This window comes from Nuphar pumila, chromosome 12 (genome assembly GCF_984573655.1).
Source record: "Nuphar pumila chromosome 12, dmNupPumi1.hap1.1, whole genome shotgun sequence".
NCBI classification, from domain to species: Eukaryota; Viridiplantae; Streptophyta; class Magnoliopsida; order Nymphaeales; family Nymphaeaceae; genus Nuphar; species Nuphar pumila.
The window spans coordinates 67,679,079-67,751,167 of NC_143260.1; positions in this window are offsets into that span (position 1 = coordinate 67,679,079).

Here is a 72,089-nt window from a genome sequence, read left to right on the forward strand (position 1 = left end):
TTGAAGGTTCTATAGGAAGTATTGTAACTCTGTTATTCACTGTATTCCTTCTTTGTTTAAAGAAGTAGACCTCTGTGAAAGAGGGTGTTGCCCTTCTCTGTTGAGAGAAGAAGACCTTTGTGAAAGAGAGTGTTGCCCTTCTCTGTTGAGAGAAGAAGACCTCTGTGAAAGAGGGTGTTGTCCTTCTCTATTGAGAGAAGAAGACCTCTGGGGAAGAGGGTGTTGTACTATTTATCCGGTGACTCGGATGTTATAGTGGAAAGCTCAAGTGGTTTGCTTGGGGACTGGATGTAGGTCTGGATACTGACCGAACCAGTATAAATTCTGTGTTTTATGTGTTGTGCCTTATTGCTTAATTATTTTATTTTATCGATCATTTTCATAATTCACTATTCACCCCCCCTCTAGTGGAATTTCATTTGGTATCAGAGCAGGTTTGCTGGTTTCGACGTAACAAGTCTTTCAGCACAAATGGCATCTACTTCCTATGCTCGTGATATTGAAGGTCAACACGCATCTCGTCCTCCTTTCTTCAATATCTCCAACTATGGATATTGGAAGTGCAGAATGACTATCTTTCTCAAATTCATAGACTTTGCTGTATGGAAAATTGTTGAGCATCTATACACATCTCCATCTCCAGACTATAACTTATGGTCTGATGAAGAAAAGAAAATGGCAAACCTAAATGCAAAGGCTATGAATGCCTTATATTGTGCCATTGATCAGAATGAATTCAACAGAATATCTATATGTGAATCTGCATATGACATTTGGCATTCTTTGGAGGTTATTCATGAAGGAACCAATAAAGTGAAAGAAGCCAAAATCTCATCTCTTGTTAAAAAATATGAGTTGTTCAAAATGAACAAAGATGAACCCATCACAAAGATGTTCACCAGATTCACCAACATCACCAATGATCTGAAATCTCTGGGTGTAACATATTCCCAGACAGAAAAGGTGAAGAAAATCTTGAGATCTCTCACAACTGATTGGGAGAAAAAGACTACTGCTATTGAAGAAGCTCAAGATTTATCTAAGCTTACTTTGGACGACTTAATAGGCAATCTTATGGCCTATGAAGTCCACATGAAAGAAAGAAGGGAAGAAGAGCAACCAGTAAAAAAAACTCTAGCTTTCCCAGCCCTATCTGAGAATGAAGACTCAGATAAAGAATCAGAAATTGCGCTACTTACCAAAAAATTCTAGCGCTTCATGAGAAGGAACCGGCTTCCAAACAGGCACAAGGAAAGAAAAGATCCTAAAGAAGATCCCATGTTCTTTCAGTGTAATAAGCCAGGCCACTTAAAACGTGACTGTCCCCTTCTCAAAAGAAAGTCCAAGACTGAGGAACCAAAGAAGAGGTTCTTCAAGAAAAAGGCTCTGCATGCTCAATGGGATGATTTAGAACCATCCACTACTGAAGAGTCAAGTGATGATGAAGCCGAAACTGCAAATATGTGCTTCATGGCAAACGAAAGTTCGGTAAGTGAAATCTCTGATTTTTCCTTTGAAGAACTTCTAGATGCTTTTCAAGAACTATTTGAAGAATATAGAAAATTGAGTTTCAAAAATAAAGATTTAAAATCTGAAAATTTAAAGCTTTCCCAAGAAAATGAAAAACTCAGCAGTGAAAGTTCTGAGTTGAAAAAGAAAAATCTTATGCTTATGTCTGAAATTTCTTCTACTAGCCCCAAAACTAAAAATCTGCAAGTAGAAATTTCAGAGCTAAAAAGTAAAACTGAGAACCTCATGAAAACGGTTTTCAAGTTTACTAAAGGTAAAGAGAACTTGGATAAACTCTTATCCTCTCAGAAGGTCTCTTTTTACAAGAATGGTATTGGCTATTCTCATTTCAAAAAGCCTTCTTGTATGAATCAAAAGACCACGTTTGTGAAAAGTTCATCTGAACCATATAAGGAGCATTATAATGACAATCTTTTTAACTCCTCTAAAGATATAGACAAACCCAAATCCAAATGGATATGGGTTCCAAAGTCTAACAAAAAAGGACCCGATTGGGTACCAAAAAGGAGATTTACTTAATGGTTTGCAGGCTCCAAAGAAGAAGAACAAATGGATACTAGATAGTGGATGTTCAAAGCACATGACAGGACATCCAGACCTTTTTGTTGTTCTTCATCATAAAGAAGGAGGAACCGTCACCTTTGGAGATAACAACAAAGGTTTGATAATTGGTATTGGAAATATTGGTAACATAGATAAACCTCTTATCAAAGACGTTCTCCTTGTTAAAGGCTTAAAACATAACCTACTAAGTATCAGTCAAATGTGTGACACAGGTTATAATGTTAGCTTTAATCATGATGCATGCCTCATAGCAGACACCAATGAAAACATCATCTTAAAAGGTATAAGAAAGAATAACATATATGAACTATACCTAGAAAACATCACAGAACACTGCCTTATAGCTAATAATGACACTCAACATCTATGGCACATGAGAATGGGTCATGTCTAAATACATGTCTAAATTAGCTAAAGATAAGTTAGTACGTGGGTTACCCAAAATTTCTTTTAAAAAGGATTATTTTTGTGATGCATGTCAAATAGGAAAACTGTCAAAATCATCTTTCAAATCTAAAAATGTCATTTCAAGTAAAAGACCTTTAAAGCTTCTCTACCTGGATCTTTTTGGTCCTTCTAGAGTAGCTAGTCATAATCACAATAAATACGTTTTTGTTATTGTAGATGACTACTCAAGATTTACTTGGGTAATATTTTTGAAAAACAAAAGTGACACGTTTTGTCAATTTGAAATATTATGTAAAAAATTACAAAACGAAAAATCTTGTTCTATTGTTAAAATCCGTAGTGACCATGGAGGAGAATTTGAAAACGAACTTTTTGAAAATTTTTGTAACTTGCATGGTATTTCTCATAACTTTGCCTTTCCTAGAGCTGCACCTCAAAATGGTGTAGTAGAAAGAAAGAATAGAACCCTTCAGGAATCTGCCAGGACTATGCTCCAACACAATAATCTTGCAAAATCTTTTTGGGCAGAAGCTGTTAATACTGCACGCTACATAACAAATAGAGTTCTCATTAGACCCTTATTAAATAAAACTCCCTATGAACTATTTTATGACAGAACTCCAAGAATAGACTATTTCAAAGTCTTTAGATGTAAATGCTTTATCCTAAACACAAAAGATAGCCTAGATAAGTTTGATGCTAAATCTATTGAAGGCATATTCTTAGGATATTCAAGTCATAGTAAAGCATACAGAGTTTTCAATAAGAGTCATAATACTATTGAAGAATCTATGCATGTTAGTTTTTGTGAATCTATTGATCAATTTGTTCATATACAAACTAATGATGATGATGTTGAAAGTACAGATTTATTTTTAGATAACACAGCTAAGTCTAATGAAGATGATCATCAAAGAACCTTTGTCGATATCAAAGATCATCCTCAAAAGCATATTTTAGGAGAACTAACAAAGGGGGTTCAAACTAGAGCTTAGCTAGAATGCATTGCAAACATGGCATTTATTTCTCAACTTGAACCAAAGAAGATTGATGAAGCCATCATTGATGAGTTCTGGATGCTAGCCATGACTGAAGAACTGAATCAATTCCAAAGAAATGATGTTTGGGATCTTGTACCTAGACCAAAGGATCATCCAATCATTGGGACAAGATGGATCTTCAGAAACAAGCTAGACGAAGCAGGTAATGTTATAAGAAACAAGGCCAGACTAGTAGCTCAAGGATACAACCAGGAGGAAGGTATTGATTTTGATGAAACATTTGCTCATGTTGCTAGACTTGAATCTATTAGAATGCTCTTAGCATATGCAAGCTATATGGATTTCAAATTATATCAAATGGATGTTAAAAGTGCTTTCCTAAATGGTTTTATAAATGAAGAAGTTTATGTAAAACAACCTCCAGGATTTGAAAATGAACAATACCCAGATCATGTTTTTAAACTCAAACGTGCTTTATATGGTTTAAAACAAGCACCTCGTGCTTGGTATGATAGGCTTAAAACTTTTTTATTAAAAACTGGTGTTTCTGTTGGCAAAGCAGATTCTACATTATTTGTTAAAGTAGTGAATAATCATACCCTAATTGTTCAAATATATGTCGACGACATCATCTTTGGATCTTCTAACAGCACTCTTTGTGAAGATTTTTCTAAGTCCATGCAGAAAGACTTTGAAATGAGCATGATGGGAGAACTCACCTACTTTCTTGGACTGCATATCAAGCAAACCAAGGATGGAGTTTTCATCAATCAATCTAAGTATGCTCGTGAACTTCTGAAGAGGTTCAACATGAACTCAACTGCTTCAAAATCTACTCCTATGAGCACTACTACTGTTTTGGACAAAGATGAAGATGGTAAGTCTGTTGATACAAAGGTATACCGAGGTATGATAGGATCACTTCTTTATTTAACTGCTAGCCGTCCAGATATTATATTCAGTGTTTGCTTGTGTGCTAGATTTCAGTCAAATCCAAAAGAATCACATCTTAAAGCTGTAAAAAGAATAATGAGATATTTAAAAGACACAGTAGATTTTGGATTATTCTATTCAAAATCCTCAACATTTGATCTAATCTCATACAGCGATGTTGACTTTGCTGGAAGTAAATCTGACAGAAAAAGCACAAGTGGAACATGTCATATGCTAGGGCACTCACTAGTATCATGGTTCAGTAAGAAACAAAACTGTATCCTTATCAACTACTGAAACCGAATACATTGCTGCTAGCCTAGCCTATACACAAGTCATCTGGATGAAACAAACTTTGAAAGATTTTGGTTTAAAATTCGAAAATACAACTATTTTATGTGATAACACAAGTGCTATAAACCTTTCCAAAAATCCTGTTTTACATTCTCGAACTAAACACATTCAAATTAGACATCACTTTCTAAGAGAACAAGTCTTAAATAATATAATTAAACTAGAATTTATACCCACAGATAAACAACTAGCAGACATCTTTACTAAACCTTTAAAAAATAAAGATTTTATAAGAATAAGAAGAGAGCTAGGTATATGTAAATTGAATGATATATAAAACTAAAATATTAAGTTCACTCGAGTTCATAATATTTACTAAATTCATCTTAATAAGGATAATAAAAGATCTTTAAAAATTTTAATAATCGTGTCTTCCTTTCACATTTTTTTTGGTTTACAAAAGAATCATTTCTAAGGGTCTCGAATACCACAAATTGCCTTAAAAAGTTGAAACTTCATGTCAAAGTACATTCTACCTCTTGTCATATCATCTTTTACATCACTTTCATAATTATTGTTTCTCATAACTTGACTTTCTCTTTACTATATAGTTACTTTAGTTACTTTTCTCTCTCACACACATACGATTTGAATCTCCATTCATAACTTTGACTCCTTTTCTATTTTCCTAAAGAAACTATGAACTCCTTCAATCGAATTCCTTCAAAACCTTGTTCCTCAAACCAAAACTTCTATGAATAACAACACATTCTTTATGTCTTTCATTTTGTCACCTTTCAAGTACACATTAATAATCACACTTTGTCCTATCCTCCTCCACGCATACCCATGAGTACTACCTTCTTTAAATATAAGTATTATGAAACTCTTTCATATCACTCATCTCATAACATCCTTTCATCACCTTTTGTCCTCTTGTGAAAACCCCTCATACGAATAACAATCTTCTACACTTCAACCCATGCACTATATTTTAATAACACCCACTTGTTTCTTGTTTTAGTAGGCCATCATTGCTCACTTTTTTTTTTTTTTCTCTCTCTCTCTCTCTATCTCTCTTCACGAGTTTCTCATTGTTTCTCTCAAAACAACTTTATGTCTAATCACAATATCTTCTTCTTTCCATCATTATCACTCCTCTCTCTCACGATAGGCTAGCCGATCTTCAACAAAATAGTATATTCCTCATATTCAAATGATATATCTCTTTCTTTGTCCTTTCAATATACTTCTCTAAAACTTGGGTCAAAATTTGATTTTTTATCCATCGATCTTTTTGTTGCTACATTTCACGTAAAATATACAACTTATCATCTACTATTTTTGTTGCTAATTTTTTACTATATCATCTACTATATCATAGCCTATGTACAATCAATTATCGTCTTTAGCAATCATGACCTTTTTCATATTGTATATCTTTCTCTCCAATCAAGACTCATTAAAAACTTCCTCAAGAAAAACTTCATCTTATGTCACTCACACATCTCTATTTGTCTTATTCCAAACACATTCTTCACGTATACTCTCCATAAAGTAGAAACATCTTATAAAAAGAATATTTGTCTCTATTAGGCCATTATTTCACCTCATCTCTCGAAAACCTTTAACAAAACCATAAAAATTCACTCTTTTGACTTTATCACACATCAAGTCACTCCATACATGACACAAACTCACAATTTGATAACACTCTCACATGATAATTCTTTCTTATATAAAAGAATAATTCGAAACCATGTCCTCCTTGACTTCTTCTCAAATATAATACACTATCTTCTAAAAATTGATTTGATTTGTCATTCGCAAGCCTCTTAATTCACACCTCACGGATTTCCTCTTTCAACTAAAATCTAAAAATCACCCACTTCCAATGTCATTCATTTCATATCAACAATTATATTCTTCTTTCTATTTAATCAATTGGTTCATCTCTCACCATTCCATTCGAAATTCTCTATCCTCATACAAACTCTCTCTCATTTCAAGCTCCATTCTCTCCTAGTGCTTTATTTTCAAGACATTCGATAATGGCTTCCTCCTCCACCAATGTGATCACCTCCGCAGATCTACGTTACCCAGACCTTGTTCAACACTTTCAGTACATTAGCACCTTGCCAATTCAAACTGGCAAACTAGTAAACTTCGACGCCTTCACATCCCTTGACCTCCATACCTCTCTTCAAGATTTTGTTCCCATCTTAGGAACGACTAACTCCATGACCTACTATCCTCATCTCATCAAAAATTTCTATACCAACCTCTCTGAAGACTGTGACCACACCACCATTACATCCATGGTACATGGAAAACTCATCTCCTTCAATATCTCTCAACTAGGCTGTATTCTAAACCTTTCTTCCTATGGCATTGAGCTTCCTAACATAGTTCCGATAGATCAAACTGTGTTTAAGAAAGTCCTTCTCTCCACTCGCTGCACCCATTTCCCATGGCATACGAGCAATCTGAAACCTCATGCTCTAATGCTCTCACACATCCTCTCATCCAACGTCTTTCCAAAGCTTCCCTCCAAGGGTTTCGTGGCAAACGAAATCTCACTTCTCCTATATGCAATCTTCTGCAACTTTCCCATCAACTGGTCCAGTATCATTTTCAATAACATGATCAATTTTCAGACCTTCCACTCTCTTCCCTTCGGGTACTTCATCACCCATATTCTTCAGCACTTCCAAGTGCCTCTCCACCAAGACATCGTTCACCGGTCTGTTCATGCATTCGATGACTCATACCTCCCTGAGGAAGGGTCCCCTCGAGACCACTCTGACGATGAAAGCACCAGTGAAGCCGATCCCCCAGCAAGCTCTGACCACGACATCTTCTCTACCCTCGTCGACATCCAAAATACACAGGCTCTACTTCTCAGGAATCAAGCCTCTCTTCAACAGGCCTTTGACTCCTTGACAATGGGCCAAGATTCAAGTCGCCGCCGCCGCAAGCTCAATCCCACTGACTCTGACTAAAACTCTTTGTCTGTGATAAACTCATTTTTTGGTCTGTAATAACTTTTTAATACTTTTGGACTGTAATATTTGGTCTGTAATAACTCTTTTACTCTGATCCCTTCCTTTTTGTCCATGACAAAGGGGGAGAAAACCTGTCTCCATTATCGGAGAAATATTCTCTCTTTAAACATTATTTCACTTTTTTATCATATTATTATTTCTATGCATAATGTCTTTTTGACAGGGGAGCATATTTTGTCATCATCAAAAAGGGGGAGAATGTTGAGAAACTCGGTTTTGATGTCACATAATATGATACACTGTCTCATTTGATTTTATATGATATGATAATATGTCCTCTTGAAATAATGTTATATTATGACTGAATATGTTTTGCCATAAATCTTACGAGTATTTGATGCAAGGATATCTCACCCAATAAGGATGGAGACTTCCTGTTCAAGTACAACTATGGTGCAATCATACTCCTTGAAGAAAAAGCTTGATGAGCCATGCATTCCTAAAGTTCAAATGAAGAGATCGGCTACCTCAAGATGAAGACTTTTTTTCTTCTTTAGAGTCATATGTAACAGAACCTTCAGGAACTTGCATATTGAATATTACATTCTCATTCATAAACACTATATCATAAAAGTATATGATAGTTTCAAAAAGCTCCTTTTTGAAAACCAATAATTGTACCTTCTTACAACCTTTTATGAAAAAGACATTTTGTCATGTAATAATTGTACCTTACACTATATACAAGACAACATGAAAAGGAATGTAGGAAAAAGACAAAAACATAAAATCGGCTACATGGAGAAAACAAATATAATATGTTTTTGAAAAGACTCTAGAAATATTTTTAATATAAGAAGAAGATAAAAACATAAAATCGACTACAAAAGAAAAACAAATAAAATATGTTTTAACAAGACTTTAGTTATCTTCTTTAAAGAAATGTTTTTTTTATATAAGAAGAAGACAAAAACATAAATCGGCTACACAAAAGAAAAACAAATAAAATATGTTTTTGAAAGGACTCTAGTTACTTTTTTCATAACCATAGAATGTCGACTTACTTGAAGTCATCATTCTCTTTACAAAGCATTAAATGTCTCCTGTAACAAATCCTTGTTAATATCATTCTCAAAGAATGTCGACCTTCTTTTGGTCCTCATTCTCTCTGGAGACTTTGAAATACACAACATAAAGAAAACACTTGACATGACTATGTACAAATAAATATCTCAAAGCATTCATTGTACTTACACTCATTTAAAGCAAAGAAGTACTAATGTACCTCAAATCATTAATTAGAATAAAGACAAAACTACAACCCAACGTTCAATGTACTATTGTAAGAAATAGACTTTTTACATAAAATATGTATTACCTAAAATATTACAACGACTAGTGTACCCTCTATTCTACTTTTATGGAAAAAGGTATTCTCGAATTTATCTAAAAGAGATTTTTTGAAATGACATAACATTTCACATTTCAAATAGTTACAATTCCAAAATGTAACGACTACTTTTTAAAAGCTATATAAACACACTCAAATAAACTATTCAAACAATGGAATGGAATAGACGTGTGAGCTTACAACGAGAAAAATTTCTATTCGATATTTGAAAAGTGAGCCTTGAAAAAGAAAGAGAAAAAGGAAAGAAAGAAAAGAGAAAAAGTCAAGTCCAGCTCTTTGACAAAGAGTATCCTCTGAGTGACAAACAGAACATTCTGAGAATCCTTCATTCGTGCATTCATATCATTTTGAAGGTTCTATAGGAAGTATTGTAACTCTGTTATTCACTGTATTCCTTCTTTGTTGAAAGAAGTAGACCTCTGTGAAAGAGGGTGTTGCCCTTCTCTGTTGAGAGAAGAAGACCTTTGTGAAAGAGAGTGTTGCCCTTCTCTGTTGAGAGAAGAAGACCTCTGTGAAAGAGGGTGTTGTCCTTCTCTATTGAGAGAAGAAGACCTCTGGGGAAGAGGGTGTTGTACTATTTATCCGGTGACTCAGATGTTATAGTGGAAAGCTCAAGTGGTTTGCTTGGGGACTGGATGTAGGTATGGATACTGACCGAACCAGTATAAATTCTGTGTTTTATGTGTTGTGCCTTATTGCTTAATTATTTTATTTTATCGATCATTTTCATAGTTCACTATTCACCCCCCTCTAGTGGAATTTCAAGAGTGACACTGAAAATTGAGGTTCAAGCTGAATTAAACTGAAATGAGCTAATTGAGCTGGGTTTTAGAGTTTCAGAACTCAAATGAACTGACCAGGGACTGACTCAACTGACCTTTTTGACTGAATTTTCAAGAAAAGCTGCCATTTTTAGAGAAATGGTACGGAATGGTCTCTGGAGTGAAGTGAATTACGAACTTGAGCTGACTTTGAGCTAAAAAAAAGGTCAATAATACTGACATGAACTAAAATCGAAGCTCGAACACTAGCTCAATTGGCTGAACTCAGCTCAATTTCAGTTGAAATGGACTAAAATGGGCGCCTGGACACTTGGAAATGGTTTTGAACTGAACCTGGAGCGCTTGAACTTCTGATGAACTCAAGTTAGACTCTGAGGATTATGACTGACTATGAATGACTGACTTAGAGACAATTGGCTTGGATTTGAGTGAGAAATAAGCTCATTTCTGAAGAAATGATCCCATTTTGGCAGGAATGGTCAGAAATGGAAATGGTATGTTCATTGTGAGCTCAGATGAGCTTGAAATGATTGATATTCTAAATGTTCTGAACTGACCAATGAGCTTGGTTGACTCTGACTGACTGGTGTCTGGGATGACCTAGGGATAAAATGGTAATTTTCTTAATGAAAGTTGTTAAAATGGTGATTTTCTGAAACTGACTCGGGGTTTGACTCCTACACTGACCTAACAGGGTTGGCACTGCACGAGGAGGGTTGTTTGAGAATAGATGAGGAAAATTTGGTGTGTTTACAGATCTCCAGATCTAAGCGTTTCAAAATCGGGATAATCTGGGAAATCGTTAGACCCGAAATTTCAAAATCCAAAAAAGCTGTTTTCATAAAATGCTTAAAACACAGACCAAATCAACTCGAATCGAGCTAAAATTTAGTCTGAAGACAGTTAACAAACAGATGTGGAGAATAGAAAAATAATTTTCAGAAAACTCACGAAAAATCTACATGAAATGACTAGTGCACGATCGGGTGAAAATTAGGGTTTTGGTTAAGTGCACTATTCATCGATTTAAATCCACAAATGCATTTGCACGTTAAATCATAGGAAATAACAGTCCTAAAATTCGCCTAATCTACTGCTAACTACAGTAAAGATTAATAATTCAACTAATTATTTAAAATCTAAAAAGATAACATGAACAATGAAGATTAGTTCTAATCTAAAGCTATCATTAATTTTAAGCTAACCTAAACTCACTAACTAACTAATTCTAAGTCTAAACTATCTAACTGCATTACACATCTAACTAAATCTAGTATACTCTAGCTAATGGAATTAACTAATGAACTAATTAGTCTAGTGTTAATTCTAACCTACTAAAAACACATACGATCTAATGTTAATCTAACTAGGGTTAGATAACTACTTAGAATTAACTATGATTAGTACTAATTAGGATTAGTAACTAATTAAAGTTAACTAAATCTAATGTTAATTAACTATGTAGGGTTAGTCTAACTAGGACTAGGGTACGGTTAGAGTTAACTCAGGTTTGACTGAGGTTTAACTACCTATTGGGTTTGACTACTAGCTAGGGGCGGTTAAGGGTCTTACTTAACTATAGGTAAGGGTTAACTAACTAGCATTACTAACTAAGGTTAAACCTAACTAGAGTTAGCCTAGGGTGACAAAGGTCGGTTAGTGTTACCTAACTTCCTAGGGTTAGTATTAACTAACTAAGGTTAAGATCTACTAGGCTTCTAGGGTATGGTTAGGGTTATCTAACTAAGATGGCTAGGGTTTAACTATGGTTAGTAGGGGACGGTTAGACTAATTACCTAACTAGAATTAATTAACTACCTAGGGGTTAGTTTAAATAAGCTACATGCTAACTAGGGTTAGGGGTTAACTAAGTGGCTAATTAACATGGGTTACTTAGGGGGTCGACTTAGGATAAGACATTAAATTACACGCCACCCTAAGGTCATTAATTACACTAATATCTAAATGTTATTTCCTAAAACACTAATGTAAATCTAAATTAACTCCTACATTAAATAGAAACTAAGGTTAGCACCTTCCTAAAGAAGTATACACGAATTTTACAAACCATATTAAACTAATTAACACCTAATGAATACTACCTAAATGGAAAACACGTTTTCTAACAACTAAGCCTATTACACCACTTACTAAATTAATTAATTAACATTAATTCTAGGCTATGAACTACCAAAATGGTCATACACTGTTTTAGAAAATCTAAGCTATTACCAACCTTCCTAAATTAATGAGAAGCAAATCAATACTATGTCAAACTAAGAAAGTCATAAATAGGGCTAATGAATATGAGAAACATGATTTTGGTAGGGGCCAACTCCTTCTCTTCTTGCCTTAATTACACCTTGGGAAAGTGTTGTTACGACAATGAAGCTATACATGATACTTCAAGTACAAGGTTTTGATGATGAGCAAGTGGAATCAACTGCATTTTCAGCTAAGGCTATGAAGAAATTGAAGAATTCGATAAAGAATCTTTGAAGACTAGTGTGCAATTGTTTAATTCATTAAAAGTCTTAGATTCTTGTAAGAGCCTTACTTAGAGTGCATATTTAGGTTGCATTTAAGTCTTTAGAAAAACTTTTCTAAAAGAAACACTCTTGAAAATCTTTTCAGAAAAACTCTTTTCTTAAATTTTCATGTTTATTAGTCGACCAATAGACTTACCAGTCGACTAATCCTTTCGCGCCATATTTTCTAAAAATGTCATTTTTGTCAAATTAGTCGACCGAAGGTTTTATCAGTCGACTAGACAGAATGTCTGTTTTCTGGAAAATTAGCAGCAGTCGACTAATAGTTTTATCAGACGACTGAACAGAACATGTGTTTTCTGTAAATTTAGTAGTAGTCGACTAATGCTTTTTATCAATCAACCAGACAGAATATTTGTTTTTCTGAAGATTTTAGCAGCAGTCGACTGAAAGGTTTTTCAGTCTACTGATGATATTTTCAGTCGACTAATTTTTCTCAAGTCGACTAAGTTTCAAAAGTTTAGATTTTCAAACGGCTCGATTAACAGATCAGTCGACCAACGATAACTGTCAGTCTACTAATAACTAACTATTAGTCGACTAACTGATGTTTCAGTCGACTAATTTTGCCATTTTCTTGAAACTTCAAAAAGACGTGTCTTTTTGTTTTTCAAACATTTTGATCGTTCAAAATAGACAGTTTTGACACCCTTTCATACTCTCAACGTATGGAAAACTTTAACTATAAATATAAGTGCATTTTACACTCATTACAACAAGAATTCAATCGATTTGAATCATTTACTTATTGCTTTTCACTCTTATTCATTCAAGTATTTGTTTTCTCACTCACTTGATATTTTCACTCAAATCACTTTGAGTGATAGTGAATTCGTGAGTAGAGTATTTTAACAACCTCAAAAGCCAATTGCATCTCATTCGCATTCAAAAGAAAGGCTCATATGTTGTATTGTAAGTTGTTACTTATTTTCTGTAAAAAGGACTCCTTGGTGTAAAGGAGTTGTTTGCTTTCTGTAGGATTGTTACTGAAAGTGGGACCGGTTTTGGTCTGTGTGATCTTGTAGTTTACAAGGTTGATAGTGGAAATCTCAAGCGGGTTTTGCTTGGGGATTGGATGTAGGTCGGGATAGACCGAACCAGGATAAAATCTTGTGTTCTTTTGTTGTTTTGCTTTTCAATTTGCAAAATCCTTCAATATTCCGCAGAAATTTTTTAAAAGCACTATTCACCCCCCCTCTAGTGCTCGTTGCCTCGATCCTAGTGCACTTTCATTTGGTATCAGAGCACAGGTTAGCTATTACTTTGATTTGACCATCATCTAGTATGGCAACTACAACATCTCAGCACAAAGAAGGAAGCTCCTCTGTTCGTCCTCCTTTCTTCAACGGAACAAACTATGGTTACTGGAAAGTAAGAATGACAATATTCTTGCAATCCATGGATCTAGATATTTAGAGAGTTGTTTCAGAAAAGTACCAAACTCCATCAACTGATTTTAGTCGATGGACCGATGAAGAAAAGAAGACTGCTTCACTTAATGCTAAGGCAATGAATGCATTATATTGTGGCGTTGACAAGGTAGAGTTCAATCGCATCTCTCAATGCTCTACAGCTAATGAAATCTGGCATACTCTTCTCGTGACACACGAAGGTACGTCAAAGGTAAAGGAATCTAAAATTGCTTCTTTAGTTCATAAATTTGAATTGTTCAAAATGAAGCAAAATGAATCTATATCGGACATGGTAACTAGAATGACCGATATAACTAATACTTTGAAATCACTTGGAAAAGAATATTCACAAGTGGATTTAGTCAGAAAGATTCTAAGGTGTTTAACTCCTGAATGGGAGAGAAAAACCACTGCTATTGAAGAAGCAAATGATCTCAATACTCTTACTCTGGAAGATTTAGTTGGCAACCTAATGGCATATGAGGTCCAACTCCAAGACAGACAAGAAGAAGAGCCTAAGAAGAAATCTCTTGCTTTTAAGGCTACTTCTGACTCAGAAAATTCAGAAGAAGATGAAGATGAAGATATTGCCCTCATCACAAGGCAATTCAGAAGATTCATCAAAAAGGGAAGATTTCAAAGAAAGGTAAAGAAAGCAGATTCTTCCAATCCCAATGAAGTCAAGTGCTTTAACTGCAAAAAGGCAGGACATATCAAGAAAGATTGTTCTCTCCTCAAAATCAAGCCCAAGGACCAATTCAAGAAGAAAAAGGCTTTTCAAGCGTGTTGGGATGATAGTGATTCCTCTTCCGATGAAGAATCAAATGAAGAAGTCGCCAACATGTGTTTTGTAGCACAAGAAAATTCAGTAAGCCAATTTGACTATGATGAGTTATTTGAAGCATTTAATGATTTATATGCTAAATTTAAGAGTCTTAGTTCTAAAAATAAAGAGTTAAAAACTGAAAATTTAACTCTTGACTCTCAAAATAAAGTATTACTTCAAGAGATAGATGATCTCAAGAAGGAAAACTCTTGTCAAGCATTAGAGATAAAAGAAATTGGAGTTAGAACCAATCTCTTACAAAAAGAAATATCTAGTCTTAAAGAAAAGTCAAATGATCTTCTTTCTATAGTGACCAAATTTACAAATGGTCAAGAGAATCTAGAAAAACTTCTTGGTTCTCAAAGATGCTCGGTTAATAAAACCGGATTGGGATATAGCTTCTTTAATACTCAAAATAGACTAAACTATGTGGTGAAAAATCAAAGACATTATTCTCAACCTTTTGTTCATAGATCAAATAGAAATGCATCTAATCATGGAAACTATAATGCTTATAAGCCTAGACATTATTCTAGACATGATTATTCTAGACATGATAAATCCTTTTATAGAAAGAATATTTATTATCAAAGGAAACTAAAATCCAAATGGATATGGGTTCCTAAGACTAACTCTCATGGACCCGAAAATAGAAAGGGGTCAAATGCTCTATTTTTTGATTTGGTTGTAGGTACACAACATAAGGAGCAAATGGATATTGGACAACAGCTGCTCCAAACATATGACTGGAAGGCCAGAATTATTTTCCACCCTCCAAAATAAGGATGGAGGAACCGTCACCTTTGGTGACAATAACAAGGAAAAAGTGATAGGTATTGGTAATATTGGTAATCCAAATTTTCCCTTGATAGAAAATGTTCTTTTAGTAGATGGCTTAATGCATAATTTAATATCTATTAGTCAATTATGTGATAAAGGTTTTCATGTTTCTTTTGAAAGTGATTTATGTTTAATTTCTGATTTTCAATCTAAAAAGATCATTTTTAAAGGTAAAAGAAGGAACAATGTGTATGAACTATATCTAGATGAATTACCCACTTTTAATGAAAAATGTCTTATTGTTTCAAATGAAATTCAATGGTTATGGCACAAGAGACTTGGACATGTTATTGGCTCCAGAATGCCATCCTCATTCTTACCAAGGCCCCTGAAGGGCTGGTATCCATGCTTCATCAGAAAATCGAATCCTTTCTTGTCTTTTTTGAACCGAGGGAAAAGAGGATGATCTTTGAGAGAAGCGAAATTGAGGCACCCTTCGAGCTTGAAGAAGTGAGGTCCCTGCCACTGAACCACTGCTGCGATGTTTTCTGATGGCTGGACTTCTTTCAGCTTCAGCATGTCTAGACTTTCACTAAGATTGATTTCATCAACATCCCGAATGCTTGGATGTCGACAGTGAAAGTAGGACAGAGAATCATCGGCTGCGGGAGTCTCGCTTCTGGATCTCCCCCCAAGACTGTGGTAATTATGCCTCCTTTTGACCATTTGATGCACTGGTGAAGGGTAAAAGGAACAACATTGGCATTATAAATCCAAGTACGCCCCAAAAGAAGATTGTATGTGGGTGGCATTCACAACATGGAACAACACGGTGTGCACTGAATAATTGATGAAGATTTCAAGGAAGACCTTCCCTTTGGCGGTTTGCCCGTGGTTATCAAAACTGTAGATTGTTATCGAATCTGGGGTATATTCTTCTTCTTTCAAGCCTAAGGCCTTGGTTGTCATCTCTGGACAGATGTTGAGGCTGCTGCCTCTGTCAACGAGTACATGGGGGACAGTCATGCCCCTAGTTCGCACCACCATATACAAAGCATTGTTATGGAATGTATGAGGCTTTGGCAAATCCTCATCTGAAAAGGTTATTGGTGCATTCGTCATGGCTTGGTTGACAATCTGAGCCATGTCCTGCGGGGTTGTGCTTGGCTTGACCTTGAACTTTCTCAACAGGTCATCTAGAACTTGCTGATGTTTTAGGGAAGCAAGGGTCAAATCCAAAATGGAGATGTTTGACAATGCCGTGATAGGCTTCTGAACTGATTTCGACATTTCACCCTTCTTTAAAGCTGACTTGATGAAGCGTCTTGGAATCCTGGGAATCTGCTTGGTGGCTTTTGTTGTCACCTTTGTTGACTCATCGACTGGTTTCTTGTTGATAAGAATTGAAGTGATATCCACCGTCTTGGTGGAAGACTGTGCCTGACGTAGAACTAGGACCTGATGTTGATCCTGAATGTCCTGGTGGGAACATGGTTGGATACTATTCTGAAGAAAAATCGCTTGCTCTGAAATAACTGAAGCTGAATGCTTGGGGAAAGGCTTGGACAAAATCTCAGGTTGCACTTTATCCTCGTCCTCGATCAACAGATTCTTGTCGATATAGTCTTGGATGATATTCTTGAGGACAAAACAATGCTCTGTGTCATGTCCTACAGTTCAGTGGAATTTGCAGAATTTATCCGTCCATTTACCCATAACAACTGGAGGATCGACCACCTTAGGGAGTTTGACCATCCCCTTCGACAACATATATTCCAGAATATCTTCCCGGGATTGCTCTAAGCTACACGGAAAACAAATGAACAAAGCCCTATTGTCCTTTCTGAAACAGCCGCATTCCGCATAGAACGTGGCCAAATGAGCTTTTGGATTGCCCGTTCCATCAAATTTAAGGAATTTGCAAGGAAGATTTTCCAGATTATCATCCCCATCAAGACCGTTATAGAACTCTTCACCTGAATAAGTTTGCTTGCCTTTGCTCTTGGCCTGAATATCTTTGATTGCTCGAGTCATCTCCTTCAATTGCTCGCGCATCGGATCCTCAACTGGAGTTCCAAACTTAGGCTTGTTTACAGATTCTGGCTCTTCAGTGATCTTCACAAACTGCCTTGGAGGATTCTGACTAAAGACAAACTGCTCTTCTTCTTCTTACTCTTCTTCTGCTGATTCAGTGCTTTCAGAAGTACTGTTTGGCTGGACCTTCTTTCTGATGATCCTGACCTACTTTTTCACAGCCTTCTTTTTCAGTTTGCTTTTAGGAATGACCTTTTTCAGACTGGCCTCAGCTTGTTCGGACATCATCTTAGCCATCATCTTTTGGAATAGACTATGCATAGTGGGATCAATATCATCTCTCTTGTACTGACTCTGTCCTCTGACTGATTTAGGAGAGTCTATTCCTTTGATTTCATTATCGCTGTGCTGAGGAACCGTTTCTTTCCCAGTCCTCGTCTGAACCATTCTGACAATGCCAATGCTTTCTGCGGAATAAGGGAATGGTTAGAGCGAGGAAGAAACTATTTCAAAAAAAAAAATTGAGGAAAGAATGAAGGATAAGGTAGACAATTAAAAGGATTATCCCATTACTAGAGATTTGGTCGTCACAGGATTTGTGACAATTACATCATCATTCTCATGACAACCAAAAATGTGCTTTGCTACCTAGGCGAGGTCATCAACCATGATAAAAGATATTGAAGAAGAACGAGGAAGATATTAAAAGGATGTTCCCTTACCGGGGATAAGGTTGCCACAAGCATCGCGACTATCTATGTTTAAAACAATATTTGGCCCAAAATGCTTTTCAGTAGAACAAAAAGTAAATTTTATTGATAATAGATTCAAAGACAAAGAGGGGGTGGGCAGACAGTTTGCCACCACTCTTGATATTCAGTAGATACATTGGGTCCAGGAAATACAGACAGAGAAATGAAAGAATCCCAAGTGTATTTGGTTACATGGTATGCCCCAGACCACTGATCCGACTGCAGATCAAATTCTGGCATGTTGCTTGCCGGGAAGCGAGTGTTGACGCGAACCTGCCGCTGCGAGAACTGTCTGAGACACCTCTCTGGCTGATAATCGACACAAAAGAAGGGTCCCAACAATCTGTAACGTTTGTCACGGGCATAAGTGTAGCGAGGAACTGATTCTTGCCTATCGAAGTAATCCCAAATGATCTCCTCCTGATGCAGACTCTCGATCAAAGCTCGACACTGAATGGCCGACTTTGACTTCTTGCTGTTGAACCTGAAAGAACTGGCTTTTGACGACACGTGTCGCAGGAACCACGATTGCAAGACATAGGTGCATCCTTCCACGAAGATGGTCTGTCCAAGGGCGAAATGAGCTAAGCCTCGGTAGAGGAAGGCTAAAGCTGCCATGAAAACTGAAAGTTGGCGGGTCTGCTTGTTTCCCCGTCTTTAAAAGAGCTGAACAGTTCTGACATTGACAAAGTTCTGACCGTCTTGAAAGAAAGTTAATCCCACTGTGCATAGGACCATGGCATGTTGAATTCTTTCTTTCGCCGCTCGAGACAAGGTGTCAACTTCCTCGTAAGCTCCATACTTACGATAGAGTCCAAACAGGTTGATGAACTCACTTCCGTTGATCTCAGTGAGAGGCCAAGATCTGCTCCCTGTTGCTTTGGCTAGTGCTTCTCGAACATCTACCCCTTTAATGTTGATCAGAAACTGCTCCTCGACCGGATCATCTGGCTGACCCACTGGTTCTGGCAATCCCATGATGTCATTGAATTCATCCATCAGCAGAGTCATCTTTCCCCATGGAAACCAAAATATGCAGGTACGTAGATTCCACCACTCTGCCATAGTCTGAATCAGACTTCCGTTGATGGTTTGCTTACCCACTGCTGATGCCATCTCCAATCCACAGTCATCCAAGTGGTCTGAGAACATACGCGAGAAGGTGGAAAACCAAGAATAATACCATCGGGAGAAGAAGGAATGAGTCTGGATAACTCGATGATCTGGGGATCCATCCCTTATCTGATAGAAGGCATGATCTCTGGGAAAGACAACATCGAGGGAATTGGACGCCATTAAACTAATACTGGGGCAAAGAAAAAATGAGGAGAATCAGATAAAATGCAGGACTTATGGATAAACTTTTTGAAGAAAAGAGAATAGACACAAATCTTAGAAATTTTGAAAGACTGAGGGAATTTAGAAAACTAATTTCCAGAGTTTTGAGGAAAATTTGACATAAAAGAGAAAAAGAATGTAGATAGGGAAAAAATATTCACCTGGGTTTATGAAAATAAGGGGAAATTTTGAATAATATACCCAGGGTTTGAAAAAGGTTTGATATATATACGAGAATACAAGGAAACATTGCATAATCACAACTGCACAAACAAGAATGTACATACAGCACTCCCTAAAGGCTGACTCTAAATGCAATATTTGAAATAACTTGTAGGACCTTAATCCTAACTCTATGATTTAGATCATCTGATTTCAATCAAGGTACACCGATATACCCAACCCGAAGCTCGAAGTACATGGCATATAAAATATTTCTCCAGTTCTAAGGTAATGGCTTCCCAACATCCTTGAGCACCTACCAATATACCTCAGACTATGGCTCTTAGGTACGTGGTAGGGGGCGCTAACCCAAATAAGTGGTCCAGTTGTGAGGCTCTTTCCCGAACTATGGTTCAGTGAGACAACCCAGCAATGTGAAGATCGGGACAATATAGATAGGGATGCTTTAAAAAACATGCTCAACATGCAATAAAAATCATAAAGCTCTAATGCAAGTCCTAAAAGAGATAGATTTTTAAATGAAGAGAAGCATACACTTGCATACAATGTTTGAATTCATTCCCTAGAATTGAGGAGAGTTGTATTTCAGACCTAAGTCTAAGTGAACATGTAATAATCTCCTCAATATGGTCCTACCAAACCATACTTAAATCCTATATGCATTATGTCAGCTAGGACAAAGTCTAGGCTCCTAAGGTTTGCATGAAAATGAAGCTGACATTTGAAGAATAAAGAATTAGGAAATATCAAAGCAAAGCAAAATACAAAAATTTGACCGGATGAAGACGAGTCCCATCTTGGTCGCCAACTTCTGTAATCATCGCAAAATTTGTCCTCTTGTATTCCTTCTCTTTTCCTTTCTAGCCTCTATTTCCCTTTTTGAAGGGACAATAAAAGACAGAAAAAAAGAAAGAAGAGAAAAGAAAAAAGAGAGAGAGGAACTCTTTTGCGAAGGTCTCACCTGACCTTAATTTTGAAAATATTTGAAAATTACTTGCCTCCATTTTGAAAATTTGCGGAAAAATGGAGAGACGGGGTTCGCTCGTCGGTACGAGGTTCGACCGTTCCTGGTGCCTTTACCCCAATCAAACCAAGGATCGAATTTATTCCTTTTGCTTTGCCTTAATATTATCTAAGAAATTATTCTAAGTCTAAATGCACAAAGAATCATGCTTGTGCAATATAAATGCAGAAATGTATGCTTTTGAGAAAACAATTTAGAAATTTGGGATTTTTCAAGTGATTCTGAAATAAATTTGATAATGGAGTGAAGAAATGATTCAAAGGGTTGAAATTGATTTGAAAAAGTTAGATTTTGAATCCAACCCAGGATTTGAAATAGATCTGAAATTCCAAATCTTGAAATAATCAGAGTTTGGAAAATGGATTTTAAATTTGAAGAAATAAGGAGAAAAGGAGATTTTGGAACTTGAGATAGAATCTTGAAAAAAATGGAGTTTCAAAGTCAAAATGTACTTTGAATTTGAATGGATCGATTTTGAAAAAGAAATTCTTATTTCAGAACCTGAAAAAGGATATAAATTTGGATTTAAGAAATAGATTTGAAAATAGCTTTGGAAATAGGAATAGGAATTGGAAATGGAACTAGATTTGAAATCTGAAATCCCAAATGGAGTTGAATCCGAAATCTGGAGTCCTGAATGAAATTGGATCCAGTGTCTAAAATCCAAGGTGAAATTGAATCCGAAATCTGGAATCCTAAATGGAATTGGATCCGAAGTCTGGAATCCAAGATGAAGTTGGATTCGAAATCTGTAATCCTAAATAGAATTGGATTCGAAGTTTGGCGTCCAAGATGGAACTGAATCCAGAATCTGGAATCCTAAATGGAATTGGATCCGAAGTCTGGAATCCAAAATGGAGTTGAATCCGAAATCTGGAATCCTAAATGGAATTGGATCCGAAGTCTGGAATCCAAAATGGAGTTGGATCCAAAGTCTGGAATCCTAAATGGATTTGGATTTTGAAAATCCAAATGGGATTTTTGAGGATGGATATGGATTTTGGAAATTTAAAAGTGGGTTTAAACTTAGAGAAAATCAAATTTTGAGATTCAAAATCAATCTCAAAACTTTGATTTTGAATTGAGAATCAAAATCAATCTCAAAACTTTGATTTTGAATTGAGAATCAAAATCAATCTCAAAACTTTGATTTTGAATTGAGAATCAAGACTTGATCTTTAGATAGAACTTTGAAAAATGAAGGATAAACTTGATTTAAGGCTTGGGTTTTGAAATCAGAAGATGAATCAAGAATTTCAAAGATAAATTGAACTTTGAAATTTGATCTGAAATGTTGAATCGAATTTGAAATTGAAACCTAGAAATGAAAATGAATTTGAATTTTCAAAGTTGAATTGAACTTTGAAGTTGGATTTGGAAATTGAATTTGGAATGTAGGAGTGAATTATGAAATTTTAAAGTTAAATGAGACTTTGAAATTGAATTTTGATTTTCAAGATGAGATAGAAAGATGAATTTGAAATAGAAATTGAAGTTTGATTTGAGAAATGAAGAAGATATTTGAAAATATATCTCAAAATCACTTGGATTTTAAAAAAAGAAATTTGAAGATATGATGTACTTCTATCCTAGATGATGAATAAATTTAAAAGGAATTTGAAAATTGAATTTGAAAACCATATTTCATTCTTTAAGTGAATTGAAATAAGATTGAAGATATAATACATTTCTAACTATGGTCATAAAATGTATTATATAATAATCATATTTAAATTCAAGTGAAGAATAAAATACATTTTAGGTGCCTTTATAGAGTTTAAAATGAAATTAACTCTCAATATATCATGACTATGACCATTGATATATATTTTGAGTTAATTTTAAGTTAAACTCTGATAAAGGAAAAAAATATTTAGAAAAATATGATGATTTTTGAAAAAGATCCAGTGGGGATCGAATGTTGTTCCATAAAAGATGAAAAACCATAAGTTTTGTTCACACCTTGACTATGGCCATTGATGCAAATCATCAACTTAGGATTTAATCACCTTTTATAAAGTGGTGTACGTGCCATTTGTGTTCCCATCTGTGAAATTTTGTATTAAAGAAGGGAAATGATATGAAAACAAGCAATTTCTGAGATATATGCATGCTCATACATTCTAATCTAGTACAGGCAAAGGTAAATTCTCATTATAATTTAACTATTACATCATTGGAATGAATTTAAATCCAAATTCCTAGATTAAGAAGGCAAAATGACCTTTTATGCCTAATTCCTGCAAATTTCCAAATTAGCATAAGCAATATAAGAGAGAAATGTCATGTTGAGAAACTGATATGTATGTGTCTAAGAGCCAAATGGGAGCATGTATATTTGAAATGCATGGGTACCATACTAAGTTGACGGAAAAATTGATCTAAAGATGTATATATAATATGCTTAAACTAGTGAGAAAATATACGTTATTATTGAAGGCCTATACATGTTAATCCCTAAGCTAATGAAAACCTACTTGAGAAGGTTTATATGTCAGTATATGCATATAGGTGGAAGGAAGTAGATGGGTAGTGATGTGGAAGGAAGCGTGAAGTGTGAAGAAGATGCTATGAATGTTATAATGAAGCTGTAGCAACCCATGGGCTACTGTAGACGAAAATGGAGCTACAGCAGCCCATGAGCCACTGTCTTTATGAACAAAAGCTACAACAGCCCATGGGCTACTGTGTATATGGACAAGAGTTAGAGCAGCCCATGGGCTACTGCGTATAAGGACAAAAATTGCAGCAGCCCATGGGCTGCTGCATATGTAAACAGAAAAAAAGAAGAAGAACTACATCAGCCCATGGGCTACTGTGTGGGTGAACAAAGAAAACTACAACAGCCCTGTTATCGTCGCAAAATTTCTTCCGTCTTCCCTTCCCTTGCGGGAGAGAGGGGGAAATGCTTTCGCGAGTCAAACTTGACCGGATTTTGGAAATTATTTTGAAATACTCGCCTCCATTTTGAAAATAGCGGGAAAATCCATGGGATGGGGCTCGACCTGTCGGTACGAGGTTCGACCATTCCTGCCGCCTTTAACAGGGGTAATCGAACGAAGGACCAAAAATGTACTTGACTTAGTTAAATCATCAAAATTGTGTTCTACCGTAAATGCACAGAGAATTCAGGCATGTGCTATGAAAATTCGTAAAAAAATACAAGTTGGAAAACATGATGTATGCTTGGAAAATGCTTTTGGAGTTGGAAAAATCTTTCTCAGAAAAAAGGTGGAAATCAGTTTCTCAAGAAATTCTGATGAAAAGGATTTGAAATCTTGAGAGAATTTATGAAGATTTGGGAAAATCATGAATGGTTGAAAATCCTGGGAAAATAGAAGTGATTCTTGAGAAAAAGGTGAACACTGGAAGAGAAAATGCTGATCAGGAAGATTCTAGCTTTGAAAAGTTTCTCAGAAAAATGAGCAAAATTCACTGGAAAACTCTTTAGAGAAGGAAAATTGAAACTCGGGAAATTGAAATCCTGAGAATCTTAACCTTGAAACACTTGGAAATCGATTTTGATTTTTGAGAAAGACGAGAAATTACCTTTGAAAAGAATCTTAAGAAAACAACATTTTCCAGGGAAAATCACGGAAAAACTTGACTTGGAAAATCCGATTTTGAAAATTTTAGGAGTTTCTTGAGAAACTGATTTCCATGGAATGAAATTTTCTTGAGAAAATCATGAGAAAAGCAGATGATATTATGATGCAGATGATTTGAATGAATGAATGCACTTTGAAAAGATTTTCTGAGGAATTTGTTGGAAAAATGTGTATTAAGTCAAAATAAATCCTTCATATATTCTGACTGTGGCCTTGAATATATTTAGAGTTTACTTGAGTTAATTCACAATATTTTGAAAAATTGGAAACATGATGTGCATTTTCAAGATAGCCCAAGAGTGTAGGCTCAATGTGACTGGTAGAGAGATGATGAATCTGGGTCTCGTCTATATTCCGACTAGGGTCGTAAATATGGACTCCACCGAGTTCGTCAACTCTCTAAGAGTTGGTGCACGTGCCATTCGTGTACATCCATGGTGATTTTGCAAAATGAGATATATGAATCATAGAATCAGGATATCACAAGAATCAAACTACATGAGATGCATCCTAATCTAAGCAGTAAAAGTAAATATCATTCCAAGTTTGATTATTACATCTCTGACATAAATTAAAATAAATGAAAAATACGAAACTTAAAAATAGTCAGCATCCTTCAGGTTTTGCCTGCAAAATGGATTAATGCCAGAAATATGGCATGTCAAGAGAGATTGAAAATCCTGCATTAAGACTAGTACATTGATAATTGTACCTTGGATCACAATAGAAATGTACATATGAAAATATAATATCAAAAGAAAATTTTGGTCTGGAGTAGATATGGAGACATCCGGAGGTCATGCCAAAACTAAAAGGAGGACTATGGACTTAAACACTTAAGTTCGCATTGAATGAAAGAAAGAAAAAAAAAATTATATTGGAATATACATGAAAATTATATCTACCTAAAAGCCTATGATGACATCCCTCTAAATACATATATGAAAGAAAGTGCACAGGAACACTTGGATATTCTCGTAATTGAGAATAGGTCTAATGAGCAGATTTACATATATGAGGTATATATGCCTTGTATAACTATATGCTGGAGTATGGATAACTAGGGTCATACAAATGGGCTGTAGAGGGTACCAACGTATAACCATGTTGGGTGGTTTTTAATGGAATGTTTAAGTGACAACAATATTACTCTACAGTAGCAAACGTAACCATTAGTACTTGATATGCAGGAAATATTTTAGAGTATGGGCAGAACATGTACAAGATATACATAAACATCTACAAAAGATACACTGAGCATAACTAATGAACCGCTTAAGATCAGAGATCAACTACAAGATGCACGTTGTACAACAAATATGAAGGTGAGAGACATCACGGGTGTTAGGATATGGTGTGCTCAATGCTAAGTACAAAACCCATGAAGAAACACCTGTTGTGTCAAAGGAAAACTTAAAGAAAAGACAGTCGCATATTACTGGCTGGGATAAGCAAACTGTCATCTTAATTGGATGACTAATCAACTCTCACCAATTAACCCTGTTCACAGGTTAAAAGCTCAAATCTGGACATTACAGCAAAGCAAAGTGGTGGTCATCTTCAAATGTAGTTGATCTATCATACAGCAGGGCCACCTCAAAGGAATTAAAATCGGCTTGGATGCAACAGATGTAGTCGGCCATCAGTCATAAGACCGATACCCCAATTTTAATTTCTGAACTAGGTGACCAAAATATCATGCTTTGTAATGTATTTCAGGCCATGTAACAGATTTATTGGCCAGTTTCTCAAGACAGCTTGGCTCCTGCAAAAGGGGTATGCTTGCACCTGGACTTCATACAACATCTTCAAATACTTTTACAACAGGTTTGTGTGATCTTACAAGCATCAATAGCCAAGACGCTGGTGACATTTGGGGATCCAAATTTTGCTATAATGGAACTATTACAAGGCAAAAGGCAAACAACAACTATAGGCAAATGTAAGCAGCAGCTATCGAAGTTAAAACTGTACTGCAATATATATATTGTTAAAAGTGAATAAAATGACAGCATGAAGTGAACGAAATACATAAAAAAAGGAAAAGATAGGCAAATCATAGCAGGAATCGCAATACCCACGATCAAGGAATTAGAAAAGAAAAAGAAAAAGAAAGGGAAGGCCGCAGAGAAGAACAGAAAGAAAAACAGGACAAAAAAAATTAGTGAATGGATTCGATTGTAGTGCCTTGGTTAAGAGCACTTATCAATATACGATGTGTCCTCATGGACAATCGATTTTGGTAAGGGCATGCAATCACTTTTCTCAAAACTTTTTTTTTATGCAGAAACCAGTGAAATACAGGAAGACTGAACAACCGTTACTTACTAAAAAAAAAGTGTAAGAGAATGGTGAATACAACAGGTAAAAAAAAAAACTTATGTTAAAAGGGGGTCATGCCTGAACAGAGGACTCGACTAAGCTTAATTCACTACACAGAAAACATGTATAAAGTCTTTATCCTTTATACGACAGACTTCAAAGGCTCAGATAAAATTGAGGATGTATTAAAAATGATAGGGCAAACATAGGTCTGAAAGCTGCAAGTTGGGACCAAAGCAAGTCAAATAAGCATTATGTAGAAGGTGATGATTCCATTAAAACATGCGATTCAGAGGAATCGTTAAACCCAGGTTTTTCAACTGAATTGAGAATGCCATTGAGAGGCATTATCAGTTCTTGACATATTGACTAAACCACCATGTAAATCACATCAGCCGTTTGAGATGGATTTACCACACATACGACCTGAAACAGATATCGGCTTCCTGTAGGTTCAGGATAAAGTGAAAAGAGAAGCCTTTACCTTGGCAAAGAGGAGGCTATTCTAGGCGTTTCCTTCAGAGGTGAGTCAGGCTTCAAAAAGGGGGAAGGAGGGCCACACGCTCTTCGGTTACCCCGTTGAGCCTTCCTTTTGCTAACTGATAGAAGGAGCCGACTATCCCCAACGCAGAAGAATGAAGGGCTCTTTTAACCCTTGCTAAAAAAAAAGATAGTGAAAAGGGGAAGATGCAGAAGGGTTCAGAGAGGCTTGCTGGAAAAAAAAAGAAATCGGCATTCCAAGCTCTCCTCCATTTTTTGGTGATCGAAGGCCTCTTTTTAAAGATCCGAAAGGCTTTCATCCAAAAAAATCGGCAATTTTGAATCTTTTCACCTAAGCTTTTGGAAAACATTTGAAACTTTTTAAACAGAGTATTCATTTTCCATTTCAAAAGTCATTTTCCAATGAATTTCTTAGATTTTCTCAGAATTCTCAAATCCATTTTCTTATAGAAACAAATTTCAAATCTCAAAATCGATTTTCCAAAGTACAATTTTTCTTGAGAAATCACTTTCCAATACAAATTTCTGATTTCCAATAAAATGCAATGACTTTCCCAGGAATTCCAGTTTCAAGCACTTTTTCAATCATTTTTCAAGCATATTTCAATTTCCCAAAGCAAACATCATATTTTCTCAAACTTGCATATTTTCAAAATTTCATAGCACAAGCCTGATTCTTTGTGCATTCTAGGAAAAATAGAGCATAATTTAGATATTTGAGTCAAGTTAGAGCACATAATTGACCCTTGGTTCAATTACCCCTGGTAAAGGCGCCAGGAACGGTTGAACCTCGTACCGACAGGCGGATCCCATTCCACGAAATTTTCCCGCAAATTTTCAAAACGGAGGCGAGTAATTTTCAAAACAATTTTCCAAAACTTTGGTCGAGTTTGACTCACGAAATTCGTTTCTCTCTCGCAAGAGGGGAAAAATTTTGCGATGATAACTCTAATGCAGTTGAATGCAAATTGAATGCAAATTGATGCACATGAATGCGCGAGTGTGTGAAATGAGAGATTTGCTTATCCTGCCTGCATACAGAACAAAATTTTAAAATGCCCCAGTGTAGCTGGGAAAAGAAAGTTTGATCATTATTTGAAGAAAATAGGAAGATTACAAAAGAAGAATAGAGGCTTCAAGTATAGAACTTTTTCAAGTGTTGAGCATTAATGGGATCTGGTAATTCCACCCCATCGGCGTTGATGAGCCGATATGAGTTGCGGGGTAATGCTTCTTTGACAACATAGGGGCCTTCCCAATTTGGCGACCATTTGCCGCCAGGGTGATGTTTGAGATAAGCTGTGGATCGAAGCACTAAATCATTGACTTTAAATCTTCTTTCGATGACAGACTTCGCATATTGCCTGGCCACTCTCTAGCGATAAGATTGAGCATGCTCTGCTGCTTTTAATCTTCTCTCGTCGAGCAAGTCTAGTTGTACTAGTCGTTGCTGCTGGTATTGGTCAAGAGGTAGTTCTAGAAGTGATACAAATTTCAAAGCGGGCTTCTGAACATGTTGCGGCAATACTACTTCTGTTTCATAGACCAATTCTGATGGAGTAGCATTCATTGGAGTGCGAATGGTGGTCCGATAGGCCCATAGTGCATCATGGGTCTTCTCATGCCAGTCACGGCCTGTCTCCACAGTTCGCTCTGTTATCGTCGCGAAATTTTTCCCCCGTCTTCCCTTCCTTGCGGAAGAGAGAAAGAGAGAAACGCTTTCGCGATTCAAACTTTGACCGGATTTTGGAAATTGTTTTGAAATACTCGCCTCCGTTTTTGAAAATTGCGGGAAAATCCATGGGATGGGGCTCGACCTGTCGGTACGAGGTTCGACCGTTCCTGCCGCCTTTAACAGGGGTAATCGAACCAAGGACCAAAACTATGCTTGACTTGGTTAAATTATCAAAGTTATGTTCTATCCTAAATGCATAGAGAATTCAGGCATGTGCTATGAGATTTTGGAAAATGCCAGTTGGAAAACATGATGTATGCTTAGAAAAACTTTGGAGTTGGAAAGAATCTCTCAGGAAAAAGGTCAATTTCTCAGGAAACTCAGATAAAAAAGGGGTTTTTGAAAACATGAGAAAGCTTATAAAGATGTGGAAAATTCAGAAATAGTTGAAAATCTTGGGAAAATGGAAGTGATTCTTGAGAAAAGATGGACTTTTTGAAAAGGGAAGCACTTCTTAGAAAAACTTGGACTTTGAGAGTTTTTTTAGGAAAATAATGGAAAATTTATAGGAAAACTCATTGGAGAAGGAAATTCAAAACTTGGGGAATCGAAATCCTGGGAATTTTACCTTTTTAAATACTTGGAAATCGATTTTGGATCTTGAAGAAAGATTGGAAAACTCTTTTGAATATCTTAAGAAAATATCATTTTCTTGGGAAAACTGTGGAAAAACTTGTCTTTGAAAAACCGATTTTGAAAGATTTTTAGAGTTTCTTGAGAAATCGATTTCTTGAGAATGAAATTTTCTTAAGAAAATCATAAGAAAACCAATGATTTCATGATGCAAATGATATGAATGAAAGAATGCACTTTGAAAGGTTTTCTAGGGAAATTTGTTGGAAAAATGTGTATTAAGTCAAAGTAAATCTTTCACATATTCTGACTGTGGCCATGAATATGTTCCGAGTTTAATTGATTTAATGCACAAGATTTTGAAAACATTGGAAATATGATGTGCATTTTCAAGATAGCCTAAGAGTGTAGGCTCAATGTGACTAGTAGAAAGATGATGGATCTGGGTCTCGTCCATATTCTGACTAGGGCCGTAAATATGGATTCCACCGAGTTCATCAACTCCCTAAGAGTTGGTGCACGTGCCATTCGTGAACATCCATAGTGCTTTTGAAAGAAAATGCATGAATCATATAAGCAGGATATTGCATAAATTCAAACTATATGATATGAATCCTAGTCTAAGCAGGAAATTAACTCTCTTATTCCAAAATTTACATTATTACATCACTAAATAAAGGAAATAAAAGAAATTTGCAGACTTCAGCTCCTTCTTTTGAATGTCCCTGCCAAACTTGAAATAAGGTTAGCTGAAATATGTGGGTTTTTCCAAAATTTTCCAATAATATTATGAAATTATTGGATTTAATTGGATATAAACCCTATGATCATGCTTCCTTGATATTTGAAATGATGTAAATGCAGGGAATTCAGTGGAAAACAGTTTGAAATTCGGAATTGGGGTCAAAATGACCAAAATACCCCTAAAATTAAAGTTACACCTTTAAAATCAGGGTTTTTTGAAGGAAAACTTAGTAAAATTGGGATTTCGAAATTCAAATTGAATTCAATGATGATGAAATGCAGTATGACATGCTGCTAAACACATTAGGACTGTAAAATCAGAATTTGGCATTTTGCAATTTACTCAAAATAACGAATTTCGCTTGTTTTTCACTTGGATCCGGGTCCTACGGGACCCTGTTTTGGTATTGTGGCTAATCCGAACCTCAAATGGATTCCAAATTGCACTAAATTCGGTATGAAGCATCTACGTACTCTGATAAACAGCCTAGAATGCTAAAAATCACGAAATGATATGATTTAAATGCTACAATTCAAAGAAAGTCCTAAAATGGTGGATTTTGCCTATGGATCCGAACCAAATGCAATGCTTAACATGATAATGCAAGATTTACACCATGAAAACTTCTGATATTTTTCGGACTGCTAAAAGACCCGAAATGAAACATTTTTGGTTTTTACAGCCTCGGGATTTGAGCCATGGTGAGTTCAATAACAGGGATTTAGTTCTGACAGAGGTAAAAATCACCCTAATCTGATGTAAAATGCCAAACAAATATAAAACAGCCATGGAAATTTATGAAATTAATCAGAGCTATACACGAAACCTACATGAACAACTTTCATGTTTATGACTTTGACATTTGATCAACAGAAACACAGATAAAAATATAACTATTCCTGCCTAATTAACAGAACAGACAAATGTAGCAAAACAGGGGACTGACAAAAAAAATCCGAAGCAGGTATCAACACTGTTGTAAAAATCACAAGCTTTTAGATGCAAACAGAGAGGACATCTCGGACACAATTGTCACTTTTTATAGTTTTGGATTTGGAGCAACACACAAAGAGAAACCATAGCCCTAAGTCGATCCAAGATCTCAGAGGCTCAAATTAGGCTCTGACACGTGTCCCAAACTCTCGGATTTTTGTCAGACATTAAAAAAAATCAGAAAAATCTTAAAAAATCATATTAAAAACTAGACATTCTCCCGAATTTATAACATTTTTTGGATCGAAAATCGGATCTCCATGAGGGATATCTCGATTTTAAACATCGGCAAATGATTTTCAAAACGCATCCCGGGTAAAAAAAACCTGACTTGCCATTTTGAATGTTTACCGCAGTAAACAAATTCAAATGCCTCCGAATTTTTGGCAAAATTTCAGAGACACCTCAGGGCGCATTTAGTGATTTTTTTGGGATTTTTAATAAAAAATAAATGCATGAAATGACGTGTGGACTGACTGACAAAAACAGAGATCTACTGAAAATAAGCAGAATTGAAATAAATGCTAAATTAATCCTAATTAATTTATGAAATGTACTAAATGAATGAAATAAAATGCAAATTAAATCTAGCTAACTACATGCATGTTAAAAATCATCAAGGAAGTATAATTATGTATTTTTATATATGTCGTTTTATGAGAATAGCTCAATCCATCCCTCGGATGAGCTCTTTCTTCAAACGACAACACGAATAAAACCAAAAGAATTATCATAGTGAAATCAATAGGAATGGAGGCTTACCTTGTGTTCTCCAGCGGTTTTGGAACTCCCAAAATGAGTGGCTACCTTGATAATGGGCTCCAGAGGGGCGTGAATCCAGAGGAAACCAAGAAAGAATGAAAATGGAATTCTGAAGTTCAATTCTCAAACAGGGCTCTCAGAGTGAAAATGCTAAATCCAAAAGAAGCCCCCTAGGCTGGGCATGGGGCCTTGTATTTATAGAGATTTTTGGAAAATTTTGAAATTCAAAGAAGCTTAATCTGAGCCCTCCATGTGGCGCCATCTCAGAGGGTGTTGTCTTGGAGTTTGAAATTCAAATTCTGCTTTATTCTGGAAGGAGGAGAGACTTCCATGTGGCACCACCTCAGGGTGGCTCCTACAATGACATGTGGCAAGAGGGAGGAAAAGAGACACGTGGCACCATCTCACACAAAATAGAAAAGGTGAAGTTCAGGATTTGTGCCACCTCAGACTGGAGTTTGAACATTTGAATTCTAGCTTTCTCTGAAGGAGGCAGAAAGTGACATGTGTCACTTGCTTTTTCTGAAGAAAGCAGAGAGAGACACGTGTCCCTTGCTTTTTCTGAGAAGAGCAGAGGGTGACATGTGTCACTTGCTTTTTCTGAGAAAAGCAGGGAGTGACATGTGTCTTCTACTTTTTCTAAAGGAAGCTGGAGATGACATGTGTCATCTACTTTTCTAAGAAAAATAGGAGGGAGACATGTGTCCTCTGCTTTTTCTGAAAGGAGCAGAGATTGACACGTGTCGCTTGCTTTTCCTAAGGAAATGAGAGAGTGACATGTGTCACCTGCAGGAGACATAATTCAAATGGTGCCACCTCAAGGGAGACAAGTTCTACTTTTTCTGAACAGGACAACACATGACACGTGACATCTCATGGTGACCTTGGAATGACACTTGGCACAGGGTGAAGATGGTAGACATTGACACGTGGCATAAAATAAAGAGGATGACTAATGACATGTGGCGGCATCTTAAGGTGGTCCCACACTGACACGTGTCAAAGGGTGGCAGAAGAGAGAAGGTGACATGTGGCGCCAACTCTAGGTGAACCCTATGCTGACACATGGCAGGTAAATGGGAGGAGAGAGAAAGGACAAGTGGCGCCAATCCAGGGGACAAGGCTCCTATATTTTTGGGTTTTTCAAAATTCAATTTTTTCAAAAGAAAAGCTTGTGTGACACCACTTTAGTGTGGGCCCCACATTGCTTCTTTATTGAAATAAGGATAAAACAACAACTTCTTTTTGGAATTTTCATAAAATCTGGACTAATTGGTAAAACAAGAATTTTTGGAAAGAGTTGGCCCCTGTAGGGCAATTTTGTAAAAGGAAGATATTTGAAATTGTCAAAAGGGCAAAATCTGAGGTGAAGTGGCTGAAATCCATATTGAAAACTATCCAGATCATTTTCCTGAGAAAATATTTTGAAATTCAGAGTCCTGGAGGTAAAATGGGAAGAATTGATAATTTTGAAGACCCAGTTTTGAAATCAATTTTGAAAAGAGTTGAAATTCTAATCTGGATTGAAAATTTTTGAAATCGAGAGTTCTGGACCTCGAAATGACATGTTGTGCAGTGCAGTGATATGAAATGCTTATGCAATGATATGCAATGTCATGTCTTATGCAATAGAATCTTGAACCAAGACTTGGAGATTCCTGTTTTCTGTCAGGAAAAAAAATTTGAACATCTGAGATAAAGATAGAGAAATTTTGAGAGTTCCAGATGAAATTTGGACTTTTGCAAGGTCCAGGCTTAGAAAATGACCATTTTGCCCTCCGGCGATTTCAAAGGTTGAATGATGATGTTTGGTGGAGATGTCGGGGAGGTGAGTGAAAATTTGGGGTGTTTACACGCTCCAAGATACGAATTAAAATCTTGTTGGTGGCCTCTGCCTGACCATTCCCTTGAGGATAGTAGGGAGCAGAAAAATGATGATAGATCTTGAATTTTGAGCTGAATGTCTTCATTTTTTCATTCTTAAAATGACTGCCATTATCTGACACGATGTCATGTGGGATGCCGAAACGGCAAAGGATGCTCTTGTGAATAAAAGAGACCACGTGTCGGCCTTCTACTATGCGAAGAGTGATAGCTTCTACCCACTTGGTGAAATATTCTGTTGCGGCAAGGAAATATTTGTGGCCATTTGAAGCAGAGGGAGTGATGGGACCTACGACATCGAAGGCCCACATAGAGAAATACCATGGAGAGACAACAAATTGTAGATATGTTGTTGGAGCATGAATAGAAGGCACATGTATCTGGCATTGCACACACTTCTTCACATAATGATAACAGTCTTGTTACATAGTCTTCCAATAATAACCTGCTCTGACGATCTGCTTGACAAGGGTTTGGTAGCCGACGTGGCCACCACAAATGCCTTCGTGTGCTTCTCGCGCGACTTCTTTGGCTTCATCTTCGTCTAAGCACCTGGAATACTCTGCACTGAATCCACGACGATAAAGAATGTTGGCCAGGATGAAATATCGAGTAGACATGCGCTGAATTGCTCTCTGCTCTTTCTTTGAGAGTTCTGGAGGAAATTCACTGGTTTCTATAAAAGTTTTGATATTGTAATACCAAGGTTTCTTCTTTTGCTCAACCTGACTTACTTGTGCTGTTGGAAGGAAGGCAGGTTGGTCAAGTCTGCCAATTTTGAAGGAGCGACAAGATTTTCCATTCTTGAATGCCATAATGGAGCCTAAACTAGCTAGGCTATCGGCCACTTGATTGAATTCTCTCTTGATATGAAAGAGCTGAAATTCTTCAAAATTACTAGCAAGAGTCGAAACAATCTTCTGATAGGGAAAAAGCTTTTGATCTTTGACTTGCCATTCGGCTCGGACTTGATTGACAACGAGTAATGAGTGTAAGCATGCATTCTCTTGACATTGAAGTCTAGTAGGATCTTTATACCTTGAATCAGGGATTCATACTCGGCCATATTGTGGGTGCATTGAAAATTTAACTTGAGAGAAAATAGAATCATCTCCTTCTCAGGAGTGATTAATAAGATTCTGATGCCTATTCCAGCCATATTCTTGGAACCATCGAAAAATAAATTCCAGACTGGGTATTGCTGGATATTGCAAATTTGCTTGTCTAGGAAATCATCTTCGGCTTTCACCTCTTCTGCCAGAGGAAAATCTGCCAATTGATCTGCGATTGCTTGGCCTTTTATTGATTGCTGCGAGACATATTCTAGGTCATACTGCATCAGTAAGACTTGCCATTTGGCGACTCGTCCGCTGAGGAAGGGTTGCTCCAAGATGTATTTGAGAGGATTGAGTTTGGCCAGAATTTTGACTTCAGATGCCAGCAGATAGTGTCTTAGCTTTTGACACATTCATACCAAGGCTAGGCAGGTCTTTTCTATGTGAGAGTATTTCTTTTCATAGTCTATGAAAGTCTTACTCACATAATAAATGGCGTGCTCTATCAGGCTGCCTTCTTTATACTGTGCCAAGAATCTGTCGCATGTGACTTGATTGACTGAGATGTATAATAAAAGGGGCTTCCCTAATTCTGGCGGCTTCAAGATAGGAGGATTGAGAAGATACTTCTTGATCCGATCGAATGATTGTTGACATTCCGGTCCCCATTCAAACTTCACTTTTTTTCTGAGTAAGTGGTTAAAGGGCTCACATCTCATTGCTAAGTTGGAAATAAATCGCCGGATTGATTGCATGCATCCTTGAAGGCTACGCAATTCTTTGAGATTTTTTGGGGGTGGCATATCAATGATAGCCTTTGCTTTGGCTGGGTCAACTTCAATTCCCTTTTTGCTGACTAGAAAACCCAACAGTTTGCTCGATTCGACTCCAAAAACACACTTTTGAGGGTTAAGCCTTAGCTTATAAAGAATGAGCCGTTTGAAAACTTGATCAAGGGCTTCGAGGTGATCTTCTTTCTCTTTGGATTTTACGAGGATATCATCAACATACGCATCCATGATTTTGAGCATCTGATCGTGAAAGATAAAGGTCATTGCTCGTTGATACGTTGCTCCAGCATTCTTGAGCCCAAAAGGCATAACTGTATAGCAGAAAGTGCCCCAAGGCGTAGTGAAGGAGGTTTTGGATTGGTCGCGGGCGACCAACTTAATCTAATTGTAGCCGGAATATCCATCCATGAAAGAGAACATGGCGTGTTCTGTCGTGCTGTCGACTAGAAGATTGATGCTTGGAAGTGGATAATCATCCTTCGGAGTTGCCTTATTGAGGTCTTTAAAGTCTATGCAAATTCTCACTTTGCCGCTTTTCTTTGGAACAACGACAATATTGGCTAACCAATCTGGGTAGTCAATAGTTCGAATGAATCCTGCTTTGAGCAAATCTTCAAGTCCTTCTTTGACTTGTTGTTCTATTCTGAGATCCATTTTTCTCAACTTCTGCTTAACTGGCTTAGCATCTGGCTTCAAAACAAGACAGTGTTCGACTAGTTTTGGGTCTAAGCCCGGCATATCTTCATATGTCCATACGAACACTTCTTCATGTTGCTTGAGAAAATTTGTAAGTCTTTCCTTCTCTTCCGGACTCAGACTGGTTCCGATCTGGAGAATTTTGGGATCATCTTCTGAACCGATATTGACATCTTCAGTTGGATCTTGTATTAGAGGAGATGGTTTGTCATGCTTCTGAATTGCGACGAACTTTGGTAATTCTTGAAGAGACTGATCAAATTCTATATAATCATCTGACTGCTTTGCAATCTTGCCATCTTTTGTACTTGCTTTAACTCAGTGAATTGTTGCCGATTTCTGGAAAGCCTTTGGGTTGAGAACGAGCTTCTTGATTACTCGGGAAGTCATTCTGAAAATTTGGTTGAGAAACTTGATTCAGATAAAATCGCCCATCATAAGTCAAGCAATTATTTGAAGAGAACCATGCATAAAATGACATTAGAAAATGAGGAGATAGAGAAGAGAAATAGTTGGCATCCAGATAGACAAAGAAACTTGGAATTTTATTGCTTTTGAATTGATCAAAGACATTGATAGAATGAGGCATTTATTTGGGAAAGAATAGAGAGAAAATAGCAAATGGTCTTCAATGTGCTCCTTTAACAAAAATAGTCTTCTTTGGTGAGCTTCCGCCGGAGAACCCTAGTCCTGCTTTGTGGGGACGATGCTTTTGGATCACTGGCTCGATGCAACCATCTTTATTTTTTCCCAGTCCTTTAAAGGGTTGATAACTATGCTTTAGAAGTAAATCAAATCCCTTTCTTGCTTTTATGAATTGTGGGAACAATGGATGGTCTTTGATAGTGTTGTAGTTGACACGACCTCCAATCTTGAAGAATTGAGGACCTCTCCATCGGGTCATGGCTATAGTGTGTAGAGCTAATTCTGAGGATGTCTGGAGTATTTCTCGACTTTCTCCGAGACTAATTTCTTCGCTCTCCCTGATGCTGGGAATATCTGCAGTGAATGACGGTCGAGGGATCATGGGCTGCGGGAGCCTTTCTTCTGGGTCTTCTCCCAGTACTGTTGTAATCATTCCACCTTTTGACCATTTCACACATTGATGCAGGGTGGAAGGCACTGCATTAGCATTATGAATCCACGTTCTTCCGAGCAGCAGATTGTAGGTAGGTGGTACATTGACCACATGAAAAAGTACTGAGTGCACCAAGTAGTTGATGAACACCTCTAGAAATATCTTGCCCTTGGCCGTTTGACCATGATTGTCAAACCCATAGATGGTGATAGGATCTGGAGTGTATTCTTCTTCCTTGATCCCTAATGCTTTTGCTGTCATCTCGGGACATATATTGAGGTTGCTGCCTCCATCAACTAGCACATGTGGTACCACCATTCCTCTCACTCGAACAACGATGTCCAAAGCATTATTATGAAAGGAATGAGGCTTTGGAAGGTCCTCATCCGAGAAAGTGATCGGCACATTGGTCATGGCTGAATTCACTATTTGTGCCATGTCTTCAGGTGTGGTACTGGGTTTGACTTTAATCTTTCTGAGCAGATCATCCAGTACTTGCTGATGCTTGTAGAAATTCTTGGCCAAGTCAAGAATGGAAACATTGGATAGAGCGGTCAGAGGCTTCTGACTTGAATTTTTTGGCCTGGGCTTGATGATTTGATTGAGGAAATCAGGAATTCCCTTTGACTTGGGGGATGATTTTGCAGGTGCTTCAGAAACTTTCATCTTGCCGAATGCTGAGATTAGGGCCATTTTCTTAGGAGTTGGGGCTGCTTGTCGTAGCACTTACATCTGATGTTGAACTTGGAGATCCTGAACAGAACATGGCTTGATGTGTTCATGAGGTAGGAACGACTGTTCAGATACTACTGTTGTAGTGTGTGAAGGAAAGAACTGCTTTAGAATATCCATTTTCTCTTCTTCATCTCCTTCCACTAAAAGATTTTTATCAATAAGATCTTGCACAATGTTTTTGAAAACAAAGCAGTTCTCAGTGTTGTGTCCCACTGTCTTGTGGAACTTGCAAAACTGATCTTTCCATTTCCCCATGGGCACAGAGGGATCGGCCAATCTAGGCAACTTAACAATCTCTTTTGACAACATATACTCAAGCACGTCTTCCAGTGATTGATCAAGAAGTGTAAATTTTCTGTCGTAACTCCATCCTTCATGTTTGGTTTTCTCACGCAGTTTCGGCCCTTGATCCTGCTAATAAGACTTGCTGTATTGAGGAGAAGGCTTTCCTTTTTTATCCCCTTTGTTGTTTACATTGCCTGTACCGTAGCAATAATCTTTCTTCTGCCCTTTGTACTGGCTTCGACTGTTGTTGTTATTGTTGGCAGAATAGGTGAAGTGAGCTTTCTTCTTCTGCTCACCTTGAGGGTTGTTTTTGGAAAAAGTGAAGCCTTCGTAGACTCCATTCTCCACACTCAGTTCGAGCCATTCGGCCCTCTCGGTCAGCTCAATAAAGGTACGGGATGGTGCAGTAGAGATTAATCCTCTTAATGGTTGTGAGAAATTATTGAGGATCAGTGACAAGGCGTGCCTTTCTGAAATAGGATCTCTTATTTTGGTACAGGCTGACCTCCATCTATGAATAAAGTCCCGCGCCTTTTCATTCTCATTTTGCCTTAGATTGCAGAGATGACTTAGTGTAGGAAGCGCCTCTGTGTTGAACACGAAGCGTTCAATAAACAGGTTTACCACTTTGTCGAACTCCTTGGGCTCGATGGGGTTGATATGCTCAACATACCACTTAGCTGCAACTCCTTCCAAGCTGCGGGGGAAACATAGAAATAGTGCTCGGTTGTCCCTCTTGAACCTCGAGCACTCAGCAAAGAAAGTGGCGAGATGAGCTTTTGGGTCGCCAGAACCATCGAACTTAATGAATTTACGGAGAAGATTCTCCAGATCATCATCCCCCTCTAAGCCGTCATAGAAGTCCTTGCTGGTGAAGACTTTCCTGTCCTTGTCGCGGGCTTGCAGATCCTTAACAACTCTAGCAATTTCTATGAATTGTGTTTGCAGAGGCACTTCTGTGACCTGACTCTTTGATTTGCGACTTTTTCTTTGTTCTTGGCCCCGCTTCTGAAATGCCGGAGGCACCTCATATTCTTCATCGGTGTTTTCGGTTGAGTCTGTTCCGTCTGAGATCTCTTCTGGCTGTACTTGCTTTCTGGAAGCCTTCTTATCCCTGTGCTCGTGGAACTTTTCTCTGAATGGATTCCTTTCTGAGTTGGTCTCGGGCTGCTCATTCATCATCTTATTCATCATTTTTCAGAACATGGCATACATTTGTGGGTCTATGCCATCATGCTCTTGTTGCTGCTCTTGACTCTTCTCGGATCGCGGGGAGCCCCATCTCTTCTTCTGAGGCTGACGAGTACTGAGATGCCATTGTTCTTTTGCCTGATCTTGTCTGAACCATCAAATGTTATGGATGCTCTCTGCAGGGCAAAAACCTGATTAGATTTTGAAGGAATTGGCTTTTGGAAGAAACATTTATTAAAAATATGGCAGACAATTTGAAAAAGATATCCCATTACTAGGGACTGAGTCGTTGCGGGAATCACGACAATTGTGTTGTCATTCTTTTTGCAAGAGAAATAAACAACGAAAATATGCCTTATTACCTAGGCGAGGTCGTCAAACCACAATAGAAAGAGAAAATTTTATTGGAATGAGAAATATGAACTTTTATTGATCTTGACAAAGAGGTGGAGGACAAACAATTTGCCACCATTCATGATAGTCGGCAGACACTCTAGGACCAGGAAAGATTTTAAGAGAGACAAAGGAATCCCAGCTATAGCGGGCAGAATGATATGCCCCGGACCATTGTGCGGAAGTGAGATCGAATTCTGCCATAGCTCCTGATAGCAATCGGGCTTCGACGTATTGTTGCCTCTGGGAGAACTGCAGAACACACCGCTCCGGTTGATAGTAAGTACAGAAGAATGGTCCCAACAACTTGAACCGCTTGCCATAAGCGTATGTATATCTGAGAGGAGACAATTGCCGATCAAAATAGTCCCAGACAATGTCATCTTCTTGAATGCTGTCGATCATGGACTGGTACTGTGCCATTGGAAGAAGTTCTTGATCATTGTATCTAAAAGAGCTTGCTTGGGCTGGAACATGCTGGAAGAACCAGGATTGAAGTGCGTAGATGCAACCTTCGACGAGAATAGACTCTCCAAGTGAAAATCGAGTCAGACCCCGATACAAGAAAGCAAGTGCTGCCATGGCTATATGTAAACACCCCAAATTTTCACCTTTATCCAGTACTTACATTTCATATGTCATTGCATACATTCTGCATACCATTTCATTGCACTGCATAGCATTGCATGTCATTACATCTCATTTTCGAGATCCAGCACTCCTGTTTTCAAAATATTTAATCCAGATTCGAGTCTTAAAACTTTTCTTTCAAAATCAATTTTAAAACCTGGGTTTTTAATCAGCATTCTGTCATTTGCCACCCCCCAGGACCTTATATTTTAAAGTGTTTTCTCAGAAAACAATCTGGATTCATTTCAAACTCAATTTCAATTGATTTCAATTCTTAGATGAGACCCATTTAGGTGGTGTCGCTTCTGGATTCCTTTATTTATCAAAAATCTCAAAAAGTTTAGAGTCCTAGTTGGATCAGGACTCTGTATTTTCATCTTTTTGAACCTTTTTAAAACACCATTCTGATTTTAAACTAGTTATGGTCATATCCCTTGTCAGTTTCCTCCATTTTGGCCAAAATCTTAGAGTCCTAGTTGGATCAGGACTCTTTTTTTTAGAGTCCCAGTCGGATCAGAACTCTACTTTTTACTACCTTTTCTACCTGTTTTGGAGAAAACCTTTCAAAATCTTCCGTTTTGGCCAAAATCCTAGACTCCTAGTTGGATTAGGACTCTTCTTTAAGAATCTCAGCCAGATTAGGACTCTTTTTCAGAGTTTCAGTCGGATTAGGACTTTGTCTATTGTCACTATTTTTACCTGTTTTTAACCAAATCTTTCAAAATGAGTCAAAAACTCAGAGTTTTAGTCAAAATAGAACTCTGTTCAGAGAGTCCTAGTTGGATCAGGACTCTGATCCTGATTTCAATTTTGAAAGAATCTTTCAAAAATCTTTCCATCTATCAAAACTATTACACTTTTATCAAAGAATTTCAAAATTCTGAGGTTTTATCCCAGAGTCCTGATCAAGTCAGGACTCTACCCCAGAGTCCTGATCGAATCAGGACTCTATCCAAAATTGGTTTTCATACTTCATTTTCATTGGTTTTCAAAAGCTTTGCTTAAAATTCATCATTTGCTTACCAGAAAAACCAAAATTCTTAGAGTTTTGATTGAATCAAGACTCTTTCTCAGAGTCCTAATTAGATCAGGACTCTGAACCAAAACTTCAATTTTATACTGCTTTCACTTGTTTTTCAAAATCCTCTCATTTGTTTTCTTAGAAAATCCAAAAATTGGAGAGTTCTAGTTCAATTAGGACTCTGTCCCTAGAGTCTCAGTTGAATCAGAACTCTGTTTTATTTCAATATTTGTTAGTGCTTTCACTGTTTTAACAAGTTCTTTCAACTGTTTTTCAGAAAATACCAAAAAAATCTAGAGTTTCAGTCCGATCAGGACTCTGTCCCAGAGTCCTAATCTAGTCAGGAGTCTGTTCTAGAGTCTGTTTTTACTTCTATTTTCATTTGTTTTTCAAAAATTAGGTCATTTTGTAGAGTCTAGTTAATTTAGGACTCTATTTCAGAGTTCTGATTGAGTTCGGAGTCTAACCCTGGCTGTATTTTCTGATTTGTTTCACCATTTTCGATGAAATCTTTTCAAAAACTCCTTCATTTGGCTTTTAAAAACCAAAATCACAGAGTCCTAAAAATCTAGGACTCTAACCCGGAGTTCCAGTTCACTTGAGACTCTACTTTCAAAACTTTGAATTTCAACTATTAATTTTAACCCCTTTTCAAAGCCATTTTTAGTATTTATTTCAAAATTTCAAAACGCTGATGTGGGGTCCACTCAGTTGGCACCATATCCAGAGGAGTTCTGACCCAGTTGAAACTCTATGCCATTTCAAAACTTTTGATTTCAAGTTTACTTTTGAAAATCTTTTGAAAATTCTCTCAATTTCAAGCTTTAAAATCGTTTTTGAAAATTCAAGTGGGCCCCACTCAAGGTGGCGCCACATTTGTAAAAGTCAGAGTTAGACTAGGATTAGTAAATGTCCTACCTAAGTTAGATGCCTAGGTGAGTCAAAATCAATTTTAAAAATCCATTTTATTTAAGTTTTAAACCATTGGTTTTTAAAGGTTTTAAATTCAAGTTTTAAAAACCAAATGTAGGTCCATATTAAGTGGTGCCACATTTGGACTTTCTAGGGTTTAATTAGGTGTTAATTAGGGATTAATTAGAGTCCATTTAGGTTAGAATTCTCCAAAAAAATCATCCTCCCCATGTGGTTTATCAAAAACAATTAAAAAGAGTCCAAAAAATCAAAACTCTTCCTAAACAAATCCAAAAACAAAATCTATAAATAGGGGACCTAAAGAGGGTCAAAGGGAGCTCTTTTCTATCTCAAAATTTCGTGGCTTCTCTCTCCTCTCCAGCACCTCCACCTTCCTCCATTGCAGCTGTAGCCCCAAGGTGAGTTATTTAATATTATTTTATTATTTTTTAATGTTTTTTCAATAGATTTTACCATGGAAACTCTTGTGTTTATAGATTTAACAATGGATTTCATCCAAGAACCCCAAAATCGACCCAAGAAGGTGATCTAACCCTGTTTTGTTGTTTTTCCAGGGATTCTAATCCGTTAGAATCGAGTATTGCATCGATTTTCATGTTATTAACCAATAAAACATGAGATTTACCCTTTTAATGGGTTAAATCCATGGTTTAAAAGGTAAAATCAAATTCCAGCCAATGATTCCCTGTGTTTATTTATTTTTTTTACTTCTTTATGTTTATTACATGTGTTTTAGCATATAAATTAATTTCGTTTTAGTGTATAGTAATTTTTATTATTATTTTCATTAGTTAAAGCATGATTTATTAGGTTTCATTAGATTTCTGTGTGTTTTAACCTTAGATCATCAAAGAACATGTTATTTCGTATTGAAATACTCACTGTAAACTTTTGCTTTTTTAATATGTGATACATGGATATGTCAGTGAACTACTGTAAAAATTTAGGATGTTTTGGGATTCGGAAACTATGTCAAAAAAATAAAATACTAAACTGTGATTTTCAGTCGTTTAGAATCAATATTGAAATTCATAGGTAACTTGCAGTTGTTATATTTCTCTCATCTGATATCCGATTCAATATCCGTAAAGTGCAGTGGATTCCTATTAATGTTAACTAATTACTGTGAAATTTTGGTAATTTTTAGCCTCTGTTTATTATTTTTCCTCTGTCCGAGAATCAGATTTAAAATTTAAAACTCGTTAGGGTTTACCAAAACCCTAATCTGACTTGTGTTGATCATAGATCTCAGACCATAGATCCAATTTATGATCTGTAAAAAAGGAGTTTCATTATTTTTAGGTCTACTATTCACTACTGAAATTTCAGAAATTTTTGATTAAGTTTGCTAATTATGTCTGTATTTTAAACCCAAAGTATTGGTTTTAACCAATGCCAGATTCATTAAATTTTAGTCCAGATTGCTGGAAGGGTTTCTCCCTAACCAGAGATGATTTTTCCGATCTGTAATAGGTAAAATTTCTGTTTTTATGTCTAGTTTATCTCTGTAAAATTTCAAAAATTTCTATGATGATTTGACCCCTGATTTGGGTCTAACATTGGAACTGGTCTGTGAACATGTGTAAAAATAGCTTATTTTAGGGTTTTAATTCAATTTTCAAATTGGAATAATGTCAAAAATATATTTTTATGATTTCAATCTGGTTTTAGGGTTATAATAAGTATAGGTGTAGATTTTTAACAAATTTAGAATTCATTTGATGCTTAAATGAATCAAATTGCAAAACAGGGTACCTGTAGGATCCCGAAACACTGCCAAAATCATGATATTTGTGATATTTCTTGATTTTCTTGTATAAGTTCATGTTTTCAGGGTTTGTTCATGTTTAGAATCATATTATTATGTTTCATGTTTGATTTTATGTTTATTTCAATCATAAATCCCAAGTTTTTACCAAAATCTATTTCAGAAAACCCTGATTTCAAGGCCATAGTCTTGCTATCAAGGGTAATTTGGTCATTTGACCTCAATTTCGAAATTTTAAACCCTAATTTTCATATTTTTAATCATATAATGTCATATTATGTTTGATTTATCCTCATTTGAATTTCAAAACTTGCATTTTACAAAATATCTTTCTGAAAACCCTGATTTCAAGGCCATAGTCTTGCTATCAGGGGTATTTTGGTCATTTTGACCCCAATTTCGAATTTTCAAATCTTATTTCCATTATTTATTCAATTTTATTTTATATTTCATTAAGTTTATATCATGGAATCATAGAAAAAGGCTTATGTCTAGCAAAATCCAGCAATTTCCAGATATTGCTGGATAAACCTAGAAAAGCCAACATATCTTCACTAACAAGTTTTCTAGTTTTGCAGGGACATTGAAGACTTTACTTTTATGTATTTAAATTCAATTAGTGATGTAAATGTAAACTTTGAAATAAGAATTTCAATTTCTGCTTAGATTAGGATTTGCATTGCATATAGTTTTAAACTTTGATATATAACTGCTATGTATGCATTATTCATGTACATTTTATAAATCCACTATGGTCTACACGAATGGCACGTGCACAAGCTCTTATGGAGTTGTCAAACTCGGTGGAATTTGTGTTTATGGCCATAGTCAGAATACGAATGATACCCAGATTTGTAATCTTCGTATTAGCCATATTCAGCCTACACTCTTAGGCTAACTTCAAAATGCACTGCATTTCTTAAAAATACAAAAGGACTTTCTCAATTCCTTAAAATCAAGTCTTTCAAATCCATATTCATTCATTTCATTCATTTGCAAATTCCAATTTCAATTCAGAGAAATCGATTTTCTCAAAACTCTAAGTTTCAAATGATATTTCAAGTATTTTTCAAAGTTAAAAATTCGATTTTCCAAGTTATAGCTTCAATTTCCAAGTTCTAATTCAAAGAAATCAAGTTTTTCAAAGTTATTTGAAATTCCTCAGAATCAATTTTCACAAAACCCTTATATTTCTTCAGAAATCGATTTTTATTTTCTCAGAAATATTCTCTCAATCATGATTCACGATTTTCAAAGGACTTCTTTTCCAAGAATTTTCCAAGTATTCCAATATTCAAATCAAACATCATGTTTTCAAATATGCATTTTCAAAAAATCATAGCACATGCCTGATTCTTTGTGCATTTAGGAAATAGAATATGATTTAGATAAGTTGAGCAAAGTTAAGCATACAATTGATCCTTGGTTCAATTACCCCTGGTAAAGGCGCCAGGAACGGTTGAACCTCGTATCGATAAACGAGTCCAATTCTTCGGAATTATCTCACATTTTAAAACGGAGGCGAGTTATTTTCAAAATCTTTTTTTTAAGGTCAGTTTGACTCACAAAAGTAAAAATTTTGTGATGATAACACTATGGAGAGACGGTTGGTCTGTCGACTTCCCCATCTTCTCATAAGCTGGATTATTCTGATGTCCATGTAGTTTTGTCCATCTGGAAAGAGGGCTAATCCTACAGTGCACAGAACCATTGCATTATGAACCCTTTTTTTAGCTGTTCTTGATAACGAGCTGACTTCGACGAAGGTTCCATATTGGTGGTACAACTCGAGCAGGTTGACATATTCATTTCCGTCCAACTGGATTAGGGGCCAAGATCGACGGCCTGTCATATGAGCTAATGAGTCTCGGGGGTCCAAACCCTTGACATTGATCAAGAATTGATGCTCTAATGGTTCTCCTGGTTGACCGGCTGATTTTGGTAATCTCATAATTTTTGAAAATTCATCCATTAAAACGGTCATCTCTCCTCATGGGAACCAGAATGTACATGTCCGAGGATTCCATCGTTCTGTCATTGCATGAATCAGGTTGCCATTGACGGTCTGCTTTCCGACTGTTGAAGCCAATTCTAATCCGCACTCACTTAAATGGTCCGGGAACATTCGAGAAAAGCTTTTGAGCCAGAAATAATACCACTGGGAAATGAAAGTTTCGGTGCTAAGGGCTCGATGTTCAGGACGACCTTGTCGCACCTCGTAGGAGATGTGACCTTCAGGAAAGATAGGATCGACTTGACTGGATGCCATCGAACTGAAAACAGAGAAAGACTCAGAATGAGACTTAGGGAAGTGTGGGAAATTTTGAAAAATTTTGCAGGCAGGATATAAAATGCAACTGGAAATTCGAGATCCAGTAGAAAGGTAGAATGGAAAATCACCTGGAGTTTTGAAAGAAATGGGATATTTGAGAAAATCATCCAGGGTTTGAGAAAATAAAGGCAAAGGATGAGAATATGGGTAATTGAAAATAGTTTTGGTGAAAATATGAAAGAAATAAAGGTAGCATATAAACAATCACATCTTGCACAAATATTTATGCATATACAACACTCCCTAAAAGATTGACTCTAGATGCATCATTTTGAAAACAACTGTAGGACCCTAATCCTAACTCTAGGTTCAGATCATCTTTGTCCAATCCAGTTATGCTGATATACCCAAACCGAAATCCGAGGTATGTGGCATATAATTTCAACTCCGGTTCTAAGGTAAAGTTTTCCAACATCCTTGAGCGCCTACCGATATACTTCGGACTATGGCCCGCAGTACGTGGTAGGGGGTATTAACCTAAATAAGTGGCCCAGTTGTGAGGCTCTGTCCCGAACTAAGGTTCGAGAAGAGAGCCCAGCAACGTGAAGACCGGGTAATGATAGGTAAGGGAGGTTTGAAAAAATGATCACATGCAAGAAATAGATGGCTCTAAACCTAGAGAGATAGATTTTGAAAACTTTGAAGAAGCATACATATTGTTTGCATTGAGATCCTAAATTGAGGAGAGTTATATTTAGACCTAAGTCTATGTGAGCATGGAAATTTCTCCTCAATCTGGTCCTACCAAACCATGCCTAAGATACATGCAGTCAATGTCAGCTAGGTCAGAATCTAGGCTCCTAGGTTCGCATGATATCAGAAAGTAAAAGCTGACATTTTGTGAACACAGTTTCGATAATTGAACTAAGTCAAACACACTTTTGATCAGACAAGGACAGGTCCCATCACAGTCGTCAAACCTGTTATTGTCGCAAAATTTCCTCTGTCTTCCCTTCCCTTGCGGGAGAGAGGGGAAAATGCTTTCGTGAGTCAAACTTGACCGGATTTTGGAAATTGTTTTGAAATACTCGCCTCCGTTTTGAAAATAGCGAGAAAATCCATGGGATGGGGCTCGACCTGTCGGTACGAGGTTCGACCATTCCTGCCACCTTTAACAGGGGTAATCAAACCAAGGACCAAAATTGTACTTGACTTAGTTAAATCATCAAAATCGTGTTCTACCCTAAATGCACAGAGAATTCAGGCATGTGCTATGAAAATTTGTAAAAAAATGCAAGTTGGAAAACATGATGTATGCTTGGAAAATGCTTTTAGAGTTGGAAAAATCTTTCTCAGGAAAAGGTGGAAATCAGTTTCTCAGGAAATTCTGATGAAAAGGATTTGAAATCTGGAGAGAATTTTTGAAGATTTGGGAAAATCATGAATGGTTGAAAATCCTGGGAAAATAGAAGTGATTCTTGAGAAAAAGGTGAACACTGGAAGAGAAAATGCTGATCAGGAAGATTCTAGCTTTGAAAAGTTTCTCAGGAAAATAAGCAAAATTCACTCGAAAACTCTTTAGAGAAGGAAAATTGAAACTTGGGAAATTGAAATCCTGAGAATCTTAACCTTGAAACACTTGGAAATCGATTTTGATTTTTGAGAAAGATGACAAATTACCTTTAAAAAGAATCTTAAGAAAACAACATTTTCCAGGGAAATCACGGGAAAACTTGACTTGGAAAATCCGATTTTGAAAATTTTAGGAGTTTCTTGAGAAACTGATTTCCATGGAATGAAATTTTCTTGAGAAAATTATGAGAAAAACAAATGATATTATGATGCAGATGATTTGAATGAATGAATGCACTTTGAAAAGATTTTCTGAGGAATTTGTTGGAAAAATGTGTATTAAGTCAAAATAAATCCTTCACATATTCTGACTGTGGCCATGAATATATTTAGAGTTTACTTGAGTTAATTCACAATATTTTGAAAAATTGGAAACATGATGTGCGTTTTCAAGATAGCCCAAGAGTGTAGGCTCAATGTGACTGGTAGAGAGATGATGAATCTGGGTCTCGTCCATATTCCGACTAGGGCCGTAAATATGGACTCCATCGAGTTCGTCAACTCTCTAAGAGTTGGTGCACGTGCCATTCGTGTACATCCATGGTGATTTTGCAAAATGAGATATATGAATCATAGAATCAGGATATCGCAGGAATCAAACTACATGAGATGCTTCCTAATCTAAGTAGTAAAAGTAAATATCATTCCAAGTTTGATTATTACATCTCTGACATAAATTAAAATAAATGAAAAATACGAAACTTAAAAATAGTCAGCATCCTCCAGGTTTTTCCTGCAAAATGGATTAATGCCAGAAATATGGCATGTCAAGAGAGATTGAAAATCCTGCATTAAGACCAGTACATTGATAATTGTACCTCAGATCACAATAGAAATGTACATATGAAAATATAATATCAAAAGGAAATTTGGTCTTGAGTAGATATGGAGACATCCGGAGGTCATGCCAAAACTAAAAGGAGGACTATGGACTTAAACACTTAAGTTCGCATTGAATGAAAGAAAAAAAAATTATATTGGAATATACACGAAAATTATATCTACCTAAAAGCCTATGATGACATCCCTCTAAATACATATATGAAAGAAAGTGCACAGGAACACTTGGATATTCTCGTAATTGAGAATAGGCCTAATGAGCCGATTTACATATGTGAGGTATATATGCCTTGTATAACTATATGCTGGAGTATGGATAACTAGGGTCATACAAATGGGCTGTAGAGGGTACCAACGTATAACCATGTTGGGTGGTTTTTAATGGAATGTTTAAGTGACAACAATATTACTCTACAGTAGCAAACGTAACCATTAGTACTTGATATGCAGAAAATATTTCAGAGTATGGGCAGAACATGTACAAGATATACATAAACATCTACAAAAGATACACTGGGCATAACTAATGAACCGCTTAAGATAAGAGATCAACTACAAGATGCACGATGTACAACAAATATGAAGGTGAGAGACATCACGGGTGTTAGGATATGGTGTGCTCAATGCTAAATACATAACCCATGAAGAAACACCTGCTGTGTCAAAGGAAAACTTAAAGAAAAGACAGATGCATATTACTGGCTGGGATAAGCAAACTGTCATCTTAATTGGATGACCGATCAGCTCTCACCAATTAACCCTGTTCACAGGTTAAAAGCTCAAATCTGGACATTACAGCAAAGCAAACTGGTGGTCATCTTCAAATGTAGCCGATCTATCATACAACAGGGCAGCCTCAAAGGAATTAAAATCGGCTTGGATGCAACAGATGTAGCCAGCCATCAGTCATAAGACCAATACCCCAATTTTAATTTCTGAACTAGGTGACCAAAATATCATGCTTTGTAATGTATTTCAGGCCATGTAACAGATTTATTGGCCAATTTCTCAAGACAGCTTGGCTCCTGCAAAAGGGGTATGCTTGCACCTGGACTTCACACAACATCTTCAGATACTTTTACAACAGGTTTGTGTGATCTTACAGCGATTCCAAAACCTCTTGTTAACAGAGGACTGACACATGATGGATTCCCAATGGGAAGCATCAATAGCCAAGATGCTGGTGACATTTGGGGATCCAAATTTTGCTACAATGGAACTATTCCAAGGCAAAAGGCAAACAACAACCATAGGCAAATGTAAGCAGCAACTATCGAAGTTAAAACTGTACTGCAATATATATACTGTTAAAAGTGAATAAAATGATAGCATGAAGTGAACGAAATACATAAAACAAAGGAAAAGATAGGCAAATCATAGCAGGAATCGCAATACCCACGATCAAGGAATTAGAAAAAAAAAAGAAAAAGAAAGGGAAGGCTGCAGAGAAGAACAGAAAGAAAAACATGACAAAAAAATTTAGCGAATGGATTTGACTGTAGTGCCTTGGTTAAGAGCACTTATCAATATACGATGTGTCCTCATGGACAATCGATTTAGGTAAGGGCATGCAATCACTTTTCTCAAAACTTTTTTTTTTTACAGAAACCAGTGAAATACAGGAAGACTTAACAACCGTTACTTACTAAAAAAAAAAGTGTAAGAGAATGGTGAATACAGCAGGTAAAAAAAAAAACTTATGTTAAAAGGGGGTCATGCCTGAATAGAGGACTCGACTAAGCTTAATTCACTACACAGGAAACATGTATAAAGTCTTTATCCTTTATACGACAGACTTTAAAGTCTCAGATAAAATTGAGGATGTATTAAAAGTGATAGGGCAAACATAGGTTTGAAAGCTGCAAGTTGGGACCAAAGCAAGTCAAATAAGCATCATGTAGAAGGTGATGATTCCATTAAAACATGTGATTCAGAGGAATCGTTAAACCCAGGTTTTTCAACTAAATTGAGAATGCCATTGAGAGGCATTACCAATTCTTGACATATTGACTAAACCACCATGTAAATCACATCAGCCGTTTGAGATGGATTTACCACACATATGGCCTGAAACAGATATTGGCTTCCTGTAGGTTCAGGATAAAGTGAAAAGAGAAGCCTTTACCTTGGCAAAGAGGAGGTTGTTGTAGGCGTTTCCTTCAGAGGTGAGTCAGGCTTCAAAAAGGGGGAAGGAGGGCCGCACACTCTTTGGTTACCCCGTTGAGCCTTCCTTTTGCTAACTGATAGAAGGAGCGGACTATCCCCAACGCAGGAGAATGAATGGCTCTTTTAACCCTTGCTAAAAAAAAAGATAGTGAAAAGGGGAAGATGCAGAAGGGTTTAGAGAGGCTTGCTGGAAAAAAAAAGAAATTGACATTCCAAGCTCTCCTCCGTTTTTTGGTGATCGAAGGCCTCTTTTTAAAGATCCGGAAGGCTTTCATCCAAAAAAATTGGCAATTTTGAATCTTTTCACCTAAGCTTTTGGATGACATTTGAAAAATTTTAAACAGAATTTTGAAAGCTTTTGAAACTTGTCAATCCTTGGAGAAAAGAAGGGGAACGGCTGGATCCTTTTGAGGAAAGCTCCTACGTCTACTTTACCTAAAACTTAGGTAAAGTGAAAGGCTGGGGAAGGGTTTTACGATGGCTTCTTTTGGGGGGTTGAAAAGCAATAAAAAAAATGAATTTAAAAAAAAAACGGATTTTGTTTTTCCCTTTTTCTCTCTTTTTTTTTTGAGGTGGTGCCACCTCACTGGATTTGAAAACTTTTTAGAGTATATAAAAAAAATTTGCTTTTCTTGGCAAGGGGTCTTAGTGGGGCGCCACCTACGTGGGCCCACTAATTATTTTATTAGAATTGAATTAAATAAATAAAAAAAAATTATAAATTGGTGCCACTTCCGAATGGGCACTGTTTTGAAAATAAGAGAAAATTTTGAGAATTTGAGTGTGACACCACCTCGAAGCGGGTCCCACGCCACTTATTTGAAATAAAAGCCAAGTGGAATTTTTGGAATTTTCATAAAAGTAGGCTAGTTTTGGAAAACACGAAGCAAAATTTGGCTTGATTTCAAAACTTAGAAGAAACTGGTCCTTCAGGGCAAAATTTTGAAAGATGTAGGGAAATTCGGAGCCTTTTTGTAAAAGTTTGAAATAAGGTCCCATGAATTTTGAAATTGTGTCCCCCTCATTTCAACTGACAAAATCTTGAAAATCAATGTCCAAAACTATCCAGATCATTTTCTTGAGAAAAAATTTTGTAATTTAGAGCCCTGGGGGTAAAATGGGAAGAATTTGGCAATTTTAAAAACCCAGGGTTTTGAAATCAATTTTGAAATATTTAAAACTTGAATCTGGATTGACATTTTTGAAAATCAGGAGTTCTGGTTCTCAAAATGACATGCTGTGCAGTGAAATGATATGAAATGCTCATGCGATGTTATGCAAAGACATGTCCTACAAAATTGCCACTCTGAATTTGAATTTGAAAATTCTGACTTCTGGTTAAGCATGAGATTTTAAAAATTTGCAGTTTGAAGATGTCTCTGAGTTTAAATAGAGAAGTTTTGAGACTCGAGAATGGAATTTAGGACTTTCTGCAAGGTTCAATCTCAGAAAATGACCATTTTGCCCTTCATTGATTCTGTAGAACCGAAATGTGATGATGGATATATCAGGAAGGTGAGTGAAAATTTGGGGTGTTTACAAGCCCATGGGCTATTGTGTATTTGAACAAAAATAACAACGGCCCATGGGCTACTGTGTATGGTAAGATACAGTAAAGAATGCTATGATTGCTGTTGTATAATTTCAGTGAGTGTGCACAGATGCAACAATGAAGATCTGATGAAAATGTTACTATGCAGGCAGTGATGACATATTGAAGGTGAGAAAGTGGGCGAATAGTGATGATATAAACTAGCAATTAAGTGTGCATGCTAAAAATAGTGAAATTATGAAGGTGGCTGGAGACGTGTGCAGTGTCTACAACAAGTGGGAGTTTTGCTGCCATATGATAATAGCAGTAACCTACACTAGAGTTGTCAAGGTGTTGACAGAAATATCCACAGGGGAGGCTGATTGTGAGGCTAAGGTGCGCAGGTGGGTTGTAAAGAATGGATCAATACACACACAGGATTGTGACCCTCACTGCACAAATGGTAAAACTGAGTATTGACATGTTTGAACTAACTCAGATTTTCACCCCTACGATCCTGGTAACATGTCACGAGTCTCCAAGACTGCTAACAACAAATGATCTGTATAGAGACTCCCTCCAATGCTTGCTCATGCCCAGCCACATGATTTTCTAACCACAAATTCACCTTCTCGTAGGCCTTACATCACTTGACGACTCTCCATCCACACCAAATATAGGGCCACCATTCGGGGAGAACAAATTGGATGAATTAAATAGGTCGCAACCCATTAACTGAACTCGTTTCTTCACCTTAGCACCTTCTGAGTGCCGCCATAGATCTCAGATTTCTAGAAAATATACCAGAATAAGCTGAGTGCCTCAAAACCCTAGGTTGGGGATCTGACTACTCATGGCCAAGATTTTGCAGAGAATGAACTAGTGAGCTTTCAGTTTTACGAAACATTAAAATTACGATCGCAAAGCAAGAGCAAGTTATGAGCAACCCAGTGAAACATATGTAGAGCAAGTTACTTTCTGACCAACCATGCTAAATATAGATGAAATGAATGGTTTTTAGTAGCATGCGAGTGAGTAAGCAATTCTGCAAAATCCAGAAAATTCTGATTCCAGAATAAAAACAATCTTAGTTTCATCGACATACCTATTAATGCCACCTCCACCCTGCGAATACCAGATCACAATGTTATTCTGAATCAAAAACCCATCGTGATCAGTATGGCTACAAAATGGCATATAGAGACATAGATGCACAATGAAAGAAATATCGAACACCTAATCTTGCTCTCTCAAGCTAGCACAAAACTAATCACTGTTGCAATATGAGTAACAGTTAATATCAATGCATCCTAGATGTTATCCCAAACAAATTCCCCAATGGCACCTAATTTTGGAGTCAATCATAAAGGAAAATAAAACCTATAACACCAGTAGTGCATTGTAAGATCACAGGATATCAACAAATACAGTGAAATCAGGTTAACCGATGCTAATTTACTCAAGTAGCCAATATAAAATTCATGGTCAATAGGGAGTGTGCTGAAAATTAATGAAAGATGCAGGGGAAGCTTTCAGCAGATTCCTGACCATCTTTGGTCTTAATTTCCGATCATATTCCATTAACTCACCTACTTTCACGTTTTACCTTCATGGGACCCAAACAACACAATCAGAGTGAGGAAATTAGATAGAAAGTTTTCTGCATAGGAATCAAAATATCTAAAACATTCACATTATCATGTTAGAGCAGAACATACAAAGTTTCAACAGCAATAGAACACTAAAAAAAAAAGATAATGATAAACCAAAGTACTCAGATGAAAGGAAAGATGCATAACAGAGGATCAATGAGACAAATGGCCTCCGACTGCAGTCGCCAGGTAGGTCTAAAGCAGGTAATATCATGAAAGCGGAATGCTGATGATGATACAAAGTGCGTTTGCAGAGAAAAACAAGATTTCAGGATAAAAAAAAGGGTCATTAATAAAATTAATGAGGCGTTGGGAGTAAAATGGAAGGTCGTAACCCAGATTTGACGTTAGAGCCAGATACGAAAGGAGTGACACCTCATTCCAGAGAGATGGATTAGGATTCAGTTTGCCTTCAGCAAATTGAATCTGAATTCATTCTTAATCTGGAACCATCGTTACATCACAGTGGGTGTTGGAACCCTACAGACTATCGATATGAAGTTCTTCGTTTCCTCTTTTCTTTTCTTTTCCTTTTTTTTTTTGAGTTGAACTCAATCTGATTACAGACTATCAAATTGGTTCATAGGAGATTGAAGCCTGATATGATCGGATATCATAGCTCCTGATAGAGCAAACACATGACTCTTTAATATTTTCTATATTTTCGTGAGAGGAACAAAATGAATGACCGGATGAATCGAGAGAACCTCACAGATCACTCGATTGACATTGGATGCCTCATTTGGATGCATGACATCCAAGAATATATCACTCAGATGCTAATGATAGAACTACATTGGATATATACTAAGTAAAATCGCAACAAATCATGGAGAAAATAAAAAAAAAAATGAAAAGAGAAAAAAAAAGAGAGAGCAAAGGGGGAAATATATTGGAATATGAAATTCCATTTGCTATTGCAGCAGGTGGATCGATCCTGCTATATGCAGGTAGATCCCACCCCTTTGCGTCTTGGTGAAAGGAAATGAGAGAACTAGGATGACAAGATGAAATTTCTACGGCAGATTAAAAGGAAGAAAACTCGGAAAGGAGAACTTTAATAAAGAATGATGTAAAACTGAAAAGGCGATAAACGATGTAAAAGAGAAGAGAAGAAGATGGGTTACCTATGGTGATTTGATGGAAGATCTGATTGCAGAAGGATAGAGTTGATCTTTCGATGCTCTATGCAATCGTGGTCTATGCTCCGACTGAGAGGGAAGATGCGCTTCTGTATAAAGCTGCAGGGGGCTGACCACCTTCAGATGATTAAGGAAGAAGAAAGGAAGAGAAGTAAGGGAAGAAGAAGAAGAAGGAGAAGAGGAGAAGCGTCGATATGGTGACGATGGAGGCCGATGGATGCTTGATGGAGCTTGGCGAAAAGATGGATCCTCAATGAGACCCCTGTGCTCATTTTTCATAGGGAACGAAAGAAGGATTGAGAGGGAGAGATCGTTAGAAATTGACGGACGAGGGGGGGGATAGCAGATGAAGCGTGATCCCTGGTCTTCTCTACAATTTCTCCTTTAACGAGAGACCGTTGGGCTCTTTTACGAATCAGGTCCGGGAAGCTTTTGGAAATTTTCAGAAAGTGGTTCTTTTCCAAAGGGTTTTCTAAAAAAAAGAAGTTTATACAAAAATTTTCGCAAAAAGAAGCTTCTAACTATCTTTTTGTATTTTCTATTTTTTTTTGTGTTTTTTGAAATAAAACTCTAAAAACTGAAAGAAAATAAGGGATTTAAAACTATTTTTTTTGTATTTTTGAGAAATATTTACAAAAGAGGGGTTTTCTGAGAATTCAGGGTTAACCTCTTGGAAATTTCTTCAGAAAATGGGTTTGGACCCGGCTTTTGAGAAAATATTCAAGTTTTTAACCATGAATCAAGAAATACGGATCATCGAATTCAAATGGACACCGAATCGACTGTCTGAGCCTTTCGAAGATTCTTTTTGATATTTTTGCGAAGTTAATTTTGAAAATTAGATAACGAGGCTCGGATTTGGAATTTGGTAGTGGATCCGTATCCAAGAGCGAGTCTAATATGGAAAATGGATTTTGATTTAAGTGAACCCAAGGAATAAACCGGTATTTAGATGGAAACAGACTTCATTTATTAAGAAAATGGGGGCCAGAGCCAAAAGGGGGATATTTACAAAATTTTAAAAAATTTGGGGTGTTTACAGATCCCTAAGACTAAAGAAGACTCAGATCATCTCCAAGTTGAAGGAGTCTATGACGTGTCCTTCCAAGGAAAGTTTAAATCATCGTCAGGTTGAAGGCTGATGCGATCAACCTCCTGCCAATCCCTAAAAGATATTTGATCACTATTATCATAAAGAGATTTTCAATCCAATGAAATAATTTTATCAATATAATTCTTGGAACTAAATAAGACTCGAATCATCTCCGAGTTGAAGGAGTATGTGACATGCCCTTCTAGAGAAAATCAGAACATCACCAAGATGAAGGTTGATGTGATGAAATTCTCACCAAATCCCAAGAGAGCTCACTTTTTATGTCTTGAAAAAGTATAAAAGATCATCAAGAGATTTCAATTAGAGAGACAACATCATTAATATAATTACTGGGACCAAAGAAGACTCGGATCATCTCCAAGTTAAAGGAGTATGCGACATATCCTTCCAGGGAAAATCAAAACGTCACCAAATTGAAGGTTGATGTGATGAAATTCTCGCCAAACCCCAAGAAAGCTCAATCTCTATGTCTCAAAAGAGTGCAAAAGGATCATCATGGGTAAACCCTAGATATCAAACTGCCAAAAATCTTCTTTATTGATGTGAAATTCTTTTATCAATGTCCTTTTCATAAATTACTTTTATGATACTGAGAATAAATTTCTTTCTTTTTATATCAAGGAAATAGATAGCTTCCTTAAAAAAACTCAACATCAATAATTTGATTTTGATTTTAGATTCTACGGAGTTAGCCTGGTTGTAGGTAATACTCTAGATAGAAGAGGGAATATCTTTCAACAAATGTGCTTACATTTCAATTATCTTGAATCAACTGCAATTTTTATCTTATTGGCAATCTTTTCAAGTTATTCCGACAAGAAGTGAGAGCTTGATGTTCATTTTGATATGTCTTGGCATTGTTGTTATTCCTCTTTAGGACTTGATAACAGGAGTTTTTAAGATCCTCCCCTTCTATTTTTTATCTGAGCGCTCGGGCTCTTAGATTTGCACACTTTCCTTTGTTCCCCACTGTCCCACCATAGATAGTTTTCGTTCAGGGTAAGGGTTAAACCTGAATTGTTTTTGCAAAAGGTCATTGTTTTAAAAGTCATTCAGTCTCAGCAATGAGACACCCAAGATCAACCCATTTTCCAGCTTTAAGGACCCCTATTTTCTTCTTTTTGCAAACCACTCTCGAATTTATTATGCTAAACCCGAAGGTTCCATCATGGTTTCTTCTTTCGAGGATTCTGTTCCTCGTTCAGATTAAGGGTCAAGCCTGAACCTCGTTGTTTCATGAGGTATTTTCCTGTTCAGGTTAAGGGTCAAGCCCGAACCTTGTTCTTCCACGAGGTATTTTTCTTTGTTCAAGTTAAGGGTCAAGCCTGAACCTCGTTCTTTCATGAGGTATTTTCCTCGTTCAGGTTAAGGGTCAAGCATGAACCTCATTCTTCCACAAGGTATTTTTTCCATTCAGATTAAGGGTCAAGCCTGAAACTCGTTCTTTCATGAGGTATTTTTCCCATTCAGGTTAAGGGTCAAGCCTGAAACTCGTTCTTTCATGTGGTATTTTTCCCATTCAGGTTAAGGGTCAAGCCTGAACCTCATTCTTCCATGAGGTATTTTTCCCCGTTCAAGTTAAGGGTCAAGCTTGAACCTTGTTTTTCCAAGAGGTATTATTTTTCCCTTTCAGGATAAGGGTTAAATCTGAACCATCTTTCACAAAAAATCCATCTTTCAAAAGCTATTTAGTCTCAGTCATGAGGCGCCCAGGATCACTTCCTTTTCCAAAGCTTTTAGGGAACGCCATTTTCATTGCCTTCTTTATAGCCCCTCATTTTATGAGGTCTTTTTTCGTGGTTTTCTCGATCTATTCTCTCGAGGACTCCACTCAAACCTTTCCATTTAGGTAAGGGTCAATCCTGAGCCTCATTTCAATGAGGTGAATTTTGTTCTCCATTCTCCATTTCATATCTACCATCATCACCAGAATCGATTCTTTCATACCCAATCAGATTCTTCTAACTGGGGTAATTTTATAGCCCAAATTTGGTGTGTTTTTCTTTGCCATTGAGCTCGACTCTCATCTGCCTTAGTAGCAAAGAGGAGCATCTGTAATACCATATCCACAACGCATCTCATGCGTTAAGGCACCCCAAAAGCACTCTTTTCTATTTTCCTCCCACAACCCCAAGAAGCTCTCTCTTCTTTTCTTGCTCCCTCTCTCTCCTCCAGCAATATCTCTCCCTCAAGCTCTTCCTTCTTCCATTTTTGCAGACCCAAGGTGAGTCCTTCCCCTTCTCCTTTTACTTTTTTCTTTATTTTTATGCTTTTTCATCATAGTCACCCCCTATACCTATGCTCTTTTCATTTTTTTTGTTCAAATAACCATGCAAACGATTCAAGAAAGCAATCTACAGATCATCCATGCTCATTTGCATATTTTTGATCTATTGAAATCATTGGTAATGAGTTTATTGTGTTAAACGCTCGAAAAGGATTGAGATTCGACCGTTCAATGGTTGAATCCCTCTTTTAACGGCTAAATCAAATTCTAACTATGTTTCCCTGAATATTTCTTATTTATTTTATCATATTAATGTTTATTTTATTTGTTCAAGCATCAAATCATGATTTGTTACATCATTTGCATATTTTTTATAATTTTACATGCCTAGATTTTAGTCACGTGCTTTATCGATAATATGTGAATCCCGATTTTGGGCGCGCAAGAACAATGTTATTTCATGTATGTTTTTATGTCAATAAAATCCAATTTTTTAGGGTTGAATCATGCATGTGTCAGTGACTTTTCATAAAAAATTCAGATTATTTTGAGTTCTGTAGCCCTGCTAAAAAAATCAGAAACCAAAACTTGGTTCCTGTACCGTGAAAATGTTATACAAAATCAGGTATGGTTTGTCGAGGTGATATCTCCCTCATCAAAGATCCGATCGATGATCCGTAAATAGCAGTGTATTCATAAGGATGTCTATTATATTATGTGAAATTTTAAGATTTTTCTATGATCATATGCTATTTTTATTTAAACTAAAATTAGAACTGCTTTTTTTGGAACTATTATATGTTTGCCGGAATCAAGTGTATATTGCCGGAATGATATCTCCCTAACCGAAGATGTTTTTTCTGATCTGTAAAAGGAATTATTTTTATTCAAATGTCTAGTTTTTCCATGTGAAGTTTTATAGTTTTTTGTCACTATTTGATACCTGATTCGGGTCTGACATCGTGACATATATGTGCCCACGGGCAAAATCGTATATTTTTATGTTTTTATTTAATTTTCATATCAAAATACCTATTATCATTGCAAAATGCAACTCACATGATGCTTCGCTCAGATGAGTTGGGTTTATTGTCTTCATGTCTCATCATGATCACCAAACTTATTATCATTGAAAAATTTTACTTTTGCAAGTCAAACTGACCTTTGAAAAAGATTTTGAAAATAACTCACCTCCGTTTTAAAATGCGAGAAAATTCCGTATAATGGGACTCGCCTGTCGGTACGAGGTTCGACCGTTCCTGGAACCATAACCAGGGGTAATCGAACCAAGGATCAATAATGCGCTTTGCTTTGCTCAACTTGTTTAAATCGATGTTCTATTTCTAAATACACAAAGAATGAGGCATGTGCTATGACTTGGAAAATGCAGATTAAAAATATGATGTATGCTTTGAATATTTGGAAAATACTTGGAAAAAGGATACTTTGAAAATCGTGAATCATATTGGGAAATTGTTTTGAAGAACAAGAAAATTGATTTCTGAAGAAAAGGAGATCTTTTTGAGAAAATCGAATTCTGAAGAAACTTTAGAGATTTTTGAAAAAATCATTTTTTTGAGTTTTGAACTCTTGAATTGATGATGCAATCTAACCTATGAAAACCTATTCATGATGCAATCTAAACTAGATGAATGGATGAATGCAATTTGCAAAAATATTTTTTGAAGTATTTGAAAAAAAATCTTTAGAAAAATGATTTTTTGTGCCTTATAGAATTCAGATGAAATATATTTGTCACATATCCCTGACTATGGCCACAAATATGTATTGAATATAGTTCATTTGATTTTAAAAGGAGAAAATACTTAGAAAACTTTTGAAAATATGTAATGATTTTTTGAAGATAGCCTACGAGTGTAGGACGTTTGTGGCTTAAAAGAGGATAAATCTGGATATTGTTCATATTCTGACTATGACCACAAATATGAACTCAATCAAGTTTATTAACTTCTTAGAAGCGAATGAACTTGCCATTCGTGTAGACCATTGTAGATTTGAATATGCATGAATCATCATCCATCACACATTCACATTATTGAAAAATACATTATATGCAATGCAGCCCTATTCTAAGCAGGAAATTAAATTCTTATACCAAAGTTTACAATTTACATTAATAATAAATTGAAAAGGGGAAAAGAAAAATAAAGAAAATACAATCTTGAGTTTCCCTACAAAACTAGCAGACTTGGTAGTGAAGATATGTCATCTTTTCTGGATTTATCCAATAATATCTGGAATTAAGGGATTTATCCAGATATAAGCTTTTTCCCATGTTTTCCTGAAATAAACATAATAAAGAATGATGCAAAATTTAAAAAATAATAAAAATAAACAACTTTAAAATTTAGAATTTTGAGAAAATGGCCAAAATACCCTTAAAAATTGGCCTTTTTTGTAAAAGAGGGTTCAAAATAGGGTTTCTCAAAAAATATTTTGGTAAAAAGTTTAATCCGGGGATCAAACAAATTCAAAATAATGTAAAATCGGGTGTGGATCACCCTAGCATGATTATGAACATGATAAAACCCTAAAAATATAAAACGTTTCATGAAAAAATCAGAATATCATAAAAATATCAATTTTTGCTTGTGTTTCAGTTGAATCGGGACTCCGCAGGCGTCTTGTTTTCATGATTTAACCAAATATTACATCAAACAAATTTAAAAATCTGTAAAAATTGACATGGACACTTCTAATAACCATAAAATTAAAATGAAAATGAAAAATAGAATTTTTAGCATTTTTTTTATATGCAAATTAAATAAAAAACCTAAAAATATGCATTTTTGCCCGTGGCACATACCTGTCACAGCGTCTGACCCGAATCGGATATCAAACAATAATGAAAAATAGTAAAATTTTACATGAATAAACTATACAGATAAACAAAACTATTCCTTTTTACAAATCAGGAAAAACATCTTCAGTTAGGGAGATATTGTTCCGGCAATATACGCTTGATTTTGGCAAATGCATAACAGCTCCAGAAAAGACAATTCTGATTTCGGTTCAAATAAAAATAACAGACAAAGTTTAAAAATTACCAAAATTACATTAATAAAACTAGACATGATGTTGAATTCGTGTCATCTTAAGGATTGAAAAAATGATCTTCGGTTAGGGAGATACAATCCATATAAGTTGACCTAGGGCTTAAACCATACATAACGGTCTCTGATAAACAGGTTCTGATTTCTTTAAAAATAGCAGATGACCATAGAAAAATCTCAAAATTTCACAGAATATAATAGACATCCTAATTAACACACTGCTTTTTAAGGATTGTCGATCAGATCTTCGATGAGGAAAATATTGCCTCGACAAACCATACCTGATTCTGTACAATGTTTTCACGGTACATGAACCAGGTTTCGATTTGTGATGTTTTTAGTAGGGCTACAAAACTCAAAATAATCTAAATTTTTTATGAAAAATCACTAACACATGCATGATTCAACCTTAAAAAAATTGGACTTTATTGACAAAGAAATATACATGAAATAACATTGTTCCCGCGCGCCCAGAATCGGGGTTCACATATTATCGATAAAGCACATGACTAACCCTAATCTAGGCATGTGAAATTATAAAAAATATTTAAATGATGTAACGAATCATGATTTGATGCTTGAACAAATAAAATAAATGTTAATATGATAAAATAAATAAGAAATATTCAGGGAAACACAATTAGAATTTGATTTAGCTATTAAAAGAGGGATTCGACCATTAAACAATCGAATCTAGATCTTTTTCGGGCGTTTAACACAATAAACCCAATACCAATGATTTCAATGGATCAAAAATATGCAAATGAGCACGGATAATCTATAGATCACTTTCTTAAATCGTTTGCATGGTTATTTGAACAAAAAAAGGAAAAGAGCACACGTATAGGGGAAGGCGAAGATGAAAAAGCATAAAAAATAAAGATAAAAGTAAAAGGAGAAGGCAAAGGACTCACCTTGGGGCTGCAACAATGGAAGAAGGAAGAGCTTGAAAAAGAGAGATTTTTGGAGGAGAGAGAGGGAGCAAGAAAAGGAGAGAGAGCTAATGAGGGGGTTGACCCCTATGGTCCCTTTTATAAGCATTAATTAGGGTAGAGTTTTGCTTTTTCAAAACTCTTCGAAATTAGCTTAATTAAGGGGGGGGGGGGGGGAGGGGCAGTTTTGGTGGAGTGTTCTAACCTAACAAGATACTAATTACTAACCTAATTAAGTCCTAATTAGTTTTAAGAAATCTCAAATGTGGCGCCACCCTTATGGACCCACATTTGATTTTTAAAAGTCCTAATTATAAGTTTTAAAAACAAGGTTTTAAAAAGCGAAAATAAAGGTTATATTTTAAAATCGATTTTGATCTTTTTAAAATTCTAATTTAATTAGGATACTAACCAAACTTGAACTAGCCTAGACTTCTTTAAATGTGGTGCCACCTACTTTGCGCCCCATTTGATTTTTCAGAAAACGATTTTAAAAACCTGAAAATAAAGGGGGTTAAAGACAAGATTTTCAAAAAGGGTTTAAAACAAAAGGTAAAAATAAAAATCCTAAATCCTCTAGAATTCTAGATGAATTAAAAATCTCTCGAATGTGAGGGCCAGGTATGTGGGCCCCACATTTGAATTTTTGAACATGTTAAAATCAAGGTAAAAAAAGTTTTTAAAACAGATGGGAATGAAAGCCAAGAACAAATTCGAGAAAATTAGAGTCCTAAACCAACTGAAACTCTGAAACAGAGTCCTCAAATTTTAAAACTCTTAAATTTTGGTTTTTGAAAGACAAACAAAGAGATTTTGAAAGATCTTCTGAGAGATTAGTAAAAATGAACAAAAAGACGAAACCAGGGTTAGAGTCCTAATCAACAGGGAAGTGTGTGAATCTGAGAACCCATGCACTCAGATTAAAACAAGAAGGGAAGGATCTTGAAAACTTTTGTTATCAAGTCCTAAAGAGGGATAATAACAACGCCATGATATATCAAAATGGACATCGAGCTCTTCGCTTCATGACAGGATAGCTTGAAAATATTCCCAATAAGGTAAAAGTTGCAATTGATTCAAAATGATTAAAAATAAGCACATCTGTGTAAAATGTATTCTCTCTTGTACCTAGAGCATTACCTCCAACTGGGTTAACTCCATAGAATCAAGAATCAAAATATTGTTGTTGAGTTTCTTCAAGGAAGCTATCCATTTTCTTGATATGAAAAGAAAGGAAACTTGCTCTCAGTATCATAAAAGTGATTTATGAAAGGATATTGATAACATAATTTCACATGAATAAAGAGTATTCTTGGTAGTTTTGTCAGTTTGATATATAAGGTTACCCATGATAATCTTTTTGCACTCTTTTGAGACATATCGATTGAGCTTTTCTTGGGGTTTGGCGAGAATTTCATCACATCAGCCTTCAACTTGGCGATGTTTTGATTTTCCCTAGAAGGACACATCACAAACTCCTTCAACTTGGAGATGATTTGAATCTTCTTTAGTCCTAAGAATTATATTAATGATATGGTCTCTTGGATTGAAAATCTTTTTATGATAACAGTGATCAAATATCTTTTAGGGATTAGCGGGAGGTTCATTGCATCAGCCTTCAACTTGGCGATGATTTAAATTTTTCCTGGGAGGACACGTCACACACTCCTTCAACTTGGAGATGATCCAAGTCTCCTTTGGCCCTATGGGTCTATCTCATCCACCAATCTTCAACTTGATGATGATTGAGAGATCCCTTTTACAAATAGTTGATTATAGCTTGAATTATTGAAGAGATATATTGAAATTGAGTTGATTCTTTTTTGCTTAGGATATTTCCACTGCCTTATTACCAGAAGAATGGTCTTTAAAAATATGCCATAGCTATGATCAATATCAATTAACTTATGACTTTTCAACATCATTGAATTTTTCCTTTGCTGGTCATATCGAGGATTTTTCTTCATCCTTTTGGTTGACCAACAGAAAAACTTGAATTTTATTATTTGTTTGCAAGAGCTTTATCCTTTTGGAAAGAATACTGAAGGTAACATGAGGTGAAATTTTTGTGCAATAAAAGTTTTGACATCAACAACTATTTTTTATGACAAATTGACAAAATATTCTTGAAATCCTTGGTGAAAGAAATCACTTGACATCTAATTGACACAATCGTGGCTAAATTCTCCTCTCCTTTCCCCAAAGGAGAGACTCAGACTTGACCCTTACCTGAATGGGTAATAAAAAACATACTTCTCTCTTCTCTGAAGAGGAGGTGTTTGCAAAATGAACTTTCAAAGAGAAATTAAGTTTTCATCAAAACTCCCTAACTCTAGGCTTCTCTTATGGAAAGGTGGCTGATTGGGTAAGGTTGATGAATTGTCATAGAGGAGTGGGTCCATCATACTCTCCCTGAAAAAAGGTCCTTGATGATGGGATGGCCTAACAAAAATATTGGGAGGTCATAAGGAGAACGAGCTTCAGTCAAAGCTCTCCCTGGAAAAAGGGTTCCTTGTATGATAATAAAAATATGTCTTGCAAACTGTTTGATCATGCATACCTTTTAGCATTTAATTCAAATTAAATTATGCACGATCCAGCAGAAAATCACATTAAAATCCCAAGTTTATCCTTAGTTTTGAGAAAACGTGCAAACAAGGGAAATATAAAAAAAAAGCATGAATTGCAAGTTATACTTTTCGCTTTAGTATTTTTAGAAGTTAGCAAATTTCTTTCACTCGTATTTCTTTTAGTAGTTTAGACTTTAATTAGATTAAGTTCGAAAAATAAAGAAGCGCATTCATATTTCCCTTAATTAGGTTAGTTAGACTAAACATTATAGAAATGCACCTTAGAGAAAACATTTTAGCACAATCCATCTTTTGGAAATTCTTAAAAATAAGTAGAGTTGTTGTAAAATAAAACAATTAAAAATACCGTAGCCCCTTCTCCTTTTAAACTTCACGTAACCAAGGAGGGAGGGGTCCTCCCTTTGGAAGAGACGGCTCCCCTCTTCTCTCTCAACCCTTCTTTTCCACCGGTTCTTCTTCTCCCCTTCTCCCTTCCTCCTCTTCTTCTCTTCTCAACCCCTCTTTCTCGTTGGTGGGGTGCTTCTACAATGGGAACGTCAACACCAAGGAGAGACCATCTTTCTCTCAACCCTTCTAGCCACAATTCGATGAGGCCCTTCTCTCTCCTCCCTTTCATTTCTCGTTAGATTAGATGCTGAATTGATTAAATGAAAAAATATATTTGTCAATTAATTGATTCTTGCATGTTTTGATTTTTCATTTTTGCATTTTTTGACTGCTAAATTTTTACATTTTTTTTCTTCTATTTCACTCTACATTTACATTCTCTGTTCTGCTGTGTTTCAGTTTCCCTTTGTTTCATAGCATCAACATCGTATTTTCATTCTCTGTTTCAATTCTTTTTCTTCCTGCGCATTTTCATTAATTGTTTCATTTTGTTCTTCATCGCATCTGTTCATTTCTGTGCATTTTCATTTCATCATTTCTATGCATTTTCATTCCTGTCAGTTTTGATTTTTGCATCTGTCTATTTTTTTATTCGACATCTTACATCTGAATCGCATATTTTCATCACATTTCATTGCATTTTCTCCTCTTCTGTTTCATCTGCATTCTGTTCATCATGTTTTTTTTATTCAACATCGCATATCACTCTGCATCTGCTTCTCATTTTTTAATCTTCATTGCATCATCTGTTCATCATATTCTTCAATCTTTGTTACATCTGTATTTGCATCCTCTGCTCAGTACGTCATCATCGTCATTGGCATAAGCATCTACATTTGTTTTGACTCAGCATCGTAGCATAGCTGTATTTTTCCTTTTCATTTTATTACATCAAATGTGATCCAACATAACAACATCATCTTCACCTGTGCATTTTTTTAGCATTTTGAATCATTATCTATTTTGCATTACCTTCATTGCATCAATCTCCAATCTGCATTGCATTTCTCATTTTACATTTCCTATGTTTCTATTTCCTGCATTTGATTTTCCAAGTTTTTATTTTCTGCATTTCATTTCCTGCATTATGCATTTTATTTACACATAAGTTTTGCATTTTCTTTAGTTTTATTTTCTGCTTTATATTTTCTTTTGCGCAATTTCACTTCGCATATTTTATGCATTTTGATTTTTTAACTTTTATGCTCATATTGCAGTTTAGTTTTGTGTTTTCTTTTTATTTTGTGCAATTTACCTTTCTTAATTTCCCTTTGTGAATTCGCATTTTGCAATTGCATTTTGCACCTTGTTTTTGTCATTAAATTACGCATTCATTTCATTACATTGTCCATTTTGCATTCACATTTAGCATACTTTATTGTTGCATGTGTTGAGAAACTCTGTTTTGATGTCACATAATATGATACACTGTCTTATTTGATTTCATATGATATGATAATATGTCTTCTTGAAAAATGTTATATTATGATTGGATATGCTTTGCCATATATCTAACGAGTATTTGATGCAAGGATATCTCACTCAAAAAGGATGGAGACCTCTTGTTCAAGTACAACTATGGTGCAATCATACTCCTTGAAGAAAAAGCTTGTTAAGCCATGCACTCCTAAAGACCATCTAAAGAGATCGGCTACCTCAAGTTGAAGATTTTTTCTTCTTTAGAGTCATATGTAACAGAACCTTCAGAAGCATGCATATTGCTTATTACATACTCACTCATAAAAGCTATTTCATAAAAGTATACGATAGTTTCAAAAAGGTCCTTTTTTAAAACAAATAATTGTACCTTCTTACAACCCTTTATGAAAAAGGTATTTTGACATGATTTCAAAATGTAATAATTGTACCTTATATCATATACAAGACAACTTGAAAAGTAATGATTTTAAAAGTAGGAAAAAGACAAAACATGAAATCGGCTACACAAAGAAAACAAATATAATATGTTTTGAAAAGACTCTAGTTACCTTCTTTAAAGAAATGAATTCAAATATAGGAAAAAGACAAAACATGAAATCGGCTACACAAAGAAAACAAATATAATATGTTTTGAAAAGACTCTAGTTACCTTCTTTAAAGAAATGATTTCAAATATAGGAAAAAGACAAAACATGAAATCGGCTAGACAAAGAAAACAAATATAATATGTTTTGAAAAGACTCTAGTTACCTTTTTACAAACCCATAGAATGTCGACTTACTTGAAGTCATCATTCTCTTTGTATAGCATTAAATACCTCCTGTAAGAAATCCTTGTTAATATCCTTCTCAAGAATGTCGACTTACTTGTAGTCTTCATTCTCTCTGTAGACTTTGAAAAACACAACATAAAGAAAACTCTTGACATGACTATGTACAAATAAATATCTCAAAGCATTTATTGTACTTACACTCATTTAAAGTAAAAAAGTACTTATGTACCTCAAATCATTTATTAGAATAAAGACAAAACTACATAATAGCTTACAATCCAACGTTCAATGTACTATTGTAAGAAATAGACTTTTTACATAAAATATGTATTACCTAAAATATTACAACGACTAGTGTACCCTATATTTTACTTTTATGGAAAGAAGACTTTCTCGAATTTCTCTAAAGATGTTTTTTGAAATGACATGACATTTCACATCTCAAAAAGGCTACGATTTCAAAAAGCCAACGACTATTTTTTAAGCTATAAAAACACACTCAAATGAACTATTCAAACAAGGGAATGGAATAGACAAGTGAGCTTACAACGAGAAAAATACCTATTCGATATTTGAAAGAGAGCCTAGAAAAAGAAAGAGAAAAGAAAGAGAAAAAAAAATAAAAAATAACTCTTTGACAAAGAGTATCTTCTGAGTGACAAACAGAACATTCTGAGAATCCTTCATTCGTGCATTCATATCATCCTGAAGGTTCTATAGGAAGTATTGTAACTTTCTGTTATTCACTGTATTCCTTCTTTGTTGAAAGAAGTAGACCTCTGAGAAAGAGGGTGTTGCCCTTCTCTGTTGAGAGAAGAAGACCTCTGTGTAAGAGGGTGTTGTCCTTTTCTGTTGAGAGAAGACCTCTGTGGAAGAGGGTGTGCCCCTTCTCTGTTGAGAGAAGAAGACCTCTGAGGAAGAGGGTGTTGTACTATTTATCCGGTGACTCTGATGTTATAGTGGAAAGCTCAAGTGGTTTGCTTGGGGACTGGATGTAGGTCAGGGTTTTGACCGAACCAGTATAAATCCTGTGTTTATTGTGTTATGCCTTATTGCCTTATTTTTTATTTTATCTATTTGCATCGAATTTCACTATTCACCCCCCCTCTAGTGGAATTTCATTTGGTATCAAAGCAGGTTTGCTGGTTTCGACATAACAAGTCTTCCAGCACATATAGCATCTACCTCTTATGCTTGTGATATTGAAGGTCAACACGCATCTCGTCCTCCTTTCTTCAACGGCTCCAACTATGGATACTGGAAGTGCAGAATGACTATATTTCTCAAATCCATAGATTTTGCTGTATGGAAAATTGTTGAGCATTCATACACATCTCCTTCCACAGACTATAACTTATGGTCTGATGAAGAAACAAAAAATGGCAAACCTAAATGCAAAGGCTATGAATGCCTTATACTGTGCCATCGATCAGAATGAATTCAATAGAATATCTATATGTGAATCTACATATGATATTTGGCATTCTTTGGAGGTTATTCATGAAGGAACCAACAAAGTGAAAGAAGCCAAAATCTCATCTCTTGTCAGAAAATATGAGTTGTTCAAAATGAACAAAGATGAACCCATCACAGAGATGTTCACCAGATTCACCAAAATCACCAACGATCTGAAAGCTCTGGGTGTAACCCACTCTCAGACAGAAAAGGTGAAGAAAATCTTGAGATCTCTCACAACTGATTGGAAGAAAAAGACTACTGCTATTGAAGAAGCTCAAGATTTGTCCAAACTTACCCTGGACGATTTAATAGGCAATCTTATGGCCTATGAAGTCCATATGAAGGAAAGAAGGGAAGAGGAACAACCTTTGAAGAAAACTCTAGCCTTCCCAGCCCTTTCTGAGGATGAGGACTCAGAAAAAGAAACTGAGATTGCGCTACTCACTAGAAAATTCCAGCGCTTTATGAGAAGGAACCGGCTTCCAAATAAGCACAAAGAAAGAAAAGACCCAAAAGAAGATTCTATGTGCTACCAGTGTAATAAGCCAGGTCACCTGAGACGTGACTGTCCTCTTCTCAAAAGAAAATCCAAGACTGAGGAACCAAAGAAAAGGTTCTTCAAGAAAAAGGCTCTACATGCTCAATGGGATGATTCAAAACCATCCACCAGTGAAGAGTCAAATGATGATGAAGCAGAAACCGCCAACATGTGCTTCATGGCAGAAAACTCTATAAGTGAATATCTTGATTTCTCCTTTGAAGAACTTCAAAATGCTTTTCAGGAACTTTTTGAAGAATCAAGGAAAACGATTCTCAAAAATAAACATTTGAAATCTGAGAATCTAGAGCTTATTTTGAAAAATGAAAAACTCAGTATTGAAAATTCTGAGTTACAAAAGAAAAATCTTCTTATTACTTCTGAAATCTCTTCTACCAGCTCCAAGACTAAAAATCTGCAAGTAGAAATTTCAGAATTAAAAAGTAAAACTGAGAACCTTATGAAAACGGTTTTCAAGTTTACTAAAGGAAAAGAGAACTTGAATAAACTCTTATCCTCTCAAAAAGTGTCTTTTTACAAGAATGGTATTGGCTACTCTCATTTCAACAAGCCTTCTTGTATGAATCAAAAGACCACGTTTGTGAAAAGTTCTTCTGAACCTAAAAAGGAGTATTATAATTTTAACTTCTTAAACTCCTCTAAGGCTGTAAACAAACCCAAATCTAAATGAATATGGGTTCCAAAGTCTAACAAAAAGGGACCCGACTGGGTACCAAAAAGAAATTTTACTTAATGTTTTGCAGGCTCCAAACAAGAAGAACAGATGGATACTAGACAGTGGATGTTCAAAACACATGACTGAACATTCAGACCTCTTTGCTGTTCTTCATAAAAAAGAAGGAGAAACCGTCACCTTTGGAGATAACAACAAAGGTTTGATAATAGGTATTGGTAATATTGGAAATATAGATAAACCTCTTATCAAAGACGTTCTCCTGGTTAAAGGCTTAAAACATAACCTTCTAAGTATTAGTCAAATGTGTGATACAGGTTATAATGTTAGCTTTAATCATAATGCTTGTCTTATAGCAGACACCAACGAAAATATTATCTTAAAAGGTATAAGAAAAAATAATATATGTGAACTATACCTAGAAAACATCACAGAACATTGCTTCATAGCTAATAATGACTCTCAACATTTATGGCACATGAGAATGGGTCATGTCAATTTTAAGTACATGTCTAAATTAGCTAAAGATAAGTTAGTACGTGGGTTACCCAAAATATCTTTTAAAAAGGATTATTTTTGTAATGCATGTCAATTAGGAAAACTGTCTAAATCATCTTTTAAATAAAAAATTATCATTTCAAGCAAAAGACCTCTAGAGCTTCTCCACCTGGATCTCTTTGGTCCTTCTAGAGTAGCTAGTCATAATCACAATAAATACGTTTTTGTCATTGTAGATGACTACTCAAGATTTACTTGGGTAATATTTTTGAAAAACAAAAGTGATACGTTTTGTCAATTTGAAATTTTATGTAAAAAATTACAAAATGAAAAATCTTGCTCTATTGTTAATATCCGTAGTGACCATGGAGGAGAATTTGAAAATGAACTTTTTGTAAATTTTTATAACTTGCATGGTATTTCTCATAACTTTGCCTTTCCTAGAGCTGCACCTCAAAATGGTGTAGTAGAAAGAAAGAATAGAACCCTTCAGGAATCTGCTAGAACTATGCTCTAACACAATAATCTTGCTAAATCTTTTTGGGCAGAAGCTGTTAATACTGCATGCTACATAACAAATAGAGTTCTCATTAGACCCTTATTA